Source organism: Euphorbia lathyris, chromosome 1, assembly GCF_963576675.1.
Source record: "Euphorbia lathyris chromosome 1, ddEupLath1.1, whole genome shotgun sequence".
Lineage (NCBI taxonomy): Eukaryota > Viridiplantae > Streptophyta > Magnoliopsida > Malpighiales > Euphorbiaceae > Euphorbia > Euphorbia lathyris.
This window is the reverse complement of record NC_088910.1, coordinates 112409774-112481862: the sequence shown is the minus strand read 5'-3', so window position 1 is coordinate 112481862 and position 72089 is coordinate 112409774. Positions and strand designations below refer to the sequence as shown.

General features: G+C 38.5%; 3 protein-coding genes across 4 annotated transcripts; 1 reads left to right on the top strand and 2 right to left on the bottom strand.

The window, feature by feature from the left end:
- Positions 1-40024: 40024 nt before the first annotated feature.
- Positions 40025-42889, top strand: LOC136210650 (copper chaperone for superoxide dismutase, chloroplastic/cytosolic). The gene is made up of 6 exons (XM_066002013.1): positions 40025-40334; positions 40442-40468; positions 40605-40677; positions 40789-40923; positions 42115-42338; positions 42450-42889. Exons 1-6 carry the CDS (start codon positions 40092-40094, stop codon positions 42711-42713), a joined length of 966 nt encoding a protein of 321 aa, XP_065858085.1. The 5' UTR covers positions 40025-40091; the 3' UTR covers positions 42714-42889.
- Positions 42890-48124: 5235 nt separating this feature from the next.
- LOC136210649 (nudix hydrolase 14, chloroplastic) lies at positions 48125-51028 on the bottom strand. Of its 2 annotated transcripts, none has more exons than XM_066002011.1 (5): positions 50718-51028; positions 50508-50613; positions 50162-50239; positions 49902-49994; positions 48125-48341 (listed from the first exon to the last, which is right to left on the bottom strand). In XM_066002011.1, exons 1-5 carry the CDS (start codon positions 50921-50923, stop codon positions 48189-48191), a joined length of 636 nt encoding a protein of 211 aa, XP_065858083.1. In that variant the 5' UTR covers positions 50924-51028; the 3' UTR covers positions 48125-48188. The 2 variants fall into 2 exon arrangements, with proteins under 2 accessions (XP_065858083.1, XP_065858084.1); XM_066002012.1 differs by lacking the exon at positions 48125-48341 and adding an exon at positions 48348-48805.
- Positions 51029-52495: 1467 nt separating this feature from the next.
- LOC136210648 (geraniol 8-hydroxylase-like) lies at positions 52496-56428 on the bottom strand. Its single transcript, XM_066002010.1, has 2 exons — positions 55421-56428; positions 52496-53269 (listed from the first exon to the last, which is right to left on the bottom strand). Exons 1-2 carry the CDS (start codon positions 56309-56311, stop codon positions 52664-52666), a joined length of 1497 nt encoding a protein of 498 aa, XP_065858082.1. The 5' UTR covers positions 56312-56428; the 3' UTR covers positions 52496-52663.
- Positions 56429-72089: the final 15661 nt, after the last annotated feature.

Here is a 72089-nt window from a genome sequence, read left to right as displayed (position 1 = left end):
TCCTGTTGTAAATCCATATCAAAAACTTCAATCTTGGAGTATCTAAAATTACAACAGTTCATAACAAAGAAACACAAACAAATTCAAGGAAAGTGCAAAACACAAAACAAATGAGAAGGAACTTTAAACTCACCTTTGATGTAACAAGAATATGTTTTAACATCATCATAAAATGTCTTACAGCAAGGTTTTATAGTTTAAATGAACAAAAAAGAAAAAAAAACTCCAAAAGCTACAAGCTAGAACTTACAAAATTTCAAGTGGCAGTATGTTATCCTTCACAACTAAGAACAACACATATTTAAATAATTCAATATCTCACTTTCTCTGTTTATTAGTGTTTCCTAATTTTACAAACACTTTGTCCAAAGTCCTTGACAGAAACCCCTTAAAAGCACTTGAAATGTAGCAACTAAACATGACTTCAAACCATCAACCATTTCAGGCGGTTTATCTTGCAGCTGCTATGAAAGGGCCGGTAAAGCCCACTTTTCTTGTAGTGATTAAGTCGATATCAACGGTTTTAATAAACCCAAATGATGAAATTCTTGCTCCAACTGAGGCTCAAATGGTTAATATTATCAAAGTTAGGTTTCAATACAAAAAGAGAGGTTTTTATACCTTCTCTAAATTAAGAAAGAAAGACTAAAAGCCCATACTAGGGTTACAAGTCTAGTTAATAATAAGTAATGGCAACAATGTAATAAAGGGGTAGTGGCAAGACAGTAATTAAGAGGTTGCAGCGCTTGTCTCTTGCGTGAAGAATTTGGAGGAGAAGTATTCTTCAATCCAGGCTGCGTGAGTGAGCCCATGAACTTTGATCATCTTGGCTGGTCTCTCCACGCTCCGTGTGTTTGAACCCATGCTCCGCATGGTTGAGTTTTTGGTCTTGGCTCTCCTTGGCTGGATCTCCCTCGCCTTCACGAGCTTCGAGCCCACGTTCCGCGTGACTCTGCTCTTGGTCACTCGAGCGGACGATGTCCTCATCATATTCCACACAATTAAAGAATATATTGAGAGAGAGGGAGGCCTTAGATGAGTTGAAAAGAGGAACATTTCCCTAACCAAATTGATTTAAGAAAAGGCATAAAGTCCATTAAGACTCTAAACTATACAAGTCAAAACCAATTAGTCCTCTATTCTTCTTAAATCATCAGATGAGTACCTACCTTTTACAAAAATCAGCAATTAAGCACAACCCCTTATGAAGAGGGAAGAATAAACATCCATGAAAGTGGTAAAACTATCCAATTCTCTCGGAATTTCATCCATGGAAAACGCATCTATTTCTCCAACCAACATTTCACCATAATTTTACAAACAAATTAAAATGCATCACGAACTCCTAATCATTTATATATTCATTCATTTTTCATTCTTGAATTAATAGATTCCACAATCCATTTCTCTACTTCTACATATCAACTTGCGTCTATAATTTTTATTCCTTTCTTCCTTCCCTTTTAATTATCCATCATTGGCTACTTTCAAATAATTTCTTCTTCGCCTTTTCGATTATATACATATATTATTCCTTTAACTTATGTTTTCAAAATAAATTTACCTATTCCTTTTGTTCGTTTCTTTCAATTTCATTTACATGATTTATGGTTTTGGAAACAAAGCACCAAAGATGCTCTGTTTTAGTTTATTAGGTTGGAGAAACCAAGTTTCGATGTCGTTTTTGCTTGTGATACGAAGGCAAATCCTCCCGCTTTGCATTTTCCAATCCATCTTTGGATATCCCTGAAAGATTTGTGGACCTTCATGACTCAATCAATTTTCAAGATCTGGTTAACTCTATTCCTTAGAGAATGCGTTGGGTTTAATTGCTGGTTTTTATAAAGGCTAGAGACCTATCCGATGATTTAAGGAAAATGAATGGCTAATTGGTTTTACTATATAGTTTAGGGATACAAATGGACTTTATACCTTAAGAAAATAAAAATAACTTTCTTAACCAAAATCGACACTTCACCCTCTTTTTTTTTACATTGTTAGTCTTGGATTAAATTAAGAGTCAAAATGAATTCAAACTTGTTAATGACATCAAAAGATTGTGTGAAAGCTTAAAGGACATAAAAAAGCTTAAAGTTCGTCAACTATATCTACGGATATCGAGATTAATTGTAAGGAAACGATGCCGAAATTGAAATTGAGAATAAAAAGAAATGCTTGAATAATTGGAATTGAGATTGAAATTGAAAGGATTACAAATATAGGAATTGAATTGAAAGAACTTGAAATTTAAAATTGCAAGAAAGTTTGTAGAACTAAAGCAATTGAAAATCGAAAGAGATTGACAAAATTGTTGTAGAGATTTTTCTAAGACTTTTGAGTCACTGTTTTGTTGATTGTTTTTATTGTTGACTGAGTTGGATCCCTCTTCCTGCTGCCAAAACTTGTATTTATACTGTAAAAATAAGTAGTAACTGTCCATCGAGTAAGTTCTACGTTTCAGCAAGGAAGTTCCAATAAGTTCCGTAACTACTCTCATCCACTAACTGTTTTTTGCTGCTGAATTATATTTTCCTACTGTAAAAAAATATGTTGAAAACTACCCAGCAAGAAAGTTCCATGTTTCAGCAAGTAAGTTCCATGTTTCAGAAAGGAAGTTTCATAACTACTTTCTCCCACTAACCCATGTTTCAGCTCCACTACCTCCTCATTATCTCCACTTCCCAATTTCCCAACTTCCATGAATTTGTAGCAGCTCCATCATTGATTTAATTAGATAATTATCCAATTCAGCCAGAATAATTGGTAAATTGCCAAATCGGTCCAATACTTGTAATTGCAAAATAATACCAAATCCAAGTCAAATTTAATTGCCTAATTGCCCCCCAACTCCATCAATTATTTTAATTTAGGCCAAATTAAGTAGATTAATTGAGAAATTGGCCTAAATTAAAATATGGGTGAAACAATAGGTTATGGGGAAAGGTTGGGTGTTAAATGACCCAAATGCCCTTGTGGCCTGGAGACCTGTTAAGGATGTCCTATGGGTGTCCGAACCCGATGTGTTTTCTGACATCGATAGGTGACCTCGATTGTGGGACACGAAGTCGACAACTCATATGCTTTATCACCTTTTGTAACCAATCTAGCCTTATACTTATTAATTGTTCCATCTCCTTTCGTTTTACATGGGAAAATCCATTTAGAACTTAATGATTTCATTCCAGGAGGAAGGTAAACTAATTCCTACATATGGTTATGCAAAATGGAGTCAATTTCACTCCTTATATCATCTTTCCATAAAGGGCTTTCAGTTGAGCTTACAAGTTCTTTCTAGGACTAAGGTTCAACCTCTTCATATAGGTTAGAAAATTTGGTCCAAAAGATTTTTCTAGAGCTACCAACAAATTATCCACTGATAATCATTGATTTGTCTCCAATGCCTCAATCGTTGAATCAGCTGTAGCTGGAACTAACATCTTTGTTGTGCATAATCCACCATAGTTTATCAAACTCGAATTACCCAAATCTCGTGTCATGAAGAAACCGCTGCTGTCATTACAGGTAAATGTTGTAGAATATTGACTTGTTGGATTTATAGATGATGGCAGAAGACAACCGTGGTATAAACTTATATTCTGAATATCCGAACCATAACTTAACACTTCCCAATCTAAACTGGTGTTCACATGAGGTTCAGGTCATATATCTGCTATATGATCTTCTCTTACAACCTTAAGATTCTTGGAGTTGGTGTTGATGTCAACAACTTTGTAATTCAATTCCTCGATTTTGATTTTTGTTGCTTCATCAATCAATATCAATAAAGTAAATGGGTGCATCCATCTAGTTTGAACTGTGTTATATTTCATTAAAAGAAAAGTAACGATTGAGCAATGAGTTTATGGAAGAGGGTCTGTGACTATTTGATATAGACTGTAATAATCTCTGTGTTGGTTCAAGATGAGTTTGGAGAAAAGGGTCTGAAACTATTCAACTGAATGATTTTCTACGAGGCCTCAATTGATGATTTTTGTTTAGAATGAGGACTCAAGTGATGATTTTTGGTTAGTTTAGGGACCTGATTGATGATTTTGATAGTTTAAGGTCCTAATTGACTTTGAAGCTTTAGTTTAGAGAGTCAAATGGGTATTATGCATTTTTTAAAATATATTTTTTTCTTATATCCCATTCTGTTGTCGTCCTTCTTCTTCTACTTGCATTGAAAACCAACGGTCATTTCTCTGCAAAACCCTGATAATAAGCTCTGCATATCTCACTCTCTCTTTCTTGCTTTCGCATTAATCGACGTTGTGAGCCTCAAGTGCTTTTTGTTACAGAATCTTAACCGAGTATCTAGTTTGAGAAGACTGAAATGGGTGAATCAACATGTCATATGAGGTCATGTACTCATCCATCTAGTGCTTATGGGGAAACGAAAAAAGTTTGTTTCATAAAAACTTCCATTTTTAATTTCAATTCATGTTCTTTGTTTATCTTCATCTGTTTGGGTTTAATGGTTACTGAGAAATCTAGAGAGGTTTTGGTTTAAAATAGGGAAATCATTGTTCTTGATTCTTTGATTATGAGAAACCCTTAGTTTCTCCAAATCAGTTCATGTCTCTTTCAATGCTTCCCTAGCAAATCCCTAATATATTTGTATGTTTCTGAGAAACCATGCTATAGAAAATTTCTGATAATTTAAAGTTTCTGTCACTTTTTTGGCTTATTTTTTATGCATACGTTTGTTTGGTTACAGCGCTTGGTTTGGTTTGGTTGCAGCTCTTGGTTGGTGTCTTCCTTTTTTGTTTGGTTGAATATGATTAAAATTTGATTATAGGAAACTTAATTGAGGTATAGTATAACAATATGTTATTTATTAATCTTATAAATTAAGAAAACTATACATCTTTCGAGTTTCTTGGTTTTGTTGATTCTATTAGCTATTTAAGGCGACTGCAAAATCTATTCTATTTATAGGGTGACCCTTTAAAGGGATGCCTTAGCACCATCAGCCCTGTCCTCTGCTTCTAATTTAAAAAAAAAAAAACTAAAAAAGTTGGTAACATCCATCAAATTGAAGAGTATCTAAGAATATGCAGAAAATATATATACGTATGAGATAGGAGTGTTAAATTTAATTTTGAAGACAAAAACACGGTATTTTTGAAGAAGAATTTATATAATAAAAATGGTGTAGAAGAGAAACGTGAATTAAGATCAAAATCACTTTTAAATTTGATATTCATAATTAATTTAATTCAGATTGAGTTTTGGGTACTATTGAATTGAAATTTTTTGATGAAATATTTCAAATTAGATGTATTTTTTAAGAATAAATTAGAAGTATTAAAAGTGTTTGTTTTGGCTTTAAAATGATTATTTTCAAATAATTTTATCAAAATTTACCAATTTGAAAGATGAGTCCATATTTTATTTGGGGTTAAAGTATACTAATTAGGGGTAAAGGTGTTTTTAAAAAAAAGATAGAGCAATAAAATAATTCAAAAAGCACATAAATAACATCTTTCAAACCTCTTTTTACCAAACACCGTTATTCACGATTTAACTAATCAAAACCTTTAAAGTGGTTCAAAACTCTAATTTTACCAAAAAAAACTACCAATTAACTCCTAAGTTAATTTTAACAACTAATTTTATGGTTTAGTTTGACTCTGAATTTAAAAAAAAAAGTAGTGTAGAAAGTAAAATCAACAGCTATAATACAATTACCATTCCCATAACGATAATCATAGTAATATTATACATCCTCCTTTCTCCACTTTCTATATTCTCTCACCCAACAAAATGGCCTTTACCAAATTGTTCTGTTTCTAATTTTGTCCATAGTTACTTAATTTTGATTTCCATAAATTTTCAAATTATTATTACTAATACGGAGGACTAAAAGGAAGAAAGATAGGTCTGGCGGCCTTGGTTCCGATCTTAATTAATTTTTCTTCGTTAATTTTGGTACTAAGACTTCTGGTTCTCGAAAGTGAATTAGGAATATGATTTTTGTTATTATTAAATTGATTAGAGCTTAATAAGAATAGCTGAAAGGATAATTAATTTTGCATACAACATTACATTACATTCCCTGTTTTGAGAAAATTAAAGGTGGATCTACAAAACAACACCACTCAAAGTAGAGCTTCTAAAATCTCAAAGTCTTCTTCCAGAATGTCGAGTTCCACACAGCACAATGTAGGAACAAAATATATTCTGCGTAAAGAGTAAGAACTTGTTATCTGAATTTCATCATTGTTGCACTCAAATGCTTATTTAGTACTCCCTTTGTTCCACAATACATGTCTTTTAAGGTTAATGCACACTAATTAAGAAATGTAATTAATTTTAAGTAAAAGACTTTGTTACTCTTGTACCCAAGGCAAAAAGTCCACTTAAATAGGGGTACATTTGGTAAAACTAAATTAATGTGCATAGATTGAAGCAAAATGTCATGTATTGTGGAACAAAAAAATTCTCTAGAAAGACATTTATTGTGGCACAAAGGGAGTAAATCATATTAAATTTGTTGTATGATAGCCGCACCAAGTCAAATCGAAGCAAAGCAAGATCTCCAACTATATCATCTTCTTTCAGATTTAGGACCGAAGAGAGAGTTGCAAAACGTAAAGAGGCAAGATTATAAACTATAATCTTTTCCATTTACATTTTATTTGCAAGTATAACATGCTTTTGACACTCTTTTTTTTTTTTTGCTATGCTCAATTCTTTCAGAAGATCGAAGAGAAAAACATTTTGAAAACGCATAGGCAGGTTAAAGCTAAGGTTCTATTGACACCACCTCAATGGAGATTATAAAGCAATTTTCTTGTACATTGTAAAAAAAACAAATATCCTGAGTGCAACTGTTTTTAATTGAAAGTTAAGGAGTAATTGTTTCCTGAGGTTCTATAGCATAACATTTCTCAATTGAACAATTTCCTTACTGTTTCTAGATTCAGAATTCATCAATCAACATCAATAAAGTAATTGGGTGCATCCATCTAGTTTGAACAGTGTTATATTTCATTAAAAGAAAATCTATAATTGAGCAATGAGTTTGGGAAAGAGGGTCTGTGACTATTTGATATAGACTTTAATAATCTATGTGTTGGTTGAAAATGAGTTTGGGGAAGAGGGTCTGAAACTATTCAACTGAATGATTTTCTATGAGGTCCTAATAGTGCACTCAAGTACACTTGTATTAGCTCCTCTCTCGCCTTGGGTTAACAACTTCGGAATCCCAAGACTTGCCCCTTTCCTAACTTGGCCATTATCCCACAAGTCTTGACTCCCTTCCATCTTATCTATATACCGCGAGCAACCGTTCCCATTCAACAAATACTCAACAAGGCTCACATTCTTCACAATAAAATCACCCCTCATGGGCTCATCATAAGAAAGGTTCTCCCTCAACACACGCAACCAATAATCCAACATATACATTTCAACAAAGCATACAAGAATAAGTTCAGATTTTACCAAGTGTGCAACTTGATTACTTCGCATATTGCATGTGCTAGGTATCTTGTTGCTATCAATAGGCATCATAGAGTAACCTTCACCCTCCTCTTTAGAGCTCAACTCATCATATGTAGAGTTAGGTGCACTATCTCTCAGATCCCATGCTATGTCATGTGGTAGCTTCCTCAAAGGTGGAAGCCCTTTAGGTGGCTCGTTAAAAGGCATGTGTTTGTCATCCTCGGACATCGGCTCAATTTCCTTACTTTCAACTTTGCTCTCCCCCTTCTTAACCTCACTCTCCTCCTTGGATTTGACTTTATTAGGGGAGTGGCTAGCTAACTCATCCATGGAACCCAAGTCAACACGATTCAATGTCTGACCCGTTAAACCAATGCACCCATTCACATTCAACTCCTAAGTTGGACAATCTTCCAAAAGGGTTTTCCTTTTAGCACTAGGGGAACTCTTCAAAGGTGTAAGGATGTATCGGACTCCGCCTTTGCGTATGGTGTAGGTGTTGCTTCTTCCCGCATGTGAGGCATCACAATCAAATTGCCATGGCCTACCTAGTAGCACGTGGCAAGCATCCATCTCCACCACATCACACATAGCTTCATCCTCATAAGCTCCAATGGTGAAAGGAACCGTACACCGGTGAGTAACTTGAATCATTTCCACCTCGTTGACCCAACCAAGGCGGTAAGGTCTAGGATGTGGCTCAGGAACCAACCCAAACTTACTCAAGACGGACCGACTAATGATATTCACTTGGCTTCCTCCGTCGATTACCATCTCACACTTTCTCCCAAGAACTAAGCATCGAGTCCTAAATAATCGATGACGTTGGCTATGCTCCTCTTCACTATGCATTGGCACCCTTGTCATCAAATACACATTGTGCTCATCGCCATCACCATCACCTTCATAGGTGCCTTCACTTTGGCTCCACTCAACACTTCCCGACTCATCTTTATCATGGACCCTACCTCCATCATACTCATAAATATCGTCGTGGTAGGACCGGTCAACATCCTCCAACTCATCATCACGATGGAATCGATCTTCATCATCTTCGTAAAGAGTCCCGTGCCGATCCCATTCAATACACCGACGTTCACTCTCACCGTCATAGACTCCATTTTCATCTTCTTCACAAGGGGCCCCATATCGGTTCCACTCAATTCTCCTACGTTCATCCTTATCATAATACACTCTAGCATCCCCATCATAATCAAACTCATTTGCATGATGATAAGAGTCACCATCCTCACATATTTCATCTTCGAAAGCGCTCACTCCCTCTTTAAATTCAGCCTCGAATTCGCCTTCATAACAATCTCGATCCACACTTCTCTCTAGCTCATTCTCGGACTGATTTTCATCTTCACCAATCTCCTCTTCTAGCTCATCTTCTTCATGATTATATGGCATTTCACTTCTCTCTTCGTCCATAATTCGTTCTCTCCCATGACCTATCGTCTCCATCCGCTTCTCCCTATAATGCAAACCGACTAATTCACGTGCCAAGTCGCCCGATTCAAAATACATCCTACAACCCAACATGGTAGAACCACCAACATCTCGCCTATCCCCATAACCATCAATTTCCACACGACAAGTGGTTTCCTCATTCTCCCCCAATAGACTAACAAACTAAACCCACTCTCCTCTTTCTCAAGATGAATGCCCTCACCTCCTTCAAGCATACCAATGAAGTTATGCTCAAAGGGAATTTTATCACTCATATAGGGAGCATCCCTTACAACATGGGTTTCCTCAATATTACCACTCACAAAGTCAACCTTCCCCATGTTCTTACATACAAGCATCTCTTCCTTCCCATCTATGAATGAATTTAAATCCTCCTCCCTAATTTTATAATCAACAAATTCACAAGAAGAATCTAAATCCACTTCAACATCATAAACATCCAATTTCTCCCTAACAATGGGACTATCCACAATTTCTGTTGAAACACCTTTCCACATGATTTTGATTTGACAAAATTATTTAAAGTTAATCCATGATTAAGGGGCAATTAAATTTAAGTGCTTTGATTTAATTGTACTAATATGTTTGTTCAATGTTGAGTATAAGTATAAATGAAAACAGAAATAAAAAGTAAGACAGGACGAAGTCAGCATGAGAACACAGCACAAGCTGAGTGGAGTGTAACTCAGTACAATAGAAGAAAAGTCATCTTCAGAACAAACGCTTGAAGATGGAGCTGACCAAAGAAGCTGAGTGGAACGCAACTCAGTATCAAAGAAGAGAAGTCTTCCTCTAAACTAAAGCTTGCAGACGAAGCTGACCACGGAAGCTGAGTAAGAATATGACTCAGAAACAAAGAACAAAAGCAACGTCAATAAAGTTAAGCTGAGTGTTCGTCAGGACAGCGCGAATGATCCGTTTGCTAGAAGACAAGATCCAACAACTGTCTGCACCAATAGCAGAAGCTTTGGAATTACGCACAGAGTCAATTTCGAGATGCATGGGTCAATTGTCTGTTAGCTAAAAGAAGAAACTGGCGCTAGAAGATGAATCTGTAGGAAGAAGACAAGCCTGACGCCTGCCAATTTCAGAAGACAAGATTGGCCTGCGAATTCTGAATGCTGACCATGGGAATAACGCAATAGATCCGTTTGAATCCAACGGATACTTCCAGATTCAAATCATTAGAGCTTCAAAATCAACTATAAAAGGACAAGTCCATCACTTGGACTAATGGCAGAAAAATACAAGAGAAAAAGAGCATACATACAAAGCACATTCAAACAAGAAAAAGATCTTGCACCAAATTTCCATTTCTGTGTAAAAGCTAGATTGAATTTGTTTTCATCTAAAGTGTTCTTCATCTAGAAAGAACAAGTTTGTATCAATTGTAAAATTGAGAGAGTGGTGTTGAGTACTCGGTTTTAGTACTCAGCGGTAGAGAATCTGAGTGTTCGGTTATAGCGCTCAGTAGGAGTTGAGTAGACGAATAGAGGAAGGCACTCTTGCATATTCAACTGCCTTGTAAACGGTTTGTGCTCTACCTTTAAAGAGCTCAGTATTGGATTGAAAAAGCCCAAAGGGGTTCTGGGGACTGGACGTAGGCGGAGAGGCCGAACCAGGATAAGTCTGCTGAGTAATCTCTAACTCTCTCTCAATATATATATATATATATATATATGTATGTGTTTCTTGATTAAATTGCTCAGGATATAAATTATAAAAGCTGACACTGAGTAATCTTGGTGTTGAGTTGGAAGCTGACCTCAAGTGTTAATTCCCAACTTACAAGTAAAACAGTTCTAGTCAGCATCTGACTAAAGCTGTCTTACGTCTCTCGGCCGTGCTAACCAAAACTGAGTTAAATAAATTCAAAGAATTAATTAAGTCAGCATAATTAAACGAAAAAGTTATATTAGTTCCTAACCCCCCCTGGAACTAATCACACGGGACTAATAAGTGGTATCAGAGCGCATTAGCTCACTACTCTAAGATATAACTATCTTGAGCTGATCCCGATAAATGGCTGAGAACAGCACTCGTTTCCTTCCAGGAAATCAAACAACACAGATTCTCCCCGAGGGATTATCAATTAGTCGGCCTCCCTTGTTTTTCGGATCAAACTATACATTTTGGAAAAACAGGATGAAAAACTTTATTCAAGCTACAAACATGAGTGCGTGGCTTGCAATAGTTCAAGGTCCATATGTGCCTTACAAAACTGTTGACAACGAAAAAGTTGTCAAGAGTGAAACTGAGTGGTCAGAACATGACCTTAGAAAACTACAAAATAATGCTTCGGCTATCAATATGCTTCACTGTGCGTTAGATGCTGCAGAATACAACAAAATTTCAGGTTGTGAGTCAGCACAAGAAATATGGAAGAAGCTGGAAGTGACATATGAAGGTACCAACAAGGTCAATGAGTCAAAGGTGAACCAACATATGCGATTATACGAGCTGTTCGAGATGAATGAGAATGAATACATCTCGGAAATGAACTCGAGGTTCACAAATATCATAAATGAGCTTAAACGACTCGGCAAGATCTTCACAGAAGAAGAGCAGGTGAAGAAAATCCTGAGGAGTCTACCCAAGAGCTGGCAAGCTAAGAAAACTGCTGTGGAAGAAGCTCAGGACTTGACCACGTATAAATATGACGAGCTGATCGGATCTCTGCTGACTCATGAGATCTCAATGAAGAACTTTGAAGCTAAAGAAAAGTCAGAGGACAAGAAACAAAAATCACTTGTCATGAAAGCTGACTCAACCGAAGCTGACTCATTAGATGATGAGGAGATGGCCATGTTCACTAGGAAAATGAAGAAGCTTTTCAGAAAGAATGATAAGAACAGAAAAAGGCCATTCAGATGAAGCGATAAGTACAAAGCTGAGTCCAGTGACAAATACAAAAAGGACAGCTCCAAGCCTGTCACGTGTTTTGAATGCCACCAAACTGGGCACATTAAATCAAGTTGTCCAAATCTGAAGAAAGAAAAGAAAGGTAGCAGAAAAGCTTTGGTGGCCACATAGCGTGACAGTGATGAGTCAACCTCATATGAAGCTGATGCAAATGAGACAGCAAATATATGCTTCATGGCCGATGACGCTGCTAACCTATGCCAATCTGAGCAAGCTGACCTCTCAGATGACACTGACCAAGAGGACCACTCCAATGAGGTAACATCTCTTCTCTTGCTTAGAAATAAAATGGTTAACGCCCTGAGTGATCTATATACACTGACTAAAAAGTGCAACAATAAAATAAAGGCACTCAGCAGGCAATGTGATGAGATTGAAGAGGTCAAACTAAGTGACCTCCGATATCTTCTCCAAGACAACACCAGGCAAGATGAAAATCTAAAAGTCATGCATGGTTTTGTCTCAGAAGTCCAAATTGAGTCAAAGAAGCTTAGAAAGGACATCACAACCATATAGAACCAGCTGAGTAAATCGGCAAAGAAAGGGTTCTATCCCAATGCTAAGTATCAAGGTACTGGTCAGCATAGACGGTACACTCAGCAGAACAGTCAGTGTGACTGTTGTGGAAAAAGAGGGCACACCATTGATGTGTGTTGGTATACTCAGCGGAATTTCTAATGCGACTTCTATGGAAAGAAAGGCCACACCACTAAGGTATGTTGGCATGCTCAGCACAATCGTGCTGGCCAGAAACAAAATCACTCTCAAAGGGTGACCTATTGTGACTTCTGTGGTAAAGCTGGACACACAATAAAAGTATGTCGTCACAAATTAAAACATGATGTAACACCTGTCTATGCTAACCAACGAGGACCCAAAAAGAATTGGGTACCTAAAGATGAATGATTCAAAATGCAGGTGAGCCTGAGGTGCGTGGAGAAGTCAAAGCTTTGGTATATTGACATCGCATGCTCGAGGCACATGACTGGTGATGAAACTCAATTCATCACACTTGAGCGTAAACGAGGTGGAAGTGTAAGCTTCGGAGACAATAAAAAGGGTAAGATAGTCGGATCAGGTACTATCGGAGGTAACCCTACTATTGAGTCAGTCTCCTTAGTCAGCGGTCTCAAATATAACCTATTGAGCGTGGCTCAGCTGTGTGACAGCGGTAGAAAGGTTGTATTTGATGCCACTGAGTGTCGGATACTCGAGGGAAAAACAAACAAATTGATTTTAACTGCCCCTCGTGTTGACAATGTGTACATGTTGAGTTTAGAAAAGAATTTTTCGAAAAACATATGCTTAGTGTCAAAGGAGGATAACTCCTAGCTATGGCATAAGAGACTTGGTCATGTAAGCATAGACTGTTGGTCCCTTATAACGTTACAAGTATAGTTCCAAGGGGGGGTTAGGAACTATTTAAAATTTTTCTTTAGGGCAGACTTCTTTTTCTTCAGGAAAAAGGTTTTAACAGCGGCACTGAGTGAGTAGAAAGACACTGGCTTAGTCAACTGGTGACTAGGTCAGTTTCTTTACTTGAGTCAGGAGATAGCACTTAGGGTCTATTCCCGAGCTCAGATATTCAATGCGCACAACTCAGCTTGACCTCTTTACTTGGTCAGTTTTGTTTAAGCAAGCAATATATATATTAAGGAGTTTAAGGTTAGAAAGATATTACTCAGTAGATTTATCCAGGTTCGGCCTCCAAGCCTACGTCCTGTCCTCGGAACACGTTCCGAGATTTCAAATTCTCTACTGAGCTCTTTAACGGTAGAGCATCAAACCTTTTACAACTTAGAAGCTGAGTATAACAAGAGTACCTTCCTCTATACCTCTACTCACTCCTAATCTCTCGCTGAGTACTATAACCGAGTACTCAGCCTCTCCTTTTTAATCTCTAGAAATGATAAGTGTTTGTCCTAAACAATAATTGCTAAGACACCTTAGATGATTGAATAATCACTCTAGACTTTTACACGAAAGATAAGAAATTTGGTGTAAGATTGCTTTGCTTTTTCTTGCAGAACTTTGAGTAGAATTTTGGTCAGCGTAATGGCTTGTTCAAGTTCTGTATGGAATGAAGCAACTGAAGGGCTCTATTTATAGAGACGTCTGAGACATCGGTCATTTCGAATTTCCAAAATAACCGTTGGAAGGAAATGGCTTCCTGTCGTTGTCACTCAGTCTTGCTCAGAGCTCTCGGCCAATCAGATTTGAGTATCTTCTGTCCTCGGTCAGTGTTGAGCGGCTTTTAGTCAGCTTGGCAGATTGTCTCTCCATTTATGGTAAGGTCAACTAGACAGCGTTCTGTGTCTTCTGAACTTTACCCAAAGTGGAAACACTTTTTCTGGAAGTTGTTCTTGCTCAGCTGCTGTCTTGTACTCTTTGTCGATTCAACTTAGCAGCTTCGTCCCGAAGTTGTTCAACGAAGGTCTTCTAGATCCTTCTTCCGCTGAGCTGCGTTTTGTACATAACGACAGCGTTTTGACATACGCGGGCCGAGTTGCCTTAAACTGTTTGACTTGGGCTTTGACTTCTGTATTGGGCTTTGGGCCTTTTAATCTTTATGTCTTATAAACAATTTAACTCAACATTGAACAAACACATTAGTAGAATAAATCAAAGCATTTAAATTTAGTGTGTTTAGAATATTTTTAATTACACTTAAACAATTTTGTCAAATCAAAATTATGTGGAAAGGTGTTTTAACATAGACCTCCTTGCCAAATTAGCAAGAAAGCAACTAGTTGAGGGATTGCCCAAACTTGGATTTGAGAAAGATCAATTATGTAATGCTTGTCATCAAGGTAAACAAACTAAAAAGTCTTTTCAAAATAAAAATATTGTCTCAACCAAGCGTCCATTGGAATTACTACATTTGGACCTTTTCGGACCTGTCCAGCCACTCAGCTTGGGCGGTAAGAAATTTTCCTTAGTCATTGTAGACGATTTCTCTCGGTATACTTGGATCATCTTGCTGAGTAGCAAGGATGAAACATTTGAGATGTTCTCCACATTAGTCAAAAGGCTTGAAACTGACAAAAACCTAAAAGTAGCTCATATTAGAAGTGATAATGGCGGAGAATTCAAAAACCAACAGTTTGACGAATTCTGTGAAGTCAGTGGCATTGACCATAATTTTTCTGCTCCTAGGACTCCTCAACAAAATGGGGTTGTTGAAAGGAAGAACGGAACAATAGTTGAAATTGCTAGGACAATGCTGAGCGAAAATAGGCTTCTAAAGTATTTCTGGGGTGAAGCTGTCCACACAGCGTGCTATATACTCAATAGGGCTTTAGTTAGGCCTATACTCAAGAAAATCCCTTATGAACTTTGGAAAGGACGAAAGCCCAACATTGGCTACTTTCGTGCCTTTGGCTGTAAATGTTTTATACTCAACACAAAAGAAAACCTTGCTAAATTTGATGCTAAAGCTGACGAAGTGATCTTTCTAGGGTACTCAACTAACAGTAAAGCATATAGGGTGTATAATAAACGAACTTAGGTTGTAGAAGAATCTGTACATGTTGAGTTCGACGAAACTGACCCTGCAGGAAAGACAACTCAGTCCGCCGAAGATGACCCAAGCTCAGCTTCCGCTGACCAAAATGGAGCCGCTGAGTCATCACCACAAAAGCTGACCAAAGGTAAACACGAACTTGAAGTTACCTTTGCTGACCAATCTAAAACTGTAGAGATTATTGAAACACCTTCTGCTGACAACTCAACATTACCCAAAGAAATTAAAATTCCAAGAGGACACTCGGAGAAGTCCATTCTTGATGCTGCTGAGAACAACCTGATGACAAGGAATCAACTCAGGAGATATCTTAGCAATGTTGCATTCGTCTTAGTCCATGAACCAAAGAATTTTGCTGATGCTGAGCACGACGAATTCTGGATCAACGATATACAAGAAGAGCTTGATTAATTCAAGAGAAATGAGGTATGGGATTTGGTACCAAAACCTAGGAATCAAAAGACCATAGGAACTAAGTGGGTCTTTAGAAACAAACTAGATGAGCAAGGCAATGTAGTCAGAAACAAAGCCCGACTTGTAGCCTAAGGCTATAGTCAGCAAGTGGGCATTGACTATGGTGAGACCTTTGCTCCCGTTGCTAGGTTAGAGGCTATAAGAATTCTATATGCATATGCTAGTTTCATCAACTTCAAGCTATATCAAATGGATGTCAAAAGTGCTTTTCTTAATGGATTTATAAACGAAGAGGTATATGTTAGTCACCCTCCAGGGTTTGAAGATCCAAAATTTCCAAACCACGTTTATAAACTCAAGAAGGCCCTGTACGGCCTGAAACAAGCACCACGTGCTTGGTACGAGAGATTGACCAGTTTCCTATTGACCAGGAACTATGTCAGAGGCAAAGCTGACACAACTTTGTTCATTAAGCAAAAGGGTAAAAATACCCTGCTGGCACAAATTTACGTAGATGACATAATCTTTGGTGCTACTGATGAATCTATGTGCAAAGAATTTAGTAAACAGATGCAAACTGAGTTCGAAATGTCAATGATGGGGGAAATCAACTTCTTCCTTGGACTATAAATAAAGCAAGGGAAGAACGGCATCTTCATCAGTCAGTCTAAGTATGCCAAAGAAATGTTGAAGAAATTCGATATGGAAGAATGTAAGCCCATATCTACCCTAATGGGTACTGACACTGTCCTTTGTGCTGACGAGAAAGGTAAGTCAGTAGATAGTAAGTTATATCGAGGTATGATTGGCTCTCTACTTTATCTTACTGCTAGTAGACCTGACATTCAGTACTCAGTATGTTATTGCGCAACATATCAAGCTGACCCCATGGAATCTCACCTTATAGCTGTAAAAAGAATTTTTAGATATTTGCAGAGCTCAGTTAATGCAGGTTTATGGTATCTAAATACAAATGACTTCACACTCATTGGATACACTGATGCTGACTATGGACGAGATAAGCTAGAGCGTAAGAGTACTTTAGGAGGGTGTCACTTCCTTGGAAGCTGTCTAGTATCTTGGTTCAGCAAGAAGCAATCATCAGTGGCCCTGTCAACAACTGAAGCTGAGTACATTGCTGCTGGAAGCTGTATGGCCCAGGTCCTATGGATTAAGCAACAACTGGAGGATTATGGAGTACAAACTGACACAATTGAAGTCAAATGCGACAATAAGAGTGTTATTGACTTGTCCAAAAATCCAATCCAACACAGCAGGATGAAGCATGTCAGCATTCGACATCACTTTATTAGAGATCATGTACTCAAAGGGGAGATAAAGCTGACCTATGTACCAATAGATGAACAGCTTGTGGATATCTTTACGAAGCCTCTGGCTCGTGAGCAATTTAACATACTAAGGGAAGCTATCGGTATGTCTAATCCTCTTCAATAAAATTCTATGTTTAAATTGAATGTTGAGTGATTACCATGCTGAGTGATTTGTGCTAAACTAGTAACTATTGCATGCTGAGCTAAATATGAATTATATCACCCTATGCTGAGTAGACACACATACTGAGTGATTATCTTAAGCTGAGTTACTAAACACATGAATGTTTCCTTCTACGTAAAACTGACTTCCTAGAATCTCAAACGATTAAGATTCTCGAAACTGAGTAAAACTCTCATGCACAATAAATGCTAGCACGCGCATTAATAGCCACCGAGGATGACGTAGGTGCAATAATTAGAAAACACATGCACCGAATGTGTCATAAATGCCAGGATAATTGTCGATTGATCATCTCGAGGTCAAACCTCCACTCCAACGTATCAGATCAACTCGACAATTCTATAAATAGTGGACGAATTCCCACTTATCTCTCTTTACATCTGAAATTTCTGGCATTCAAAATCTTTCTCCTTCTTAAATCCCAAATCCTCTCGAAAATTTTCTCAAAAATCATGTCTGATGATTCCCAAAATATCTCCGGTGCCGATTACGACCAAAATCGCTCCGATGAAAACCCTCCATCTCCTGCTCAGCAGGACTACGTAGAGACTTCTACTGAGTCTCAAGGACATGGTCAGCATGACCAATCCAAGGTCAACACTCTAAGCAAAAACCCCCAAGCTGACCAGGCCACTCCATCCAAGAAACAAAAGAAGAAGAAACAACCTAAGGAAAAGGTATTTCTTCAGGTGTACAACAGTGTACAGAGTTGTGAGGTACTCTGATGCCGCTGGTTCTCTAAGGGATTCGTAGAAGCTGAGCAACCCTTCTGTGAGTGGATCTCTAAAAATGGTGGTCTGAATTCTTCTCTCTCCCTAGAAATACCTTCCCACAGTTAGTAAGGGAATTTTACACAAACCTCAGGGTCAACCAGGACAATGTTGATCATCTGGTAACCAGTGTCAAAGGCAAGAGCATAACGATTACTCCATCCTATCTAGCAACTTTGCTAAAGCTGCTGACCAAAGGCAAAGAATTCAGGACAACAAACGCCAAACTTAACTACCCTGTTGAGTTCTGTAAACCGAAAGACCACAAAGGAGAAATAGCCAGCACGTGTATGGGTCAGAATCAAAAAATGGCTCATTACATCCTGACCAACTTCATATTCCCTAAGATCAACTCTGCCTCATCTGCTTCAAATTTCGAGCAGTGCTTTATCTGGCACATGCTGACCTACAAACCACTCAATATGCCCGTCTTTCTTATCGGTGCATTTCAACGGAGTAGTGGCAAACTCAAGATGGCCATAGATATTAATTCAACTCCAAAGAAGATTCGGTTTGTATCAAGTGCGAAGAAAGTTGATGCTGAGCAAGGTCAGGAGGAACCTAAGTCAGCAGAAAAACTAAAAGAGCCTGAGGAAGAAAGTGAGGAAACCCCCCGAGCAACCTTTGCAAAAGAAGAAGAAAACTTCTGGGTTAAAACCGATTGATGCACCTCCTCTTGAATTTTTAGTCTCTGAAGACTCACACTTTGTGAGAAGTGAAGAAATCGATCTCGAGAAACCTCCCACTGACGAAGGAGATGAACTGGGCAATATTGGAGGTCAGTTTGATGGTGAAAAGACAGATGATGCTGAGCCAAGTAAGGATGTTGATGCTGAGCAAAATCAAACGGTTGATGCTGAGCAGACTGAGAATCCAACTGAGCAAAGTAAGACAGTTGATGCTGAGTCCACAGTGAAAGACAAAGCTGTGAGTGGTCTCAATGCTGACCTTGGGCTGAACTCCTCTTCTGAGTCCCTTGACTCCATTGTTGCTGATCCCTCTCCTCCAACAAATAAACTCAGCACAGGCAAACGACTCAAACGAAAGGCTCAAAAATCTCTAGTCATTGACCTTCTGGATGATTCTCCCCTAAGGGAACCAATCTCTGACCTCACCACACTCCAGTTCCAGTTCTTCAACACCGTCGTTGAACCAACTTTGGACCAAATCAAGAAAAAGCAAGCCTCTGTTTCTCAAGCCGAGGAACAAGCCGATCCCAAAGCTCTTGAAGGTCCTGTTTCTGCCAAGCAAGAGCTCGAAGTTCCTGCTACTCAAGACAAAGAGTTAGCAAAGGAAAATCCTACTCAGGTCCGCACTGAACTACCTCAACCTTCTGAAACTAATCAGCTTCAGACTGACTCTGAACAGGTCAATATCTCTGCCGATCCACCTCTTCCTACTCCTTTATCGCAGAATGAAAATCAGTCAGTTCCTGCTGCTGATCTGAATAAAAGCCCAGCTGCTGACCAAGCTGGCACATCTAAGTCTGGACAACACCAACCACCTCCTCCATCAGGTGCTATTCCAATTCCGGCCTCTGAACCACAATCTGATGAATCCTATGCTTTCTTACATGCCACTGAGTCTGGACGAAGAATCATCGACTCAGCTCAAGCCCTACTTCAGGATATTCATCAGCCTCACGCCGATGCTGCTGGGTCCGCTAATGTTGAGCCAACTCAACTTTCCTCTGTCACTCAACTTTTAACTGAAATCAAGGGTCTCAAGGACTTGATGAGTGTCATGACATCCTTCGCCTCTCAACAACCCAAGCAAGAATCAATAGTGAAGCTGGCTGAACTCTAGCTGACAATGGTCAATCATATGAACTCTATCCAGGGCCAACTCAACACTTTGTCAACTGCGAACTCAATCTATGCAACCTTTGCTGAGGTTAATTAACTTTTTACCCAGCTAACTTCTGAGCTGATCGGGACTCGTGAATTAATCTCCTCCTCCTCCCAGTGTTCCATTGAGCAAATTAGTGAAGCCGTTCGACTACTCAACTTGAGTAAAGAAGAAATGGATACTGACCAAGTCAAGACAAATGAGATTCTGCAGTACTCTCAAGCCACACTTAAACATGTCCGGCATACCAATGCTCAGCGTCAGTTCTATGATGCTACGTTGCTCAAAATGTACCATCAATCATATGCCAAGCTGACAGAATCCATTACTTGGATCGGGAAATCCCAGGAGTATCTCTTAAGCATGCTCAGTGCCACCATTCGAATACCCACTGCCACTCTAGACGATGGCATGGCTGTCTTCGACGGTCTTCGAGAGAGTACGAGTCAACTCCAAGCATACTCATCAAAACTGACTCGTGCTGTTCTTCACGAGACATTTATCCCTCCTTCATCTGATGATGGAAAAACGGGGGAGAAAGAAAAGCAAGCTGTTGGAACTCAGCAGAAAATGGGGGAGGCATCTGGTTCCGCAACTCAGAGTCAGCAACAAAGAAACGCCAAAGGCAAAGGACTAGCTAACCAAGCTCAAGTCAACAGGAAGAAATAGATTGGCTAGTCTTAGTTTTTGATTTGTAGTTTTATCTGGCGTGTTCTATTTTGTTAATGCTGACCATCTATGTATATTTATGCATCCTTTATTCAAATTGACAAAATCTTGTGATGCTTACTTACTTATTGTGCTTTGTGCTGATCTGTCTTAAATGAACAAACAAACAAAATTAAAAAGGAACATACTCAGTACACATTAGCTCTGATACACCCTTTCACAACTCCGGTACCTAAAATGACTATATATCAAACTGAGTAAACATATGTGCCAAGCATTGAACTCTTCTGAAAGCTGACCTAGGCTCATCTGAATTAGATCTTGGAAGGTCTAGAATTGAACTAAGTCAGTATAGGCATGTCTTAATTTTACTCGATTAAATCTTAGAAGGTTTAGAGTTAAGTTAAGTCAATAAATGCAACCCTTACGGGGGAGTAACGTCAGAAGTATAAAAGGAATTTCAATCATAGGGAATCTCAATGCTGAGTTCCACAATTAAATATTTTGCCAACATCAAAATGGGGGAGTTTGTTGAAACACCTTTCCACATGATTTTGATTTGACAAAATTATTTAAAGTTAATCCATGATTAAGGGGCAATTAAATTTAAGTGCTTTGATTTAATTGTACTAATATGTTTGTTCAATGTTGAGTATAAGTATAAATGAAAACAGAAATAAAAAGTAAGATAGGACGAAGTCAGCATGAGAACACAGCACAAGCTGAGTGGAGTGTAACTCAGCACAATAGAAAAAAAGTCATCTTCAGAACAAACGCTTGAAGATGGAGCTGACCAAAGAAGCTGAGTGGAACGCAACTCAATATCAAAGAAGAGAAGTCTTCCTCTAAACTAAAGCTTGCAGACGAAGCTGACCACGGAAGCTGAGTAAGAATATGACTCAGAAACAAAGAATAAAAGCAACGTCAATAAAGTCAAGTTGAGTGTTCGTCAGGACAGTGCGAATGATCCGTTTGCTAGAAGACAAGATCCGACAACTGTCTGCAACAATAACAGAAGCTTTGGAATTACGCACAGAGTCAATTTCGAGATGCATGGGTCAAATTTCCGTTAGCTAAAAGACGAAACTAGCGCTAGAAGACGAATCTGTAGGAAGAAGACAAGCCTGACGCCTGCCAATTTCAGAAGACAGGATTGCCCTGCGAATTCTTAATGCTGACCATGGGAATGACGCAATAGATCCATTTGAATCCAACGGATACTTCCAGATTCAAATCATTAGAGCTTCAGTATCAACTATAAAAGGACAAGTCCATCACTTGGACTAATGGCAGAAAAATACAAGAGAAAAAGAGCATACATACAAAGCACATTCAAACAAGAAAAAGATCTTACACCAAATTTCCATTTCTGTGTAAAAGCTAGATTGAATTTGTTTTCATCTAAAGTGTTCTTCATCTAGAAAGAACAAGTCTGTATCAATTGTAAAATTGAGAGAGTGGTGCTGAGTACTCGGTTTTAGTACTCAGCGGTAGAGAATCTGAGTGTTCGGTTATAGCGCTCAGTAGGAGTTGAGTAGACGAATAGAGGAAGGTACTCTTGCATATTCAACTGCCTTGTAAACGGTTTGTGCTCTACCTTTAAAGAGCTCAGTATTGGATTGAAAAAGCCCGGAGGGATTCTGGGGACTGGACGTAGGCGGAGAGGCCGAACCAGGATAAGTCTGCTGAGTAATCTCTAACTCTCTCTCAATATATATATGTATGTGTTGCTTGATTAAATTGCTCAGGATATAAATTATAAAAGCTGACACTGAGTAATCTTGGTGCTGAGTTGGAAGCTGACCTCAAGTGTTAATTCCCAACTTACAAGTAAAACAGTTCTAGTCAGCATCTGACTAAAGCTGTCTTACGTCTCTCGGCCGTGCTGACCAAAACTGAGTTAAATAAATTCAAAGAATTAATTAAGTCAGTATAATTAAACGAAAAGGTTATATTAGTTCCTAACCCCCCCCCCCCCCCTTTGGAACTAATCATATGGGACCAACAATTTCAACATGAGAAATTGGGAGTTTGGGATTTACCTCTTTAATGTGAAAAAGAGAAAAGATTGGTGAGGGATATTTAGAAGGAAAAATGTCATATTTTTTTCATTGGGCTCGACGTTGCCGCCTCCGGCTATTTTGGGTTCCCCTTTGGAGTCTTTCCATCTCCTCTTGCTCCAAGTTCTCTCTTGTCTTTCTCATCGTCTTGGCAAGCTCTAGATCTATCTCTCTTACTTCGGCTTGCCATTCTTCAAGGATCTTGGAGGTATACTCCATTAATAATTGTGAAAAGCTTGGTTGAACCATAGTCGAAAGAAGTCTCCGTTAGGAAAATGATCGGCTCTGATACCAAATGATGCAGATTATTTCGGAACGTGTTAGTTTTAATCGTAAACTAACAAAGATGTTTCTTCTCAAGCTGAACTTGAAGGAGTGAATCCCGGTTTTACGGCCCAAAATCCGTAAGAAATCATAGATCCCCCATTGTTGAGGTTGAAAACCCTAACAAGCTTCAATGAAGAAGATAATAAAATTGATTGATAAAAGTTGTCTTGATTACAAAGAAAGAGATGTATTTATAGCATCTCAAAAACCCTAAAACAACCTAAAACAAATTACACAAAAGGGCAACTACATAATTAATTAAAAGGGTATAAATAAGGGTAGATTGGGGTAATCTTAAAAGGAGTAAATTAAGGAATTAAAAAGAGTAATTTAAGGAATTAAAATAAGGAAATAGAAAGAGGCAATCAAGGAGTAAATTAAGGAATGAAACTAAGGAAATAGAAAGAGGCAATTAAAGAGTAAATTAAGGAATGAATTAAGGAAATAGATAGAGGCAAGGGCAAGGCAGTCAAATGGATAAAGTTTAACCCCAGTCTTCCCCCACTTCTTTGCTTGATGTTGATGACTGATTTAACTATCTCACCCTCCACGTGTCTTGAAGGATGCTCCGTGTGAGTGGGCCTCTGGAATTGGTCCTCGTCATCTGCATCTTCATCCCCTTCTCGAACCATCCCTCCACGCTCCGCTTGTCTTATAACACGCTCCGCGTGGACTAGATTAGTGGCCTCCTCTACGTGTGGTTCTCTTCCAACCCTCTTAGCATTAGACGCATGCACCATGGGTTCTATCTTTCGCTCCACGTACGAGCAGAAGATGCCCTCACCAGTTCCACACAGCTCAATGTAGGAACAAAATATGTTCGACATAAAGAGTAAGAACTTGATATCTGAATTTCATCACTGTTGCACTCAAATGCTTGTTTAGTAAATCATATTAAATTTGTTATATGACAGTCGCACCAAGTCAAATAGAAGCAAAAGAAGATCTCCAACTGTATCATCTCCTTTCAGATTTAGGACCGAAGATAGAGTTGCAAAACGTAAAGAGGTAAGTTTATAAACTATAATCTTTTCCATTTACATTTTATTTGAAAATATAACATGCTTTTGACACTTTTTTTTTGCTATGCTCAGTTCTTTCAGAAGATCGAAGAGAAAAACATTTTGAAGACGCATATGCAAGTTAAAGCTAAGGTTCTATTGACATCACCTCAATGGAGATTATAAAGCAATTTTCTTGTACATTGTATAAAAACAAATATCCTGAGTGCGCCTGTTTTTAATTGAAAGTTAAGGAGTAATTGTTTCCTGAGGTTATATAACATAACATTTCTCAATTGAACAATTGCCTTACTGTTTCTAGATTCAAAATTCATAAATCAATATCAATAAAGTAATTAGGTGCATTCATCTAGTTTGTACTGTGTTATATTTCATTAAAAGAAAACTTACAATTGAGCAATGAGTTTGGGGAAGACGGTCTGTGAATATTTGATATAGACTGTAATAATCTCTGTGTTGGTTCAAAATGAGTTTGGAGAAGATGGTCTTAAACTATTCAAGCGAATGATTTTCTATGCGGCCTTAATTGATGATTTTTGTTTAGAATGAGGACTCAAGTGATGATTTTTGGTTAGTTCAGGGACCTGATTGATGATTTTGATAGTTTAAGGTCCTAATTGACTTTGAAGCTTTAGTTTAGGGAGTCAAATGGGTATTATGCCTTTTTTAAAACATATATTTTTTTCTTATATCTCATTCCGTTGTCGTCCTTCTTCTTCTACTTGCATTGAAAACCAACGGTCATTTCTCTGCAAAACCCTAATAAAAAGCTCTGCATATCTCACTGTAACTTTCTTGCTTTCTTGCTTTCGCATTAATTGATGTTGTGATCCTCAAGTGCTTTTTGTTACAGAATCTTAACCGGGTATCTAGTTTGAGAAGACTGAAATGGACGAATCAACTTGTCTTATAAGGTCATTTACTCATCCATCTAGTGCTTATGGGGAAACGAAAGAGGTTTGTTTCATAAAAACTTCCAATTTTAATTTCAATTCATGTTCTTTGTTTATCTTCATCTGTTTGGATTTAATGGTTATCGAGAAATCTAGAGAGATTTTTGTTTAAAATGGGGAAATCATTGTTCTTGATTCTTTGATTATGAGAAACTCTTAGTTTCTCCAAATCAGTTCATGTCTCTTTCAATGCTTCTTTAGCAAATCCCTAATATATTTGTATGTTTCTAAGAAACCATGCTATAGAAAATTTCTGATAATTTAAAGTTTCAGTCACTTTTTTGGCTTATTTTTTATGCGTATGTTTGTTTGGTTGCAGCGCTTGGTTTGGTTTGGTTGCTGCTCTTGGTTGGTGTCTTCCTTTTTTGTTTGGTTGAATATGATTAAAATTTGATTATAGGAAACTTGATTAAGGTATAGTATAACAATAGGTTACTGATTAATCTTATAAATTAAGAAAACTATACACCTTTAGAGTTTCTTGGTTTTGTTGATTCTATTAGCGATCTAAGGCGACTGCAAAACCTATTCTATTTACTGGTAAAGATGTCGTATTTCACTTAGTTTCGCCTAGTTGCACTAGAAATTCAAAAGTGTCCCAATGTAACATAGCTCATCCCCCCCCCAATCCTCCCCCTCTCAAACTTTGCCAGGAACGGGTTGAAAAGGTTGAGTTTGGAATTAATGAAGTAAAGTCGATGGGAGTGTTGGGCTTTAGGGAATATATCGGTGAGTTGAAAGGCGAATGGTGAGTTCAAAGTGATCTAGTGATGCCATTTGGGAGGACAAAAGCTCTGAGTACCTTCATGCGGTTGATGAACCAAGTATTGCATCCAGTAATCAGAAATTTCATGGTGGACTACTTTGGTGACATCCTCGTCCATATCAAGCCTTTGAAGGCATATTTAGCACTTAATGATTGTATTCGACTTGTTGAGAAAAATTTAGTTATATGAAAACACGAAGAAGTGTGACTTCTTCATAGAGAGCTTAGTATTGCTCGGGTATGTGGTGAGCAGAGAAGGCATCCAGAATTGTATGGACTATGTTAAACTAAATGCTGCAACATTTGTCAAATCCAAGGAGACTATATGCCAAAACCTTTGTGTCCTACCGTAGCATCTTGTCCTATCTTTCTGATGCGCTAGTGGGTAGATAAAAAAAGGTTCGGGCTATCTAAGAATGGCCGACACCTTGAAATATGGGGGATATTCATAGTTTTCATGGGTTGGCAACATTCTACCGAAGGTTCATCCGGAACTTCAGCTCCATTGTGGCATCCCTTACCGAATGCTTGAAGAATAGGACATGGTTTAAATATGAAGATGAAAAAAAGGGAAACTTTCCACTAATTAAAGAGAAGTTGAGTACGGCTTCAGTGCTTCCCTTTTTGAAGTTTGAGAAGCTCTTCGGGATAGAATGTGATGATGGCGGTGTTTATGTGGGGGCAGTGCTAATCTAAGAGAAGAGGCTGGTCACCTACTTTTGATAAAAGCTATGTGATTTGAGAAAAAATGGGCCATATATGACAAAAAGTTGTATGCTATGGTAAGGGAACTGCATATGTGGAAACACTATCTCGTGGGAAAGGAGTTTGTTCTTTACAATCGACCACTAAGCCTTGAAATACTTAGAGAGACAAAAGCAACTCTAGAGTTCCATGCACGCTAGATGGTCCGCATTTGTGGATAAGTTTCCATATAAACTTATCCATAAAACTGGACAACATAATCAGGTGGCGAATGCCTTGAGCCGGAGAGTAGCACTACTCAAGACCATAGCTCTTGAAGTGGATTTGTTTAATCATATGAAGGGGGGCTACAAAGAGGACCCAAAGTTTGGTGCTATATGGGAGAATTGTAAAAGTCAAGCTAGTGAAGGGGAATACCATGTACTAGATGAGTACCTCATGAAAGGAAACCAGTCGTTCCTGTTGGTCTCGTGTAATGTAATAGGATTAGTTCCAAGGGGGGGGGGGTTAGGAACTAATATAACTTTTTCGCTTAATAATGCTGACTTAATTAAATGTTTGATAATTTAACTCAGCCTTAGGTCAGCAAGGATGAGTGAAGTGTAAGACCGCTTTAATCAGACACTGACTAGAGCTGTTTCTACTGTGAGTTGGGAGATAACACTTTAGGTCAGCTTCCAACTCAGCACTCTGATTACTCAGCGTCGGCTTATACCACTTATATACTGAGTAATTTAAGCAAGCAACACATACACATATATATCAAGAGAAAGGGTTAGAGATTACTCAGCAGTCTTATCCTGGTTCGGCCTCACTGCCTACGTCCAGTCCCTAGAGTCCCTCCGGGCTTTTTCAATCCACTACTGAGCTCTTTAAAGGTAGAGCACAAACCGTTTACAAAGCAATTGAGTATGCAAGAGTACCGTCCTCTATTCGTCTACTCAATCCTATTGAGTGCTATAACCGAACACTCAGATTTTCTCTACCGCTGAGTACTAAAACCGAGTACTCAACTTCACTCTTCTAACCTTTACAATTGATACAAGATTGTTCTCTCTAAATGAAGAACACTTTAGATGAATACAAATTCACTCTAGACTTTTACACAATGATTGGAAATTTGGTGTAAGAGCTTGCTTTCTTTTCAGACAGCTTCTAATTTGGATTTTCACTCTTGCGAAGATTGACTTTTCTGTCTGTATTTTCTTGTATGTGTTGTTCGTTCCAAATGATGAACTTGTCTATTTATAATGATTTCTGGTCTTTAATGATTTGAATTCCAAATAGCCGTTGTTTGTAGAACGGTCATCTTTGTCATCACTTGGTCAGCTTTCAGAGCTGCAGGCCAATCCTGTCGTCTGATTTTAGCAGGCATCAGGCTTGCCAGTTTCGTCTTCTTGCGCCAGGTTCATCTTCTAGCACCAGTTTTGTCTTCTTGCCAAATGCCAGTTGATCCATGCATCTCGAAAAGGTCTCTTGGTAGATTTTCGAGACTTCTGAATTGGTGCAGACCTGTGTCGGGCTTTGTCTTTTAGTCAACGGATCATTGGCGCTGTCCTGACGAATACTCAGCTTGATTGTTCGGCTTTGCCTTCAATCTTTTTCTTTATCTATGCTGAGTTACATTCTACTCATCTTCTTCGGTCGGCTTCGCCTTCAAGCATTATTCTGAAGAAGACTTTTCTTTTATCAAAGCTGAGTTACGTTCTACTCAGCTTCTGCTGTGTGTCTTTACTCATGCTGACTTCGTTCTGTCTTTATTTTTATTGAACACTTAGTTCCTGTTCTCGTTAGTAAACTTACTCAACATTGAACAAACACATTAGTACAATTAAATCAAAGCACTTAAATTTAATTGTCTTAATCATAAGCTTTAAATAATTTTGTCAAATCAAAATCATGTGGAAAGGTGCTTCAACAAACTCCCCCATTTTAATGTTGGCAAAAGTATTTAATTATGGAACTCGGTGTTGAGGTTCCCCATGATAGTTGACCTTTCTTATTCTTCTGAAATTACTCCCCCGTAAGGGTTACATCTATTGACTTAATTCAACTCTAAACCTTCTAAGATCTAATCGAGTGAAACTAAGGCATGCCTTTACTGACTTCGTTCAATTCTAGACCTTCCAAGATCTAATTCAGATGAGCCTAAGGTCAGTTTTCAGAAGTAGGTCAGTGCTTGGAATATTTAGTCATTACTCAGTTTCAAATATAGGTATCAGAGTTGGAAGTGTGCTGAGTATATTAACTTGTTTAATTTTTAAGTTCACACGCTTTGTTTGATTGTTGTTCAATGGATAGTTGAATGAGACAGATCAGCATAAAAACACAGCAAGTAAGCATCGCATATATAAAGACAGTTTGGATAAAAGATGCTTATATATAATATTACTCAGCTTAACATGAACAACACATAAAATATAAGTTACAAGCAAGGAAGGACTATAGACTATTGCTAGTTCTATTTCTTAATATTGGCTTGAACTTGATTTGACTTGGGTTTGGTTTGGGCAGTTCGATGGTGCTGAGTGTGGGTGCTCGGGACAGCAGAAGTTGAACCAGGCTTCTGCTGAGTTCCAGCAGCTGGCATTTTGGCTTTACCTTTCTCCCATGTTTCCTGCTGAGTTCCAGCAACTTGCTTCGTTTGATCTTTCTCCCCCGTTTTGCCAGCATCATAAGATGGAGGAGGAGGAGCATAGAAAGTTCCTTGATGAACAGCACGAGTCAGTATCGAGGACTACTGTTGCATTTGACTCGTACTCTCCCTTAGACATTTAAAGACCTGCACGCCATCGGCCATACTTGAGGCGGGATTTTTATGTTGGCACTGAGCATACTGAGTAAATACTCTAAAGATTTCCCGATCCAAGTTATCAACTCTGTCATCCAAGCATAGGATTGATGATACATCCTGAGGAATGCAGTATCATAGGACTGACGTTGAACATTTATATGCCGGACATGCGCAAGTGTTGACTGAGTGCATTGCAGAATCTCGTTGGTCTTGACTTGGTCAGTGTCCATTTCCTCTTTGCTCAGGTTGAGTAGGCGAATGACTTCACCAATCTGTTCTATGGAGCATTGAGAAGAGGAGGAGATAAGGTCACGAGCTCCGGTCAGCTCAGAGGATAGCTGGGAGAAAAGATGATTGACCTCAGCAGAGGTTGCAGATGTTGAGTTCGCAGCTGATAAGGCATTAAGTTGACTTTGGATGGAGTTCATGTGATTCACCATCATCAGCTGGAGTTCAGCCGACTTCACTATGGATTCTTGCTTGGGCTGCTGAGAGACTAAAGATGTCATGACACTCATCAGTTCTTTGAGACCCTTAAGTTCGGTCAGGAGTTGAGTGATAAAGGAGAATTGGGTTGGCTCAATAGGAACAAACCCAGCAGCATCGGCGTGAGACTTATGAATATCTTGAAGTAGAGCTTGAGCTGAGTCAATGATTTTTCTTCCAGACTCAGAGGCATTCAGATAAGTGTAGGATTCACCAGTGTTATGCTCAGGGGCCGTAATGTTGCCAGCACCGGACGGAGGAGGTGTTTGGTGCTGCTCGGGAGTGGAGGTGCCAGCTTGGTCAGCAGCTGCACTTTTATTTACGCCAGCAGTAGGAGCTGACTAATTTTCTGTCTACTTGATAGGAGTAGGAAGAGTGTGATCAGCAGAGTTATTAGCCTGCTCAGTGTTAGTCTGAGGTTGAGTAGAGTTTTAAGGATGAGGCAACTCAAAGCTGGCTTGAGCAGGAGGAGTTTCCTTTGTGAACTCGTTGGGTTGAGCAGCATGGACTTCGAGCACTTGCTCAGTGGAAGGATGAGCAGAAGTGTCGGTAGAGATAGGACCCTTAGGAGCTTTTGGGTTGGCTTGTTCCTCAGCTAGAGAAACAGAGGCTTGTTTTTCCTTCAGTTGGTTGGGAGTGGGTGAAGAACTGGAATTGAAGACCAGTGAGATCAGTGATTGGGTCCCTCAGCGGAGATTCATCCAATAAGTCTATGACTTTGGGTTTCAGAGCTTTGCGTTTGAACCGCTTTTCTGTGCTGTCCTTGTTGGTTTGAGGTGAAGGATCAGCAGTAATAGAATCAAGGGACTCAGAGGAAGAGTTAAGTCTAAGGTTAGCATCAAGGACTTCCACAACCTTGTCCTTCACTGGTGACTCAGCTTGGTTCTCAGCAGGTTGCTCAGTAGCACCTGTGTTACTTGGCTCAGCAGAACCTATCTTGTCAGCTTGAGGCTGACTCTCAGTACGGCTCTGTTCTTCCTCCTGATCACAAGGAGTCTTCTCTAGATCAATTTCTTGACTTTTGCACAAAGTGTGATTCCTTTGTAATCACAAAGTCAAGCGGGTTAGCTTCTATCGATTTCAACCCAGAGGTTTTCTTCCTCTTCAGAGGCTGATCAGGTGTTTCCTCACTTTCTTCCTCAGGCTCAACTTGCCTTTTCTGTTTCTCAACTGACTTAGGTTCCCCTTGAGCTTGCTCAGCAAGAGCAGCTTTCTCCGCACTAGATACTATCCTAAGCTTCTTCAGAGCTGTGTTAATGTCTTTGGTAGAGGATAGGTCAGCTTTCTTTTTTCTGTCCTGCCTAGTGCGCTCAGCGGGTTCTTTTTCAATCATAACTTTCTTCCCTTTCTTGGTCAGCTTATCCTGTGCTTCTTCAACCATATTATCCCCTTCTATATCTTCCTCAGCGGGTTCTATAGCCCCTTTTCCTTTCTTGGGCTTGATAGGTTGGCTGTGAGCTAAGCCGAATAGTACTGCTGAGGTGATCTTAGTGCCCTCGATCTCAATCTCTTCTACTAGACTGACCTGGTGATCTTGAAGTATTCTAGTGATGAGAGAACCCATCTTGAGGATCCCGGTGCTTCTTTGAAATGCTCCGATGAGAAATATGGGCATGTTGAGCGGCTTGTAGTTCAGCATGTGCCAGATAAAGCACTGCTCAAAGTTCGACGCCGAGGAGGAGGAGTTGACCTTGGGGAACAGGACGTTGGTCAGGATATAGTGAGCTTGTTTTTGAGGCTGACCCATGCTAGTACTGGAGATCTCTCCTTTGTGGTTTTTTGGTTTACAGAACTCAACAGGGTAATCAATTCGCAGATAGTCATTCGTGCACCTGAGTTCAAATCCTTTTTCCTTCAGCTTTAGCAGTTTAGCAAGGTAAGACGAAGTGATGATGATATCCTTGTTTTTGACTTTGGTGATCATGTAGTCGTTGTCATCATCGGCTACTCTGAGATTAGTGTAGAACTCCCTCACTAACTGCGGATAAGTGGTTCCAGGGAGAGAGAAGAGTTCGGTCCAGCCATTCTTTGAAATCCATTCGCAAAAGGGTTTCTCAGCTTCTACGAATCCTTTGGAGAACCAACAGGAATGGAAAACTTTAAGGTTTTTGACGTTTTTGAAGACCGGTGAGAACGTCCATTCCTTAGGTTTCTCATTCTTCTTCTCCTTCTTCCTTTTTGATGGAGTTGCTTGGTTAGCTTGGGGGTTTTTATGAGCCATGCTGACCTTGGGAACAGATTGGTCAGGCTGACCGTGGGTTTGTTCTTGAGACTCTCTGGAAGTCTCTTGATATTCCTGCTCAGCAGGAGATGGAGGGTTCAGATCGGAGCGATCGTCGTCGTATTGGTGGCCGGAGTTATTCTAGGAATCGCTAGACATGTTTTCTTGAGGATTCTTGAGAGAGTTAGAAGATTAGGGAATTTTAAGAGAGAGAAATCAAATGCCAAAGATTTCAAGTGTAAAGAGAGGTTAGTGGGAAATCGTCCCCTATTTATAGTCGTTTCGAGTTAATCTGATAGGTCGGAATGGCGGTTTGTCCTTGAGTTGATCAATCGACAGTTATCTCTGGCATTAATGACACATTCGGCGCATGGTTTTCTAATCATTATGCCTACGTCATCCTAGGTGGCTACTTAAATGCGCGTGCTAGTATTAATTGTGCAAGTGGCTTTACTCAGTATCTAGAATACTAAACGTTTGAAGTTCTGAGTGCTCAATTTTGCGTAGAATGGATTTTAGCATGCTTAGTAACTCAGTACATAGTAATCATACAATATATATGTCTACTCAGTATAAGGTGATTTTATGTCATTCATGTTGGCTCAGCATATGATAGTTACATATCATGCAATAATCACTCGGCATATTATAATCACTCAACATTCATTTAGCGCAAAAAACTTATTGAAGAGGATTAGACATACCCATAGCTTCCCTTAGTATGTTAAACTATTCACGAGCCAATGGCTTCGTGAAGATATCCGCAAGCTGTTCATCTGTTGGAACATAGGTCAGCTTGATCTCACCCTTGAGTACATGATCTCTGATGAAGTGATGTCTAATGCTGACGTGCTTCATCCTGCTGTGTTGGATTGGATTTTTGGATAAGTAAATGGCACTCTTGTTGTCGCACTTGACTTCGATTGTCTTTGTTTGTACTCCATAATCCTCCAGCTATTGCTTGATCCATAGGACTTGAGCCACACAGCTTCCAGCAGCGATGTACTCAGCTTCAGTGGTTGACAGGGCAACTGACGACTGCTTCTTGCTGAACCAAGACACTAGACAGCTTCCAAGGAAGTGACATCCTCCTGAAGTGCTTTTACACTACAACTTGTCTCGTCCATAGTCAGCGTTAGTGTATCCAATGAGTGTGAAGTCATTTGTGTTTGGATACCATAAACCTACATTTACTGAGCTCTGCAAATATTTAAAAATTCTTTTCATAGCTATATAGTGAGATTCCTTAGGGTCAGCTTGATATCTTGCGCAATAACATACTGAGTACTGAATGTCTGGCCTACTAAAAGTTAGATAAAGTAGAGAGCCAATCATACCTCGATATAACTTGCTGTCTACCAACTTACCTTTCTCATCAGCGCAAAGCACAGTGTCAGTACCCATTGGGGTAGATATTGGCTTACAACCTTTCATATCGAACTTCTTCAATATTTCTTTAGCATACTTAGTCTGACTAATGAAGATGCCATTCTTTCCTTGTTTAATTTGGAGTCCAAGGAAGAAGTTGAGTTCTCCCATCATTAACATCTCAAACTCAGTTTGCATCTGTTTGCTAAATTCCTTGCATATAGATTCATTAGTAACACCAAAGATAATATCATCTACGTATATTTGTGCAAACAGGGTATCTTTGCCCTTTTTCTTAATAAATAAGGTTGTGTCAGCTTTTCCTCTGATGTAGTTCCTGGTCAGCAGGAAACTGGTCAGCCTTTCATACCAAGCACATGGTGCTTGCTTTAGGCCGTACAGAGCCTTTTTGAGTTTATAAACGTGGTTTGGAGATTTAGGATCCTCAAACCCTGAAGGCTGACTAACATATACCTCTTCGTTTATAACTCCATTAAGAAAAAACACTTTTAACATCCATTTGGAACAGTTTAAAGTTCATGAAGTTAGCATATGCACATAATATTCTTATAGCCTCCAATCTGGCTACGGGTGCAAAGGTCTCACCATAGTCAATACCTTCCTGCTGACTGTAGCCTTGAGCTACAAGTCTGGCTTTGTTCCTGACTACATTACCTTGTTCATCTAGCTTATTGCGAAAGACCCACTTTGTTCCTATGGTCTTTTGATTCCTAGGTTTTGGCATTAAATCCCATACCTCATTTCTCTTGAACTGATCAAGTTCCTCTTGTATAGCGTTGATCCAGAATTCATCGTGCTCAGCTTCTGAGAAATTCTTTGGTTCATGAACTGAAATGAACGCAACATTGCTGAGATATCTCCTGAGTTGATTTCTGGTCATCAGGGTGTTCTCAGCAGCATCAAGAATGGACTTCTATGAGTTTCCTCTTGGAATTTTGATTTCTTTTGGTAGTGTTGAGTCTTTAGGAATAGGTGTTTCACCAATTTCTGCAGTTTTAGATTGGTCAGCAAAGGTAATTTCAGGTTCGTTTTTACCTTTGGTCAGCCCTTGTGGTAATGACTCAGCGGCTCCATTTTGGTCAGCGAAAGCTGAGCATGGTTCATCTTCGGTAGGCTGACTTGTCTTCCCTGCAGGGTCAGTTTCATCGAACTCAATATGTACAGACTCTTCTACGACCTGAGTTCGTTTATTAAACACCCTATATGCTTTGCTGTTTGTTGAGTACCCTAGAAAGATAGCTTCATCAGCTTTGGAATCAAACTTAGCAAGATTGTCTTTCGTATTAAGAATAAAACATTTACAACCAAAGGCACGAAAATATCCAACGTTGGGTTTTCGTCCTTTCCAAAGTTCATAGGGGGTTTTCTTAAGTATAGGTCTAACTAAAGCCTTATTGAGTATATAGCAAGCTGTGTTGACATCTTCACCCCAGAAATACTTTGGAAGCCTATTCTCACACATCATTGTCCTGGCTATTTCAACTAAGGTTCTGTTCTTCCTTTCAATGACCACATTTTGTTGAGGAGTTCTAGGAGCAGAAAAATTGTGGTCAATGCCGCTGACTTCACAGAATTCATCAAACTGTTGGTTTTTGAATTCTCCGCCATTATCACTTCGGATGTGAGCTAATTTTAGGTCTTTGTCATTTTCAAGTTTTCTAATCAGTGTTGAGAACATCTCAAAAGCTTCATCCTTGCTACTCAGCAAGATGACCCAAGTGTACCGAGAGAAATCATCTACAATGACTAAGGAAAATCTCTTACCACCCAAGCTCAGCGGCTGGACTGGTTCGAAAAGATCCAAGTGTAGTAATTCTAACGGACGCTTGGTTGAGACTATATTTTTACTATGAAAAGACTTTTTGGTTTGTTTACCTTGCTGACAAGCATTGCATAATTGATCCTTCTCAAATCTAAGTTTGGGCAAACCCTCAACTAATTGCTTTCTTGCTAATTTGGAAAGGAGATCCATGCTTACATGACCAAGTCTCTTATGCCATAGCCAGGAATTGTCTTCCTTTGATTCTAAGCATATATTTTTTGAAAACTTATTTTCTAAACTCAGCATGAAGACATTGTCAACACGAGGGGCAGTTAAAATCAAATCATTTGTTTTACCCTCGAGTATCCGACACTCAGTGGCATCAAATACAACCTTTCTACCGCTGTCACACAGCTGAGCTATGCTCAATAGGTTATATTTGAGACCCCTAACTAGGGAGACTGACTCAATAGTAGGATTTCCTCCAATAGTACCTGATCCCACTATCTTACCCTTTTTGTTGTCTCCGAAACTTACATTTCCTCCTCGTTTATGCACAAGTGTGATGAACTGAGTTTCATCACCAGTCATATGCCTCGAGCATGCGCTGTCAATATACCATAACTTTGACTTCTCAATACATCTCAGGCTCACCTGCAATTGAACTAATTATCTTTAGGTACCCAATTCTTTTTGGGTCCTCGTTTGTTAGACTGAACAGGTGAAGCATCATATTTTATTTTGTGACGGCATATATTTATGGTGTGGCTATCTTTCCCACAAAAGTCACAATGAACTACCCTTTGAGGGTGTTTCCATTTTTGGTCAGCACGACGGTGCTGAGCATACCAACACACACTTACAATGTGTCCCCTCTTTCCACAATAGTCACACTGACTATTCTGCTGAGTGTACCGTCTTTGCTGACTGGTACCTGAGTACTCAGCATTAGGGTAGAACCTTTTCTTAGCCGGTGAGCTCAGCTGGTTCTGTATTGAGGTGATGTCCTTTCTTAGATTCTTAGAATCTGATTGAACTTTGGAGACAAACCGATGCATGATTTTTAGATTTTCATCTTGCCCGGTATTGTCTTGGAGCAGATGTCAGAGGTCACTCAGTTTGACCTCTTCAATCTCATCACATCGCCTGCTGAGTGCTCTTAATTTCTTGTTACACTTTTTGATCAGTGTATAGAGATCACTCAGGGCATTAACCATTTCATTTCTGAGCAAGGGTATAGATGTTACCTTATTAGAGTGTTCCTCATGGTTAGACACATCGGAGAGGTCAGCTTGCTCAGATCGACAGTCATCAACAGCTTCGTCAGCCATGAAATAGATGTTTGCTGACTTAGTGGCATCAGCTTCTGATGAGGTTGACTCATCACTGTCACTCCATGTTGCCACCATTACTTTTCTGCTACCCTTCTTTTCTTTCTTCAAAGTAGGACAGCTTGACTTGATGTGCCCAGTTTGATGGCATTCGAAACAAGTAACAGGCTTGGAGCTGTCCTTCTTATGTTTGCTGTCGCTAGACTCAGTTCTGTATTTATCACTTCTTTTGAATGGCCTTTTGCTGTTCTTATCTCTTTTCCTAAACAGCTTCTTCATCTTTCTTGTGAACATGGCCATTTCTTCATCATCTGATGAGTCAGCTTTCATGACAAGAGATTTTTGCTTCTTGTCCTCAGACTTTTCTTTAGCCTCAAAATTCTTCATGGAAATCTCGTGGGTCAGCAGAGATCCAATCAGCTCATCATATTTGTACATGGTCAGGTCCTGAGCTTCTTCCACAGCTGTCTTCTTAGCTTGCCAGCTCTTGGGGAGACTTCTTAAGATTTTCTTTACCTGTTCTTCTTCTGTGAAGTTCTTACCGAGTCTCTTAAGCTCATTTATGATGTTGGTGAACCTTGAGTTCATCTCAAAGATGTCTTCATTTTCGTTCATCTCAAACAGCTCGTATAGTCTCATGTGTTGATTCACCTTAGACTCCTTGACCTTACTGGTTCCTTCATAGGTCACCTCCAGCTTCTTCCAGATTTCCTGTGCTGACTCACAACCTGAAATTTTGTGGTACTTTGCAGCATCTAACGCACAGTGAAGCATATTCATAGCCGAAGCATTATTTTGTAATTTTTTAAGGTCATCCTCTAACCACTTAGACTCACTCTTGACAGATTTTACTCCGTCAATAATTTCATGGGGAACAAACGGGCCTTGGACTATAGCCAGCCATGCACTCATGTTTGTAGCCTGAATGAAGTTTTTCATTATGTTCTTCCAAAATGTATAGTTTCACCCGAAGAACAGAGGAGGCCGACTAATTGATAATCCCTCAGGGAGTATCTGTGTTGTTTGATTTCTTGGAAGGAAACGAGTGCTGTTCTCAGCCATTTACAGGGATCAGCTCAAGATAGTTTTATCTTGAATAGTGAGCTACTGCGCTCTAATACCACTTGTTGGTCCCGTGTAATGTAATAGGATTAGTTCCAAGGGGGGGTTAGGAACTAATATAATTTTTTCGCTTAATAATGCTGACTTAATTAAATGTTTGATAATTTAACTCGGCTTTAGGTCAGCAAGGCTGAGTGAAGTGTGAGACCGCTTTAATCAGACACTGACTAGAGCTGTTTCTATTGTGAGTTGGGAGATAACACTTTAGGTCAGCTTCCAACTCAGCACTCTGATTACTCAGCGTCAGCTTATACCACTTATATACTGAGTAATTTAAGCAAGCAACACATATATATCAAGAGAAAGGGTTAGAGATTACTCAGCAGTCTTATCCTGGTTCGGCCTCACCGCCTACATCCAGTCCCCAGAGTCCCTCCGGGCTTTTTCAATCCACTACCGAGCTCTTTAAAGGTAGAGCACAAACCGTTTACAAAGAAATTGAGTATGCAAGAGTACCGTCCTCTATTCGTCTACTTAATCCTACTGAGTGCTATAACCGAACACTCAGATTTTCTCTACCGCTGAGTACTAAAACCGAGTACTCAGCTTCACTCTTCTAACCTTTACAATTGATACAAGATTGTTCTCTCTAAATGAAGAACACTTTAGATGAATACAAATTCACTCTAGACTTTTACACAATGATTGGAAATTTGGTGTAAGAGCTTGCTTTCTTTTCAGACAGCTTCTAATTTGGATTTTCACTCTTGTGAAGATTGGCTTTTCTGTTTGTATTTTCTTGTATGTGTTGTTCGTTCCAAATGATGAACTTGTCTATTTATAATGATTTCTGGTCTTCAATGATTTGAATTCCAAATAGTCGTTGTTTGTAGAACGGTCATCTTTGTCATCACTTGGTTAGCTTTCAAAGCTGCAGGCCAATCCTGTCGTCTGATTTTCGCAGGCGTCAGGCTTGCCAGTTTCGTCTTCTTGCGCCAGGTTCGTCTTCTAGCGCCAGTTTTGTCTTCTTGCCAAATGCTAGTTGATCCATGCGTCTCGAAAAGGTCTCTAGGCTGATTTCCGAGACTTCTGAATTGGTGCAGACCTGTGTCGGGCTTTGTCTTTTAGTCAACGGATCATTGGCGCTGTCCTGACGAATACTCAGCTTGATTGTTCGGCTTTGCCTTCAATCTTTTTCTTTATCTATGCTGAGTTATATTCTACTCAGCTTCTTCGGTCGGCTTCGCCTTCAAGCGTTATTCTGAAGAAGACTTTTCTTTTATCAAAGCTGAGTTACGTTTTACTCAGCTTCTGCTGTGTGTCTTTGCTCATGCTGACTTCGTTCTGTCTTTCTTTTTATTGAACACTTAGTTCCTGTTCTCGTTAGTAAACTTACTCAACGTTGAACAAACACATTAGTACAATTAAATCAAATCACTTAAATTTAATTGTCTTAATCATGAGCTTTAAATAATTTTGTCAAATCAAAATCATGTGGAAAGGTGTTTCAACAGTGTCTACCTGTACATCCATCCGGGAGAAGGGTATTCGGGACTTGTATGGGGAAGCCTAGGATGACATTTTGGAAGGGAGAAAAACATATAAAGCGATGATTTCCCAATATTTTTGGGCAAAGAGGAGGAGGGACATAACTTACCTAGTGGAGAGGTGTTACGTATGTCAAATAGCCAATAGGCATACCACCAACTCGGGGCTTGACATGTCGTTGATAGTGGCGAATACTGTTTGGGAGGATATGTCCATAGACTTTGTTTTGGGCTTACCAAGAACGAAAAGAGAGATGGATTTCATATATGCGATGGCTGACCGATTCTCGAAGGTGGCACACTTCCTGCCATGCCGGAAAACCAATGATGCTTCAGCCATAGCAAAGCTTCTCTTTGGGGAGGTAGTGATGCTATAGGGGCTATTGAAGAGTATCGTGTCCGGCTAGGATACTAAGCTTGTAAGCCATTTCTGGAGTATCTTGTTGGTTTTATTTGACACGTCCTTGAAGTTTAGCACCACTGCTCACCCTCAAATCGATGGGCAAACCGAGGTGGTGACCCAAACTTTGGGGTATCTATTACGAAGTAAGTACTAGGACAAGCCGATAATGTGAGATTTGGTGTTAGCTCAAGCCGAGTTTGCATATAATAGGGACATCCATTCGGGCATGGGAAAATCACCTTTTGCTACTTAGCTTTTAAGTTTTTTTATCTCTATTTTATCCCTATTATTTTAAGGGAAGCTAGTAATGTAATGAGGGGTATTAGGTTCTTTTTACTCTAGCATTAGATGGTACAAAAGCCTAATGTTTTATAAAAAAAAAAAACAACTTTTATCAATAAAACTTAATTTGTTCTCTATTGGAGTTAAGATTCATATGTTATGGGAGTATTTCCTTCCAGTTTACTTAGAAAAAACATTATCTTTATTGGTTATCGATATAAACCTCCGCTTTCACAAAACAACCACAAATTAAATCATTTTGAAATTATAGTAAGAAATTAAACAGGAAATAAAAAAAAAAATGTTTGTCTTCTAGATGCATCTAGAGGCTCCCAGGTCAAGAATATACAATTTTGCACAGCCTAAAACTGAAGCAACCAAAAATAACAAAGTAGTAAATGGCATTTTTCAGGTCAGTGTCAACAGCTTCCAAGACTGCCATAGCTGCATCTGCTCTGCCTGCTGTTATTGCTCTCTCATCTTCTCAATCCACTTCCAAATCCAATAACCTCTCTTTCCTCTCAACCTCTTCTTCTTTTCTTCGCCCTCCATTTCGCTTTGCCCTCCTCAAGAATTTAGCTCAGCCTCTCTCTCCTGTCAGTATGGACGCACCCACTTCAGATCATAAATCCACCTCTCAGGTTCCCGATTTATTATTTACTTAATCACCCATTATTATTATCATTTTAATCTCAATTTGTTCTGATTTTAGCTCTAAATTTCCAATCTTCTTGACTTTCTATTGCAGGAAGATGCAATCTTACCAGAGCTACTTGTAAGCTAAATTCTTATTTCCCGCTTGAAATTTGAACTTTCAATTTGTGGAATTTGATGCTGGTTCTGCATATATATTAGGGATTATATTTCATTTTGTTGATATTTTTGTAATTCATTCTTTATTTTGATAACAGACGGAATTCATGGTGGATATGAAGTGTGAAGGCTGTGTTAATTCCGTTAAGAATAAGTTGCAAACTGTTAATGGTATTCTATTATTTGTATAAGCAATCATTCATTATACAAATGTGAGTTAAATTTGTTGGGGTTATAGCATAACCAGGGTCTTTTACATGTGCCATTTTTGGGGGAAATCAGGAGTGAAGAATGTGGAGGTGGACTTAGGCAATCAAGTGGTAAGAGTTCTTGGCTCTTCACCTGTAAAGACGATGGCTGAAGCTTTGGAGCAGACTGGCCGAAAGGCCAGATTGATTGGCCAAGGAATCCCTGAAGGTTAGTCTGCTTGATTTCTATTATTCCTTCTATGCTATTCTGAAAGTCCTCTCTCAATTCTGTTCCTTCATCTGGCTTATCATATGTTGTTCATGTAGCATTCAGACCTAAGGTAGGAGAAATTTCTATTTTTCCCTGAGGGAATCTTTAGAATTACCACTGCTTAGCTTTCAATTCCCATTCTCTCTTGAACAATTTTGTTTTGTCCATGCTTATCTCCTAAACTCTTCTACTTTTTGCTTAGATTTCTGCATCTAATTGTTACTTGGTATGTCTGCAATGAATCACAAGTAAACTTGAAACTTTTGATGATTGGGATATTTCTTAATAGTCTTCTGTGGTCATGTTTCTTAGTAATTCCATGTTGCAAAGTCTCCTTTTTAAGCAAGTTGGATTCTTTTTGCAGTGTTCATTGCTAATTTCTATCATTTCTGAGTTTAGAGCTACTTGGACATTCTTGTTTAGCAGTTGTACTTTACATCAACGTTCTCTTGTAATGATGCCAGTGTGCTCATAATGTATAATTTGCTTATTTCATTTTCCTATACTTTTATCCACTGCCTCTTTCTAAGTTCGAATCCTTTTTTCTGTCACTTAGTCTTCAAAACGACCTTCAACTTGCAGGATCATAACTTTTATCCTCGTATGATTTGCAAATGCTATGCATTGATTTTTTGCTACCAGTAGTCAAGTACTAATTCCTGCAGAAAAATTGTGTTCAAATATTGTTCACATATTTGATATTATTAACTGTAATTACTTCTGCATTTGCTTTACCATTATGAATACATTATATCAACTAAAAGCATTTTCAGTGTTAGAATTATTATTGAAATTGTTTAGATTGTACCTATTTTTTGGTTTTTTGTTTGTTCTTTTTAGCCTTTTGTTTTCCGGTGAAGGTATCCTCGTGCTATGATTTTTTTTTTTTTTTCACTAGAATGTTTTCTTCAAGGAAATGAAATGTGTTTGTATTAGTGTTCAAAAGGATGGAAGTGAACAATACAGTACTATTGGATTATATTTTATAAATATCTAACAGTTACCATTTTGCTCATTTCCCTCTAATAAAGATTTTGCCTGCAATATACCCCGTGCCTCCCTTGTCTGAAGAAGGCTGTATGTCATATTATGCCAAACTGCTGATAATTACAGTTTCTCAAGTAATTGAATATTGCTTTTGCCTCATAGACTTTCTAGTGTCTGCTGCTGTTGCCGAATTCAAAGGTCCTGATATATTTGGAGTGGTTCGGTTTGCTCAAGTGAATATGGAATTGGCAAGGGTTGAAGCGAACTTCAGCGGATTGTCACCAGGGAAACATGGTTGGTCCATCAATCAGTTTGGTGATCTAACAAGAGGTGCTGCAAGCACTGGTAAAATTTACAACCCTTCCGGACAGGCAACTGAAAAAGAGGTCTGTATTAGCACTCTTTTCGCTCTCGTGTTTTCATATGTTGCAAGTATTCATCTTTAGATCATTTGGATGCTGTTCTAATAGCTTGCTGTATATTACTTGGTGCATCAGCCGCTTGGTGACCTGGGAACACTAGAGGTTGATGAGAAAGGAGAGGCATTCTTCTCCGGGGTGAAACAGAAGCTAAGAGTGGTAGAGCTTATTGGGAGATCTGTTGCAGTTTATGGAACAGAAGACAAATCTGATAGTGGTTTAGCAGCAGCTGTTATTGCCAGAAGTGCTGGGGTTGGTGAGAACTACAAAAAGCTTTGCACTTGCGATGGAACTACCATATGGGAAGCAAGTGATAAAGATTTTGTTACCAGCAAAGTTTGATGATTTGATAGGATAATATACTTGTATGAGAATTAGGCAGATCATTCAACCATTAAAGAGTTTGTTGTTTTTTCATTATGTACCATCCTTTTCCAAGCGGAATGTAAGACAATAGTTGCAATGTATGTATATCTCAAAATAAATGAGTTTAGTCTGAATGATGTTTTGTTTTGTCATCAGATGAGTAATGATGCTCATGCCATTGTAGTGTTCATAACTAATGATTGATTGGATTTCTTTAGATTGTTGTTGTTTCTCAATTTAACTTTGAATTAAAAGTTAAAATTAGGTTAGCTAAAGTTTAGTCATCAACTCTGTTTTCAAGTGTAATATTTGTCAAATTAGTATAATCAGTTTCAATATTACGGAAGCGAATGAGTGAGGTAAGAAACTAAAATTAAAAAAATAAAATTCTTGTAATTCTCATTAATTGAAAAGATCTAACATTTACATATTTATCTATGTGTTAGGTTTGCTCTCCGAGTAATACAGTACAGTTGTACTAAGTAATTAAAGTGGGTTACTATACCTAGCCACAAATTCCTACCTCTAGCCTTGGGAATTGACCGAACTACCCTTTGCACAAAAATTGAAAAAAAGCCAAAACCTCTCAAGAACCCTATACACTCTTCGATCAAATCCGGACTAAATTTTGAACGAAATCATGGATGGTGACAGAGTCCGTAAAGGGAAAGTGAAAATGGTAAGATTTACGGTTTTATTTCGTTTAATTACGCATCCGTTTGAGATCTGTGGGCTAGTTTAAAAATTCGCCGGAATCGCAGTCGGGCGTATGAACATCACTCCCGACCTGTGGTTCCAGCGTACGAGCATCACGCCCGACCAGTGGTGCGGACGTGATGTTCATACGCCCGATGGTGTTTTTTTTTATTCTATTTACATTTAAATTAATTTAGTTTAATTTATGACTTATGTGTTACAATTTTAGGTTAATTAATTTTATTTGTTTTGTAGCCGGAGCGGCCTACTAGGGGGGGGGGGGAATCCATCCTGTCATCTGCTCGTCGTCTAGATATGGACGACGAGGATGATACACCACGACATATGAGATTGTGTGGTATTGATATATCTGGTCGTAGGCGGAGAGGGGCTGCGACGGAGCAGGTGCGGAGGGGTCCGATTGTGGATCAGCCCGATATTCATGGATCAGAGGGGGCGACGAATTTTGATGACAGAGAGCCTGATAGCGATTCTGTGGAGGACTACTTGGAGGTGGTAGCCCAGTTACATCGACAGTCTGCAGCTGCACGTGATCGTGAGGGTGAGGATGTCGATGAGCAGCCGACCCCGGTTAGACAGCCGACCCAGCGCATAGGAGGTCGCTTTGCGAGTACAGGTATTTTTTAGTATAATTGTAGTATAATTTTATAACTTTAGTATAATTTAATAAATTTAGTATAATTTAATATTTTTAGTATAACTAGTATAATTTTATAATTTAGTATAATTTAATAGTTTTAGTATAACTTAATAGTTTTAGTATAATTTAATAGTTATAGTATAACTTTAGTATAACTTTAGTATATTTTTAGTATAATTTTATAATTTTAGTATAAATTTAGAATAATTTAATAATTTTAGTATAATTTAATAGTTTTAGCATAAATTTAGTATAATTTAATAATTTTAGTATAATTTAATAGTTTTAGTATAATTTTAGTATAATTTTATAATTTTAGTATAATTTAATAGTTTTAGTATAATTTTAGTATAATTTAATAGTTATAGTATAATTTTAGTATAACTTTAGTATATTTTTGTAACTTTAGTATAATTTAATAGTTTTAGTATAATTTTAGTATAATTTTATAATTTTAGTATAATTTTATAGTTATAGTATAATTTTAGTATAATTTATAGTATAAATTTAGTATAATTTAATAGTTATAGTATAATTTTATAATTTTCAGGGGCCAGCAAACGGCTCAAAGCTAGTGAGGACGAGAGCTGGATTGTTAGTAGACCGGTGGATGGTGGCCCCATTGATGGTTCCGTGATTCCTAGTTTTCTAGGACATGTTGCCTCACGGATGCTGGGAGGAGAGCTTCGGTCGTTTCTGACATGCTACAACAGATCAACAGCATGCCAGGATTTGTGGGTGTGGTTTTCTGGTGCGTCACCCGAGGTAAGAATAATTTAGTTTGTCAACATTTATTGTAATTTGTATTTTTAACTATAAACCTCAAAAACATTCAGTAATTGTATATGTGTCATTTTACAGCTGAAGGATATGATCGAGAAGACTGGGTTGTCTCACCTTCCACATATCATGTTTAGGAACCTCGACACTCCACTGTTGACTGCGTTCGTGGAGCGGTGGCAGCCCGATACGAACTCCTTCCACATGCCGTTCGGGGAGATGACTATCCAGCTGCATGATGTATGGCAGATTCTTTGGATCTCGATCGACGGTGCGATGGTGTCCGAGTCTCCCACTACTGACTGGCTGCATGCCATGTGCATGATGATGTTCGGGGTGGATCAGGAGCAGCTTCTGTCGCCGACCCGACATCTCTGAAGTGGTGGAGGTGTATTTGTTAATGCTATACACAGGCTTGTCATCGAGGGTAGGGATGATGCTACTCGGGCCACAGCGTGGATGTGGCTTATGCTCGGATCCACTTTGTTTGTTGACAAGAGTGGATATAGGATTAGGCCGTCCCATCTTGCTGAGGTTTACGGCGGTGTCAGAGGGGCAACTGGACTTTCATGGGGGTCTGCTACACTTGCCACGTTGTACCGGCAGCTGGGGATAGCGAGCAGAGGAGACTGTTCTGGTATATGCGGGTGTTTGACCCTACTACAGGCGTGGATATACGAGTATTTTCCGGTGTTCCGACCGTATAGACTAGCTCACGTGATCCCAGCTGACCATGCCCGTGCACTAAGATGGGAGATCGGGGTACCAGGCAAGACGACCGTCCGACTAGATACCATACGCGGGCAGCTGGACCGTATGACGGCAGCAGAGGTATTTTATAAAATTTTAGAATTAATTTAAGTATTATTTATAGTATATTATTATTTATTATTGAGTATTATTTTTTTTCAGGTGACGTAGTTGCCTTATGGTCCTGTCCCCGATGATGATCGGTTTCGAGTGTCCTACACCGGTTGGATACGGTGTAGAGACATCGTCGAGCCGTATATGCCCGATCGAGCGCTGCGACAGGTCGGATATACTCAGCCTATCCCAGCTGAACGTATTAGACCTGATAAAGCAGTACGACCATGGAGGTCTTTATCGTACAAGCTCACGCATTCCTCTGTCACAGTTGAGGATACCTGGCGGAGATTTCCATCGGCTCGGGCCATTGATCGGAGGAGATGCCGACCAGTTGGATACGATCCCACTGCCTGTGATCCTGCTTATATGGACTGGTATATGCGATATTCGCATCCTCATCTCCTTCATGCACCACAGGCTGGACCAGTCCAGCATGCTCGCGCCAACAGCGAATTTGTAAGTTTAGTATTATTTAGTATTAGTTTATATGTGTTTATTTTTTAATATTTATTTGCTTTTTTTTTTTGCAGTGGGTTAGCTGGTTGTGGCGTGTCACCCAACTAGCGGCTACCCACCGATCTGACGAGGATGCTCCACGCATTAAGAGGGAGATGGATGGGTTTATGGACGCGTGGCCTCGGGCGAACTAAATTATTTTTGTAGAACTTCATACATTTTAACACTTTTGATATTATATGTACTCTTTTATGTTTATTAATTTTTATGTTTAGTAATTTTTATTTTAATGTTTATGTTTTTAAATTTTATTTGTTAAAGGGTAATCCGAGTTAAAATGTCGTAATTTTTATTTCTAAACGGATAATTCGAGTAACCACAATCATCAACAATTTTTTTTTTTATGATTTATTCATACGGGCGTGAGGTAATCACGCCTCACCACTTGGTGAGGCGTGAGGCGTGAGGCTGTCACGCCTCACCGTAGGTGCGGACGTGATAGCGTCACGCCTCACCCTGTGGTGAGGCGTGATTACCTCATGCCTCACCAAGTGGTGAGGCATGATTACCTCACGCCTCACCACAGGGTGAGGCGTGATTACCTCACACCCGCGTGCCGGGAGAAGTTTTTTCCCCTCATTTCCCACCTCAAAGCCTCAAAGAGTACTTTCGTCCTTTCACGAGGCTAGAGGTAGGAAATTAGGGCTGGGTTTAACAACACCCTAATTAAATGACTAAAAAGAGCGTGACACTTGGAGCAATCAGGCTCTTTGATTCTAGAGCTTACAATAAATGGTGCTGATTAAAGGTGGTTCTGATTGAATGGATTGTGGTGCAACTTTGATCATGTTGCCCAGCTTCTGGAATATACCGAAATAAAATGGGACAAAAATACCCCTGGTTGTGCGGAAAGACTAAAGTGCCCTTGGTAGTCCAAAGGTTTGTGCCGACAAAATAAAAGACTTGGAGGTGTTGATTTCTTTCATTTTGTACTTTGCACTAAAAGACTCTTCATCTATCTTCTCTCTTCTTCGATCTTCAAACAACTTCTCTAGAAATACAAAGCTTTCTTCTTCTAGAATCACAAAGCTTTCTTTTCATCTTTATTGTTTTTAATGCATGTTGACAATCTTATTAAATATCTAAAAATTTGTCAATATTAAACTAATTTGTAACTTTTCAAAAAAAATAAAATAATAATAATTTGTAAAATATTGTTAACTTCGTTATTGAGTTAGATAAGTAAACTTCAATTTGACCTAAAATGATTATACAGTAAAACTTCTATAAATTAATAATGTTGGGACCATGAAATGTTATTAATTTATAGAGGTTATTAATTTATCGAGTATAAAATTAATGATCTGGTCCAAGTCGGGACCAGAAGAAATTATTATTTTAAAGAGATTATTAATTTATCGAGTATTAATTTATGAAGGTTTGACTGTATTGTTCAGTTTTAGAGATCATTTTGATCTTTAATTCATTTAACTTTCATTAATTTATAACTTAAAAGTTTTCAGATATATTCTATTGTCAAGGTTGCATTTGAGATGGTATGCCAAAATATAAGACCATTTATCCAAAATCATTTCTTGCTTTTGGAGGTTACAAGGCATGCCTACAAGGACTCAAAATGTATTTGGAGATCATAACTGTGACACGACCCATTTTAATAAACAGGTTGAGACAATACGATATGAAATTTAATGGATTAACATGATTAATTAAATAAATTAAATATGAATAAAAAATAACATAACCAGTTTAACACAATTAACTTGTTACAACACTTGAAGTCAGTTAAATGGGCTATAAAATTCACCAATTTGTTTAACCTATTAAAATTTGTATTAACAAATTAGAATTGGAAAAAAAATCAAAAAATAATATATATAATGCACAACGATAAAAAAAAAAAAAAAAGTAATAATAATAATAATAATAAGCTCATTATAATATAAGCTAAGAATGTAGCTTCTTTTACACAGCTATTCATCCATGTCCTGAATCCCTAATGAATTTTCATGGATATCTAAGGTGAGGGTTCCAACTGGAAGGTTTGTCTTGGAATTACCTGCTGGGATGCTGGATGATGACAAGGGCGATTTTGTTGGCACTGCAGTTCGTGAGGTCTTTTTTCCCTAAGCATTACACACATATATTTGGTTTAGCTGGTTTTGCAATTCTTAAGAAGAGGCAAACCAAAAAAAGTAAAAGAAAGAACCTGACTACATAAGAGAGGCTCTAAAGACTAGTTCAACTTAGTAATGGAGATTGGATAGCAAATATAGAAGTTTAATATTGTTCCAAATCCGTGACTTGACAAGAGAATTTCTATCATACTTCTGGAATAATACATCCCATCAATCAAAAGAAGGATACATATCACTTCATAGGAGATGATTGTTGTTAAGAAATAAATATGTACAAGTGACATCAACTGATTAGTGAAGTCTATTATTCCGGGAGTATTGTAGAGTTTCTCGGCTTAACAGATTGTTTTGATAGGTTGAAGAAGAAACCGGAATTCACTTAAATCTAGAAGATGTGGTGGACCTCACTGCCTTCCTAGACCCTTCAATTGGATGCAGAGTTATTCCTTCACCTGTACGACAGTAATCTTGCATTTATTTTTTTGGTTATTACTCTGGATCTATATTTTATCAAATTCAGTTGAAAAGAAAATGTAATTGCTTGTGCCTTTAGAATAGTTCAGGTTTAAATAAGTTTATCTTCAGAATATTAATAGGAGATGATTGATTTTAAGGAATATCATGTTTTTTGCTGCTTTGACTTTGCTTTTTCTAAGAAGCATGTGCTTGCAAATAGAATTATTTTTCTGTAATTCTTAAAGAAACTACCTGCTGCTTACATGGATTCTTTTCATTTCCATGGTTAGGGAGGATGTGATGAAGAAATTAGCATATTTTTGTATAGAGGGAATGTTGATAAAGAAGTTATCAGTCAACTGCAAGGCAAAGAGACTGGACTTCGTGATCATGGGGAGTTGATTAAGGTTCGAGTGGTCCCTTATGAGAAGCTATGGCGAATGACTGCTGATGCTAAGGTTTTGATGGCCATTGCACTTTATGAGATGGTAAAGAAGGAAGGACTATTGCCTTCGGTATCGGTAGTTTAATCTGCGAACTCCTTTAGTTGCTAGATATCCAGTTATTCATGTTTCATGTGTTTGAGATTCTGTACATCCAACTGACCGTTTTTTGCTGTAAAGTTGCATTGCATTGTCTTCTTCACCATCAATTCTCAATGATAAACTTCAACATTTTTCAAGTGTTTGCAAGTGTTAGAATCATCACAAAGGTGTAAATGGGTGAAACGCATGTGGTTGTTATAGTGTTTGATTAGCTGTGTTTTTCAGTTTGGATGCTAAGAGTTCCAAGTATTTGGGCTACTGCAGTTTCCAGTGGACTTTTTATGCAGCTAGAAGACTGCCAAAATAGGTATATCACTCACAATTCGCATAACTCGTAAATGAGACAAACTAAAGTTAAGGCTCAAGTGTTCGGGGTCGTAAACTGGTTGATATGTTTAATCCGCAAAATAAATGAGTCTTGTCTCGGGTTGATTGGTCAACTCGTTATGACATGTATAGTTGTTGGCGAGTTGATGGCCGTGTTAACGTGATTCATTTAACCCATTTATCTTAAATATCTTTGTAACTAATATGTGTAACAAGTTACCTGTTCAGTAAGAACCACATAAGTCTCTCCCTCAGAGTCCAAAAGAATTAGCATAGCAACAGCTGGTCCTCTTGCAAATACTATGCCTGGAACCTAAGCATGTTTCAGTCCATGAAGAGTATGGATTCAGAAAACTAATACATTTGCTTGTGAAATGCAAGATAAAAAGAGATTATATACATAGGCTAAGCTCAATTGATCCAGTTGAACAAATCAGGACAACTTCCACCAGGGAATCAAGCAGAGAGATAACAAATTACCTTGCTTCCTGTTGCCTGATCAAATATATCTGCCTTGAATTTTACAAAGCCGATGCGTTGTCCAAACATATCCACTCCCTATACCAATGGCACATCAATTACAACATTTACCTATCAATGCCCCATATGCTACACTCTACAAGGAAAACAAAGGCAAGACCGGTCATGTCAAGATTTCAATTACTTCCTGCCTACACAAAGCTAAACCAGTTCATCATTGTTAATTAACTAAGTTCAATTGTGACTCGTATATTCCTAAAAAATGTGAAACATGGAGCCTTTAGCCCATCAGTAACACCTGATTAGGCTAATCCGACTAGCAATCTCTCGAAGTAAGAAAACCTACCTGAACAAGTACTCTTCTTAATGAAAACTCGCCATTAGCTAATATCCCAGTGTCACATTGCAAGTTCTTTAGCCACTGCTTAAACAGTGAGGAATCAATAGCACGCCTGTACCAAAATTAAAAGAGACTGCTAATTTGTTCTGTTTTCAATGATTCAGCAATAGAATTGAAAATTTAAATTCAAAATGGAAATAATATATACACACTCGCCTGAAATCGGTATCGGAGACACCAGGAGCAGCGACGATCTGGACGGGTTGGCCGGGTTGACTAGGCAAGACGAGGGAGTGAGTGAGGGGCTGCGGTGACTCGGCAGACATTTTGAGGCAGAATGGTCTAGTAGCTTGACGGGTTGGATGCAGCAGAGAAAGAGATGGAGCCAAGAGGAAGCGTCTAGGGAGTGCGAGAAGAGACATTGAATGAAAAGAGAAGCTGAAAGAAGTACCAAATTGAAATTCTTCTCTTCACAAAATAGCTCCCTGCACGTGCTGCCACGGTCTTGGTGAAACCCACATTTTGGTCGGTACCTTCTAAAAGTTTAAAGTTTAAAATGATATAATAATTTTATGCTTCAAGAAAAAAAATGATATAATTTTAAATTTAATATTGATAAGTTGGGTGATAGGGATGTTTTATTTTAAAAAATACATGGCTGTTTATTCTCAAACAAATAATTAAGTTTAGGTAAAGGCTATGGTTACTTTGTTTTTTACAAAGTAAGTCTTACTTTGTGTGTTTTCACCATTGGATTAATTTTATACTCCATCATTCAATGGTGAAAACACACTAAGTAATAGTACTTTGTCAAAAACAAAGTAACCATAGAAGACACCGTTTAGTTTAATATCTAAATTCAGGTTTATTTCAATAAATCAATAAAAATAATAAAATATGCATTTTTAGTTAGTTTTAATCATTTTCAATCTCTTTTTATTATAAATAAAATAAACAAACAAAGTCAAGTAGTTTTGGGTTCAATGTTCGTATTTTATAGATTTAAGGAACCACACAAAATGCAAAAGACACACGAAAAGCCAAGAAATAGCTCACCACATACCATGTGAAATGAAGATTTTTTTTTTCAAACGCCCACATTGCGTGTGAGAGCTCCATACGGCATGTGAGTGTGAATGTGACAAGATTTCGGCAATCAACTAAGTCAGCTAAGTCAATGTCCCCTAGTCAACAAACATTCCACATGGCGTGTGAGCTATTTATTTTCGTCTAAGCCAACAAACAAGACAAGTCACACGGCGTGTCACCCTTACACATGTCGTGTGACCCCAATTTTAGCATTTCTTGTGTGAACGATGAAAGATGAATGTAATTTATTGAGTTTGAGTTTTGTATAAATAGAGATGTTTAACACCCAATTAAACTATTCAGTTTTTATGCAATCAGAGCACCTTACATTTCGAGAGCTTGTTGTAGCAAATTTCCTCCACTACCCAATTAAGAAGGAAAAGTACAAAAAAAAAAATTGTTTATGGTTTGCTTAATTTGTAAACACATACACATGGTATTTTAAATTATACTGTTTCGATTACAACCAATGACATTTTTATTGAAACATTTATTCTTACGTATCGATAAAACACAGCTCCTCGAAACATAACTCCCTAAATCAAAACCATAAATCATATGGTGGATATTTTACGTTTTTTAATAATTTGACAGTTTATGAACTTGATTGTCAGTATAACTTCAGTTTGATTTGGGGGTCCTAGTTTTATCATTATGTAAACGCAATTTTAAAATAAAAACGATCTTGATTGTCAACAAAACTTAACAATGTAAGTTCAAATACTTTATTTTGTAAAACAAATGTATCACAAACTTGTATTTGCAAACTTCTAAACCACAAACTTGTAGTAACAAATAGAAAAAACCACATGCATTTTTTACGTTAAAAGGAAACGAAGACAGTATTATATTTTTAGATTTCAGTTTTTTATTTTGCATTCTACAATAGTTGTGTTAATAAACCATAAGATGCGAGTATATAGGTGGTAAAATTTTCAGATTTTGATTATATATTCTACAATAGGAACATTAAGGTCAAATTATGCGTTTTGCAAATATTAAACAATATTATAAAGACCGCGCAACGCACGAATATTAGAATAATTTGATTAAAAGCAATATATTTTCTAAAATCACTGAGTTAGTGGGATGGGGATTGCACGCAAGGGTTTAGCTTTCTCCAAAGTAATTCCAAACTTATCATCTAAGTCTAGGACATCTATTTCAGATCCATCTTCAATCTTCCAATCAAACATGTTAATTAGTGATCCGAGCATAATGTGCAACATTCTTATTGCTAATGGCAATCCAGGGCAAATTCTTCGTCCACCGCCAAATGGAATAAGCTCGAAATTTCGGCCTCGAACATCAATATCCGACTCCAAAAATCTCTCGGGCACAAATGAATTAGCTTCTTTCCATATGCTACCATCTCTTCCAATAGCCCAAGCATTAACTAGAATTTGAGCACCTTTTGGGATTTTAAACCCACACATTTCCACATCTGCTCCAGCTTTGCGTGGAAGCAACAATGGAACCGGCGGGTGCAATCTGAATGTTTCTTTGACAACTGCTTGCAAGTATGGCAATCGAGCTATGTCTAATTCATCTACCAACCTTTCTTTTCCAATTGTCTGCTCAAGCTCGGTCTGTGCTTTATATAAAGTTTTCGGATTTCGAAGAAGTTCTGTCATTGCTAATGTACTCGAAGTTGTATCACTTCCAGCAACAAATAGAAGCTGTTGCAGGAGATCAATAAATGAGCAGCATCAGAACTAAATAGCCAATTACAAAAATTTAGTAAAAAAATATAATTTTTAGGTCTCGCGACAACACTAGGTGATTTCTATAGATTCGTCCTAAGATTATAAGCCAATATCCATTCCAAGAGAGAAAAAGTAAAGGCAATACGTTAGAATCCTCTTAACTTGGTTTAAAACTGATTGATTTCCAGAACTTGCATATCGTTTTATGAGTCTCATAAACTTAGTTTAATTGACATGATTAAGTCCTTACGGCGGTAGAACAAGAGTTTGGACAATTGCAATATATATCACTTTAAGCAACTTTAGAGGTAATTATTGTAAGCAAATTCATGAGGCTAATATACAGTAAAATCTCGATAAACGAATATTCGATAAATTAATAACCTCGGCTAAATAATACTTTTATCTAGTCCTGACTTGGGCCAATGTGATAAAATAATAACATCGTTAAATCCATAAGATAATAATTTTAAAAAAAATTATTGAGGCCCACTAAAAATATAAAATAATTATTCATTAAATACGTAAAAAAAACTATATATATAATTCATAAAATAAAGTAATTCTTAAAAAAAAAATTATTTCAATTTTTATGTATTCCTAAAATATGTATCTATTGTTTCTTATTTTCATGCGAATTGAACTTAATTTCATATTTAACTTTTTAAAGGACATAGATTACATTCGACATATTCTTATCATTTTGAAGCAATTAATTTTTCAAAATCTCTATGGCAAAAAAGCTTGTTTTGGATAAATATACGGTATAACGTTGCTATCATTTGGATCTTGATTGTGATCATCTTCCATACACATTACTTCTTGAACAATTTCTTCATCCATAGACAATTCATTAAAACTTTGTTTTCACTAAGATAATTCATAATTTGTGCTACATTAATTAATTGCTTATTTATTTTTTTTTCTTAATTACCGAAAAAATTAATTGTTTAATTTGAAAAATATAATGTATAAAATAAAAACTATTCCATAAATTAATAAAATATTTATTTATCGATAAATTAATAACCCCGTATAAGATATTAATCTTCTGGATCATAAGAATATTCATTTATAGAGATTTTAGTGTATTAATTTAAATAAATTTCAGGTGATCAGGGGTGGAGACAGGGGCCCCGGGCCCCTTCGGCCTCCGAAACCACAATGACCACAAGTAGTTTCGGTCTCCTGTCTCCACAAAATTTGAAACTGTGGTGGTTCCGACCTCCCTGTTTTCAAGAAATAGTGGTCGGGTGCTGAATTAGCACTCCAAAATTGGCCGAGATCTGTTATGCACTCTCTAAATCCAAAATTCCATTTTTTTTTGCCTGTTCGACCTTCTTTATTCAAACTTCTAATCTTTTTTGGCATGTTAGACCCTCATTGAATTCAAATTTCTAAATTTTTTTTTACCTGTTAGGTCATCCTTAAATCCGAATTTCTAATTTTTTTTACCTATTAGGCCGTCCCTAAATCCGATTTTTCTATTAGACACAATTTTTTTATATCTTAAAAATCTTATGCATAATATAGCTTAATTCTGAAAAGTTCTGCATTATTTAAAAATTGGTTCTTAACCACTCTGATTATAACACACACACACACACATATATATATATATATATATATATATATATATATATATATATATATATATATATATGGAAAAAATTTGAACAAATTAAAAAAAAATCACACCATGTATAAAATCGATCCCCCAACCGAATAATCCTGTATTCGCCAGTGACCAATACATCACCTTAAATAAGTTAATAGTGTTAAATACACTATAAATTCGGGTCGTGTAAGTTCTTTTACGCAAAGTTGAGTCTTTGATGTACTCCCTCCGTTTTATATTATATATCTTTTTAGAGAGTTGCATAGAAATTAAAGATATTAGAAAAAAGATATTATTGTCTCGTATTTATTAATTTCACTATTTATTTATTCTATAATAAGTCTATTATTCTAATGAATTTTTATAAACCCATATTTTATAGCAGAAAAAAAATGACGATTATATAAAATGACATGTATAATGAAAAAAAAAAAAATCTTAAAAAGATATAATACGAAAAGGAGGTAATATTAATTAAATAAAAAATAAAAGAAGAAAAAACTAACCAGGAAGAGATGCTTGATGGATTCTCTATCCAATTTCTCGGAGGTGTTGGCTTCATCATTGAGTGTTAGAAGAATGTCAAGAACATCATCGCCTGTGATATACCCCTTCTGCTTTCTTAACTCTATCCGTTCATCTATTACACGATCGAAAATCGTAAGTAATTTCCCGAAATAAATTGACGTCCGACGTCGTATTCCAAGTGGATCAATTTTTCTCAAAAATGGGAAATAATCAGATAGATTAGGCTTTCCTACTTCAGCCATAATCGACCTGAAAACCTCCTTAAACTCTCGTACTCTTTCGGAACTTGAATCGGTCAGATCCAGAGAACATATAGAAATTGACAACGTATTCAGCATAGTTCTGAAAGCTACTTCGCCGATACTTACAGCCTTTCTTCCCTGGCAACTTTCTTGAACATCGGCGATGAGTTGTTGAATTTTGTTGCGGCGGAGGTCACTGTTGAGATCAAGTTTCTGATTAGCAAAGATGTAAGAATTGGCTATCTTTCTAAGATTTCTCCATTCTGGCCCTAAAGGCAACCATTCCATGGATTGGTGGTGATCTTGGGCACGGATAGCATCAGGGACAGTTCGGTCAGATAGATTAAGATCGTGTGTTTGAAGAGTTTCTTTAGCTAAAGTAGCAGATGAAATTACTATTGTGGTGATTTGACCAAACTTTAAACTGATTATGGGGCCATGAATATTGGCGAGTTTGGCTAGGGATTTGTGAGGTTTGGTACCAAGCTGGAGGAGATTTCCGATGAGAGGAAGTGGAATTGGTCCCGGTGGAAGCCTGCCGGAAGTTGATCTCGATGATCTTGCTAAGAAATGAAGCGCTAAAACAAAAGTCAACGCAGATAAGAGAGAGATAATTAGGAGATCCATTTCTCTGCTCCACCTAGGGACATGCTGTAACTGTTCCTTTAAAGTAGAAGAGGGTCCATTTAATTATATACGCCAAAAATAAATTTAGCTCGGGACAAGCTATCTTCACGGCATACAATATGACAGAAGCCACGATCTGTTTACAATACTCCACTGACACCTTTCCTTTTATATACCATTTTTTTGGTTAGGTTTATAGGGGAAATCAATTTTATTTTTAATATCCAAAATGTGTAATTTTAATTCTAATGTAGTAGTTAATAATAATCTTACTATTAAGATTAAGAAGAAATTATTTATCAAATTATTTTCTCAATCATAAATCTTGTCATCTACATTTTATATTTGCGTCATTTTATCACTATTAGTAACAGATTGACTAAATGTGAAATTTTTTTTAAAAAATATATTGTAATTTGTGTGAGTTGGATAAAAAAAAAATCAAATATATCGTTAAATTTAAAAATATTAATCTTCAATTCTATTATTAAATCATAAAAAAATATAAAATCTTTTTTTTTTTGACAATTAACTTAAATGCAATTCGTGCACAATAATGAACAAAGTATCTCTATTTTATAATAATATCTGTAATTGATCCAACTTGTCAATGTTAGGGGTAAAATTACTCTTGCCTGCCAATATTAAAGATAAAATTGTTTCTATCTGTAAACGTGAGAGGTATATTTGCACCTTATCCCTTTTTTTATAAGAATACTCGGTATACTACACCAACTTCAAAATTGACAGAACTTAACATATCATAAAAATATATAATATTTTATTTTCTCTCTCGTCCAAATCATTTTTACCATTTTTTTTAAATGTTGTTGCACGACATGTACTGTCCAATGCTAGCGAGTTCGTGTCTTTTTCTGCACTTTCTTAGTTGCAGGAAGCTATTTGTTCTAATTTGATTCCTTGATTAATGATATTCTTTCATCCAAAAAATCATTTTTTTTTAAATGCTCCAATAACAAGCAACTCTAAAAGTTAGCATTATGGTCATATAAATCATTATTTTGATTATAAACAGTCGGATGATTGCATCAATATTAAGCAACTAAATTATTTTTTTATATTAAAAATATTGTCATAAATCATTATTTTAATCATAAATATTGTCGTACAATTGCATCAATAGTGAGCAATTAAATCATTTTTATATTAAAAAAAAATATAAGGATCCCAAAAAGTGACAATCTTATCATGTAAAACTAAGCAATCTTTGTTACTCAATGCAAAACACTCTCCCAAGTACACTTCAGCTCATCAAACACCCTTTTAAGCATCCCTCATTAGAAATGTTAAGGATTTTGGTTTAATATTACCCATTGTGAGTATCTGTTAATAAAAGGCAAAACCAGTAGCTCGTCTACTAGTTTCATTTTGTGAAGAAATCAGTAAATTAACTACCAATTTCATAATAAAAACAAATAATTTTTTTTTAATTTTAACAGAAACTGGTAGAATAGCTACCGGCTCCACTTAAAACTCTATTAAAGAAAGACTATACAAACGGTGTGTTTAAGTTTGAAAAGGAAAAAATTTAATTTTAACAGAAACTGGTAGAATAGCTACCGACTCCACTTAAAACTGGCCCTTATGCTTTGGAAAATTTTAATTTCACTCCAAACCATTAATCTTTAAACTTCACTATTTAATTTTGAAAATTGATTATTTAGCCCTAACATAAGAAATAATACAAATTTAAATCTATTTTTTTTTTGGTAAGAAAGGAAAGGAAAAAAACAAAACCAACAAAAAACCTACACCGGGATCAGTCTAGGAAGGCTGACTCCAATCCTATCCTCTAGGAGAGAAGGCAAAAGAAAAGAAGGAGGAACGGATAGGGTAGAAACACCTAACATTCTCCCATGCCCAGCAGCTGCTAAGCGATCCGCCACGCGGTTTTGCTCCCTAAAAATATGGAAGAAATTAAGATACTCAAAGGCAGGACGAAGCCTCAAAATAGCTTTGATGAGATTCTGGCTCTTCAGACAAACAGCCTGGCTATCTGAAATCCTGTTAATAGCCTCCATATTATCAGATTCCACCGAGAGCTTTTTAACACCCATGTGAATGGCGAGTTTAATACCTGACAAGATACCCCAGAGCTCCATAGAAAAGGAGGAGCCCGTCCCCAAGTTATGGGTAAACCCCGCCATCCAATTGCCACCAGCATCCCGAAGAACTCCTCCAGCAGCAATTCTGCCATTGCTAAGGCAGGAGCCATCAGTATTCAACTTAGCAAACCCTTCTCTAGGCTTACTCCAGCCAACTAGCAGGATCTCTTTATCCGGGGAGGGGCGAACAAGGGAATCTCTTTCAAAGCTTTTAGTAATAACAAAGAGCTTCTTCGAGAAGAAAAACAGTAAATCAGGAATAAGAACAGCCTTACCCGCAAATAATTCTTCATTCCTCCACTTCCAGATTTGGTGACAAGTAATAGCAAAGAGGATGGCACCGTGCTCCATGTTGGCCAGCAAGTTCCCCTTGGCTCCTTGAGAGAACCAGTCCCCTTCAGAAAAGGCCATGAAGGAAGGGAGGATGTGACGAGGGAGGATCCCTTCCCAGATCTTCTTACTATTTGGTCAATCCCTCAAGGCATGGCACAAGGTTTCCACATTGCCTCTGCATCTACTACAGGCACTAGACTCAGTCAAGTGCCTTCTGTGCCTATCCGCATTCGTAAGGAGCCTGTCTTTGATACCCAGCCAAAGGAAGCTCCTGATACGGTAAGGGATCTTGAGGGACCATATGGACTTCCAAATCTCCAAGGGAGGATCAGCCCTATTAGGGGTAAAAGCTTCATAGGCCGATTTACAAGAATAAGTACCATTATTCGTCAAGGCCCAACAATGTCTATCCTTATCCTCCTCTTGATTGCTAATCTTCACTCCTCTAATGTTAAGAAGGGTATCCAGACTAAAGAAAGAGTCGAACTTTGACCAGATCCAGTCTCCCTCCGAGTCCACCACATCAGCAATTTTCCAGGAAAGGAGATCAGCCGACGGAGGGGCATTACACACATCAATCAGCGGTTTATCACCAATCCAGGTGTCATACCAGAAGCTAATAGATCTACCATTACCCACCTCCAGGCCACTCCCCGTACAGAATTCAGCAAACACGGCACTGAGCCCTTTCCAGAGGAAGGAACAGCTAACAACCCTCTCCTTCGGGCCACCAAAGATTCTATCTTTCTGATACTTCCCGCACAAGAGACGGACCCAAAGAGAGGAGGGGCATTGCCACATTCTCCAAAGAAGTTTCATTAACAGGACTTTATTATTGTCCTTTGCCTGCCTAATACCAAGACCCCCCCTGTTTTTAGGCTGGCAAGCTTCCTTCTACGGGACCAGGTGAACCTTTCTCCCATCTCCAGACTCACCCCACAGGAAACGCCGATTTATCTTATCCAGGTCACTAAGGACAGGCTCAGGAAGCTTACAGGCCTGCATGATGTGGTTCGGAGCAGCGCAGTTAACTGACTGGATCAAGGTAAGGCGACCTGCAAGGGAAAGAGAATTAGCTTTCCAGCTAGCACACAAACCATTAGTTTTGTCCAAAATATCCTTGAAAGAGGCTTTGGAAACCCTGTCACTGTGAAGAGGAACCCCAAGATACTTCCCCAAAGAGTTCGTCAGAGGTATGCCAGAGAGCTCACTCAGTCTTCTGCACAAGCTATTGTCCATATTTTTGGAACAAAGCATACGGGACTTTTGGATGTTAACCTTCTGGCCAGAAGCCTCGCAAAAACAATCAAGGATATCAATAACTGTTTTAATTTGCTCCTCATTACCCTCAACGAAAAGCATGACGTCATCAGCAAAGAGTAAATGGGTAATAGGGGGCAATGTCTGTTGATAGAAACAGGGTGGAGAGTCCCTTTGCACACCGCCTCTTGGATCAGGTGAGACAGTCTTTCCATGGAAATAACAAAGAGGAAGGGACTCATAGGATCTCCTTGACGAATTCCTCTGGAGGGAGAAAACTCATCCGACATGTCCCCATTGATCATGACCTGGAAAACAGGAGAGGAGATACACTTCTCAATCAAAATCCTCCAGTTCTCCGGGATGCCAGCTTTGGCTAAACTATCCAGAAGAAAGCTCCAGTTCAATCTATCATAGGCTTTCTCCAGATCCAGTTTGAGGGCCACAATCCCTTTCTTACCTTTCTTAATCTTCATAGAATGGACAACCTCCTGGGCAATAACAACGTTATCCATCAATTGTCTACCAGGAACAAAGCTCCCTTGGTTCTGGCTAATTATATCCGGAAGGATCTTCCGGATTCTATTAGCCACAATCTTAGTAATAGCTTTATACAAAACATTACAAAGACTGATGGGTCTCATCTGGAGGAAGGAGGAAGGCTTAACAACCTTAGGAATCAAGACAATGAGGGTTTTATTAACCGACCTGATATCGTTAGAGCCACCAAAAACACCTAACACAAAACTGTATATGCCCTCCTTAACAGTATCCCAGTGTTTATGATAGAAACTAGCGGGGATACCATCAATCCCAGGAGCCTTAGTGGACCCTATGCTAGAAAAGGCCAGATCAATCTCTTTAAGGTCAATAGGATGGAAAGCATCTTTAATAGCCTCCTCCCCCAAACGAGGAAAGGAAATACCAGAGTGGGCACTCTCCAAGTCCACAGCTTCCTCTCTAAACAGGTCCTTGTAGAAATCAAGGGCTGAGCGACGAATGTCTTCCTCCTCAAAAATCCACTCGCCACTAGCGTCCTTGATAGCATCAATCCTATTCCTCTGTCTCCTAATGATCGTAGAGAGATGAAAAAACCTGGTATTCCGATCCCCGTCTTGAATCCAGGCCTTCCTAGACTTCTGGAACCAAAGAAGCTCTTCCTGTCTAAGCACAGCTTCCAACTCGTTCTGGAGAGCTCTAAGGTGACCATTTAAGCTATGGTCGAAACGAGCCTCCAAGCAACGTTGAACGCCTTCCATCCTCCTCAAGAGTTTATTCTTCCTCCTGATAATATGGCCAAAGATGTCTTTATTCCAAACAACCACCTTCCTTCTGAATTCCTCAGCAGCGAGGAGAACATCAAAGTGGGGATGCCAATTGGTTTTCACGAAATTCCTAAAGTCGAGATGAGAATCCCAAGCCACAAGATATCTAAAGGGTCTGTTACCTTTCAGCCGGTTACCTTTGACCAAATTAATGAGGATAGGGCAATGGTCAGAGTGACGGAAGGGGAGATTCAGCACCTTGACCTCAGGAAACCTACAGATAGCCGCAACATTAGCATACACCTTATCCAACCTCACAAACAAGCTATTTCTTTTCCAGGTAAATTTGTGGCCAGCAGCACCCAGGTCTGAAAGCCCACACAGATCCATACTACGCTTGTGGTTAAGGCACCGGTTCACATAATGATTACCCCCTCCTCTCTGATCACTTAAAAGGGCAATATCATTAAAATCCCCGGCCACCAACCAAGCCTCCACCATGTTAGAGCTAATAGAATGAAGGATCTCCCACAACCTTGTACGATTAGAAAGAACAGGATCGGCATAAACAAAGGTAACAAAGAAATGTTTATTACCAGGGTAGCACACCTTACTATGAATGAATTGATAGTCCATACTAACAATATCAATATTAACAAGACCTGGCTTCCAAAAGAGCCAAATCCCCCCAGCCCGGCCAGTAGCCTCCGATCTGACACAATTCCAATTCTTAAACTTTCTAACCACCTCGTCTGCTTTGGCTCCACTGACCTTGGTCTCTAGAAGAACAAAACAGGAGGGGTTAAATTGTTTAATAAGATCATTAACATGAATGCGGGTTGCCTTGCTCGCCGCACCTCTAACATTCCAAACAAAGAAATCCATCAGAAAGGAAGACTACTAACACAAGCCCAAACCCTAGATCAGGTATTTATTCGGGGCTCCTGAGAGCCTAGAGGAAGTCCCAGAAGGTCCCCTTTTAGCCCAAGAGTCTAACCCATTAAGGTTCTTCTTAGGTTTCACTTTAAGTTTCTTCATGTTCATCTTACTCACTCCTATAGCTTTTCCAATAGGAGCATCCACAGGAGGATTCAGAGAAAGCATCAGAGACAAAGAGGGGATTAATAGATTTACCCCGACTAGAAACAGGCTCGACCGATTCCAGACCAGGCATGCTCAAATCAATCTGTTCATTGGAAGGGTCCGATTCCCGACCTTCCTCCAGGGACAAGACACCGAACCTAGACCCCGAGCCAGAAGCTGAGACCACACCAGCCTCACTCCTCTTCTTGATATCCGGGGGTCTGACCTTGATCTCAGGGGCAATCTGGAGCGTAGTCATCTTCCGACTAATATCTGGCGGATGAATAGAACTAACATTAGCACTTGGCTTCCTTCTCACTGACCTCTTGGCCAGCATCCATGGCCCAAAACTCCTTTCTTCCCCCTGACTTTTCTCAGCTCCACCTATGATAGGTTGCATCAACTCCTCCGCCTCCTTCCTCTTCTTAGGACATCCCTCAAATGTATGGCCAAACATACCACATTCAAAACAGATATTATGTATACCTTCATATTCAATATGAAAAACCTTATTCTGAATACAGAATTGAGAAAGAAGAGGCTTAGCAAGATCAATATCAATACAAACCCTGGCAAACTTGCCTCTTACTGCCCCAATGGTAGTCTTATCGACATGGTGGACCTTACCAACCAGGCTACCAATCTTGTTCAGGAATCTATCACTATAGTATTCAAGAGGAATGCCTGGGAACCTAACCCAAGTAAGGATTCTGTTAACAGAGCAGTCATGGGGGTCAAAATTTGGGACCTAAGGTCTCAGAGCCAAAACATGATTGGAGATAATATACGGTCCACCATTGACCACCGCATTGTAATCCTCAGCCCTTGTGAATCTAATGACATAATAGTCATTATCAAGGTCAGTGATGGTAACCTTCCCTTTCTTAGCCCATTGAGCCTGAATCCTCTGGGCAAAGTAGTTGAAACTGATTCTTTTCCCCAAAACAGTGACAATTAATGCCAATTTCCACTTGGATCTCATGACCCGCTTGTCTTCTGAGGAAAGACGGATCCTAGGACACAAAGGGTTCTCAGGCTGACCATCCTTAGAATCAGAATCGGAGAGAAAATCCCCATCATCGTTCTCAAAAGTATCCTCCTCCATCATGGGTTCCTCCTCCACCACCCCTAACAACTTATCCCTCCAGGAGGGAGCTCCCCCATCCTTTTGATAACCTTGGGCATGCTGGCCCTGAGTAACCCGAGTGCCTGGGGATGAAACACCTTCCATAGTTTGTCCCGGAAGTAAAAGACTTAAGTCCCCCGGCACAAATGCCTACGCGGCTTGCGCGGCCTGCGCTGCCAGAGCACCAAGCGCAGGACGCGTCCCCCCCCATCACAACATTCTGCTCAACCCCACGGTCCACAGCCGAAAACATCAGACCTTCTCCTTCCCCAACGCCAGACGCGGCAGCCGCAGAACCCTCCCTTCCTTGATCCAGATCGGCCACCCCAACCACCGAAACAGGCACCGAATTAACCAGATCCGCCTCCCCACCATCATTGTTTCTAACCAGGCACCGAACCAGGCACCGAATTTAAATCTATTGTTTCTAACCAAAATCAATTTCAGTTTAACGTCACCGAAAATTTAAAAAAAAACTGTTTTAACTATTGTTTAACTGTCACTTCAAACCTTCCAATCTAACCATAATATTTTCAAACAAGATCAATTTTAGTTTTACGTTACTGAAAATTGAAAAAGTTGGCTTAACTGTTATTTAACTGTCACATCGAATCTTAGTTAGCATTTTAACAGCTTAGGTGTTACTAGATTTTTTTTTTTTTTTTGTAATTGTGTTAGTAACACATTAAATATCTTCAACATAATTAATGTTTGGAATGTTGAACTGACATTTAAATAATAGTCATAAACAGTCTTTTCAAATTTTTGGTGACGTTAGACTAAAATTGATTTTGCTTAGAAACGTTGGGTTTAAATTTATACTATTTCGTACATTAGAGCTAAATAAAGACTTTTCAAAATTAGGAGGATGTTTGTTTCAGCTTTTCGGATGAGCGTTTAGCGTTTTATTCTAAACCGCAGGAAATATAACGTTTGGTTAAATTTATATAACCGCAACGTTTAGCATTTTCTTTGGAAACTGCATCATTCTCGAGCGTTTCACGAAAAGCTCCTATTTGGAGCTTTTTAGAAACAGTTGTTTGTAGTTATTTGTTATTGACAAAATTATCCTTTTTATTTCTACAAAATATATGTTTATTGTTTAACATTATTTATATTTCTACAACATAATTACCGGAAGAACAAGGTTTTGTTTCGTTCAATAAATTTTTTATTTTTTATAAAGATTATTTTTATTAATTTGTGTAACACATTTTTTATTTTATAATAGGATAAGGTGCAAAAATGCCCCTAACATTTATAGCTATGAGCAATTTTACTCTTAAAATCTAAAATTGTGCAATTATACCCCTAATGTTGACAGCCAAAAACAATTTTACCCATAATATTGACAAGTTGGGTAAATTTGAGAAATAATTTATTAAAATGTCTTCTTGGTCATGAATATCACATGTGCACCGTTTTATCATCGTTAATAACAGATCACAAACATATGGTTAGACGTAATTTTTTTTTTAAAGAAAATAAAAAAAAACATATTGTCTTTTGTACGAGTTGGACAAAAAAAATTCAAATATTTCACTAAATTTATAAATATTATAAATATTAATTTTTAATTTTATTATTAAATCAAAAAAATATGAAATCTCTTTTTTAGAACTACTGATATGTGCAATTGGTGTGGAATAAGAAATAAAAATATCTATGTTTTCTAATAATATCTGAAATCGACCCAACTTGTCAATGTTAGGGGTAAAATTGCTCTTAACTGCCAGCGTTATGGGTAAAATTGCACCATTTTAGACGTGAAGTGTAAAACTATTCCTAATTGTAAATGTTATTGACATTTTTTCACATTTTCCCTTTTATAATTTCATCGTTGATTTATTTAAAACATGTCCATTTTAGACATTTTAAATCCGAACAGCAACAGTTCAATATAATTTTACCAAACACTAGTAATTAAACTGTTTACAGCTTACTGCAACTGCAAACAGCTAACAGCAACCGCAACAGCTATTAGCTAACAACTGAACCAAACAGACCCTAAATAGTGAAGTTTAAAGATTAATGGTGTAACCCTCATCCTGGGTCATGTTGAAAACACACAAAACCCCAATCAATTATCATAATTACATACAAAGAACAACATAATTAAATAAAATCTCGTTGTTCATTATTATCTATCAAAAATAAATATTCAAAAGGTTCAAGAACCAATAAAACAATTTAATCGATCAATAAAAATTCACTTAATCTAAATAAAGTAATCCAGTTCAACAATATATTAAATCCTAATAAATATTCATAAAATTTCTAATGGAAATGAGACGCTTGTGTTGGCCAGCCTGAATGCAGGGTAAACCTGAAAATCTAGCAAATAGGAGAACCTCTGAACCTAGCCTGAAAATGTCAACGTGGCAAGGGGTGAGCTGCCTACTCAATAAGTATAATTACCTATGTTTATATACATAAATACATATATATATATATAATTAATTTCATGCATCTTAACATTTAATTAATCAAAATCAACCATCAATCAATCAAGAATAAGATATAAACATATCCTCTCGTATGTGACTCTTACTTCAATCAACAAAATTATGATTTATTATCTTTATTTTTAAGGGCCCAGCTAGACCTAAGTGAAATATACTCAATGGTCTCATGGTTAACAATAGTACCTTTTTAACCTCGTAATGATTTTTTTTTTCAACAATACGGTACTGCTATCGCCCCCAATTTCAGGACACAGTATAAACTCAATTAAAATAACACCCTACCCAGGTGCCTGTGATCATAGTATCATCAAACCTCCAGACCATTGAATATACTCACTCAAGCTAACTATTTATGTTTTGTTCTAACTCAAACATAATCCAATACAATTTCATACTTGATAATTCATGATCTTTTGAACCAATATGGCATTCTCATTCTATCATGGTATAATTTCACAGCTAATACCTCAATAGTTAAATACATGAACAACATGATTTCAGGAAAAACAAAGCCTTATATTAATAAATTCAATCATACAGAGAACATTTGAATCCAATCTCAAATCACCATATATATAAATCAAGTATCAATTAAATGATAATCAAATACTCAACATTCATTCAACATACATTTAGTTATCAACATCTCAATAGGCACTCATATAAATAAATAAATGAATATATATACATATATATAGACATATATATATAAACATAAGCAATTAAGTTTACCTCTCGTCCCAAAAAGCTAATCAAATTATTCAGGTTCTAATTGATCCGATACTGGCTCCCCGGAGTTTCGCCAGAGCGCGGTGGTCGACCACCGGAAGTTCACCGGAGATGCCAGAATCACGAACCGAGACTATCACGAGATAGGCAACGATCAGGGGAGTCCAAAAGTACACCCCTTTCACAACTAAACCGCCTAAAATGCGGGATCTAATACTTTGCCGATGAAAAATACCCGCTCTTGTCACCATATACTTTTTGCTCAGAAAAATATCAATAGTGGTCTCAAAATGTTCCTCACGAAACAAGCAATTTAATGGTATGATTTTTGTTTCAAGAGGTAGCCGGAATAAAAAGTTACGAACAAAAATATCATTGAAGAAAAAAGAAAAAGAATGAGAAAGATGATGCAGGTATTTGTTTTTATCACAAATCCCTCAAATCGTACCCTACTCATTATCTGTAACTAAACCTTAAAATCAATAATAATAATAATAATGTTAAATATAAAATATAAATAATAATAATTAAATAATTCAATGGGTCGACTTAATAAAATAAAAATTAATAATTTTATTTTTTAATATTAATAATTATAATATATATTATAAATTTCATTTTGTAAAATACCTTTAAATTTACGGATGTTACATTTCTACCCTCCTTAAAAGAAATTTCGACCTCGAAATTCTTTATAAGACATCATATTAGAAAGTAAGGAAGATTATGACATATCATGCTTCCGCTACGCTACTCTAATAATGTGATATATCATTGACTCTTGATAACATCGAGATATTATCATGAGGACCAAAAGAGATATCTGCCTTTAAGTATGCCACGTAGCAAAGGAAGTCAGCTGGCGGATCTCCCTGGACTAGCTCTAGGAGTTCCGCTGGCGGATCTCTAAGGCGAATCTCTCCATTCACCTTGGTAACGGCTGGCCGCCGGCTCGGCCATAAAGGATCATTAAATGGATCATTAACTGTCTTACCCGCCAGGTTAAGAGTAACTTGTAACCGCCATTAAATGAGCATTAATGGGGACTTTCTAGTTACCTAGAGGTTACGAACTTCTCAACTATAAATAGCCTACCATTCTAGGCTATCAAGGTACTCAGACTTTTCTATATTCTCTAAGCTTTGTCAATACAGTTTATTCTTCATATTCTCTACTGACTTTGGCATCGGAGTTTCCCCCGTCGAACCCAACGACGCCCCCCACAGGGACGAGCTCCGATCAGAAGTTTCTCCCTTGTTATCAATTGGTGCGGTGATCGTGGAATCCTTGATCAAATAAAGGGTTTTTCGTTCACACTGAAACATCATGACCGATGGAGGACAAAATCCCTCCTCTGGGATTGAATCACCGATAATTACACCATCTAGTGCTGATCGCACTAACACAACTGCTCCTGTAACAAATATCGATGGAAACATGCCCACTGCTTCTTTCATCGATATGTGTGCTCGGGATATCAAGGCACGATATGGGCTTGAAATTGGGAACCGCCTCCGGGCGTTCATGACTCTTCCTCCTCGTTGGAGTACGGTATCTACGTCAGCTGTCTCATCTTTGCCTCCATTAAACTTTGGTCTGGGACCAGGTGCCCATAGCTCTTCATTCCTTCAAGCTCACAACATTGATTCAATGATAACTACTACGGCATCGGGTGGCGGACGACCGGTTATCAGGGAGTTATTTCCTGGCGAGGGAAGTCGAAGGAATGATACGGTCCCTCCTGGCGGATCGGAGATTCCAAGGTTTAATCTTGATGAACCAAATGTACCTAGGCGCCCGCGGACAAATTCGTCTCTTGGTGGATTTAAGGAGCCCATTCGTAAAAAGCATAAAAAGGATAAAAATAAGCAAGCAGGATCCCCACGCCGTGGCAGATCACCTCCATCTACTGGTCGTAGAAGAAGTAAAAGGCCAGAAAAAACATCTCATATAGGTGGACCGCCGCCACATCCATCTTCAGGAACTGTTGGACGCACCTCGTCTGGAGGCCAGCAAGGAGGAAATGGTCCAACTCCCCCAGGCAGAGGAAGTGGTGGAGGAGATGGTGGAGGAAGAGGAGGGAACGGACGTGGTAATGCAGGAAGACATTCGCCATCAGATCCATCGTCTGATTCAAGTTCTTCTTCTTCTTCTTCTCCAAGTAGATCGCCACGAAGGGGTCGCCCCAGGGCGGATCCGGAGAATTTTGATGATAGAGTGAGGGCCCTAGTACTCCAAATGAACGAAGAAAATGCTAGGCACAATCCATTCGCCAATAGGGATTCGCCTTTTACAGCCTGGATCGAGGCAGAGGAAACCGACAGGGCTTTCAAGATTCCTAATCTTGCAATATACACAGGCAAAGATAATCCGGAAGCTCATGTTCGAAAGTATCGAATCTTGGCCAAGCTCAATCGAGCCACCGAACCCGTGCTCTGCAAAATGTTTGTCACCACGCTGGGAGGTCCAGCTTATTTGTGGTTTCAATCTCTACCTCCAGGATCAATAAACAGCTTTGATCAATTAAGCAGGGAATTTTGTGCTAAATTTGCTGGTTGTATTCCTGCAGTGGTGAAATCTGGAAAGCTTTTTGAATTAAAGCAGAAGGAGAATGAACCCCTCCGAGACTATGTGGACACTTTCAACCAATTGTGTATACAAATCGTTGATGTAGATATCTCCGTAGCTGTGGAGTGTTTTGTGAGAAACACTACTTGTAAAAGTTTGCAAGAGGATCTCATTCGTAAAAAGCCCACCAGCATGGCAGAGTTAATGGAGCGTTGTAAAGACTTTATAGAAGTGGATGACATTCGCCGAGGTTCACCATCATCACCAAAAAAGGACAGAGGCGAATCTCGTCCTCGAGACCGGGACAAGGACAAACGTCAGGATTCTTCTTCTCGGAACAAACGAAGGGATTCTCGGAATAAATCAACGTTTGTCACCTCCTTCACACCTCTTAATGCCTCTAAAAGTGAAGTTCTTATGTGGATTGAGAACAGCCAGCACAAGCGGAGCATTTCATACCCCGAGCCAAAAGGGGGGGAGTACACCAATAAAGGTAAAAATCCTAAAAATTATTGTAAGTATCACAGGAAAAATGGCCATGATACGGATGCTTGCTGGGAGTTAGCTCGAGAAATTGAACGACTCATTGAAAGAGGTAAATTGGATCGGTTCATCCAAGCTGAAGGAAAAGAAGAGGATAGATCCAAGGAGGACCCAAAGAAGAAAGGAAAGGGTACCATCAATGTCATAGCAGGAGGACCTGGTTATCAGCCAGCATCGAAAAAGGCGAAGACGACCGCCCTTGATAGGACATCATTAAATCGCCCTTTCTCAGACGCAGGTCCTGAGATTCCACCCCATGCGGATGCATTGGTCGTCACCATGATGGTCGAAGGTTGGGAAATGAAGAGGGTAATGATTGATATGGGAAGTTCATGTAATGTCATTACCCGAGGAGCATTCACCAGACTCCGGATTGATCTCGTCCAGGTGGAGCCGACGGTGGTTGACATTTTGGGAGTGACAGGTCATACCATTCAAACGAAAGGCCAAGTTACTTTGGATTGTGAGCTTGTTGATAATGATCAAGTTTGGAGAGGAGATTTGGAGTTCTCGATCTTGGATGGACAATTAGCTTATAACATTATCCTCGGACGACCTTTTATCTCCGAAGTTGCAGCTCTTATCTCTATTCGCCATTTGACACTTTACATTCCCACGGTCAAGGGAGGTGTGATGGTCAAAGGTTGTCAAAAGGTGGCCCAAAAAACATATTCGGCATCCTTAATGATTCGCCCTCAATCTAAGGAAGAAGATGAAGAGGAGCGTGTCACAATGGCTTTAGGCGAAACCGAAATGTACTTTATGGCAGAGGAGAAACAGGTACGAATAGCTAAGGGGCTACGGGGCAAGATCAGAGATGCAATCACCAAAGTACTTTGTGAAGCTGAAGATGTCTTTGCATGGAAGGACGAAGTTCTCCCAAGAATTAGCCCAGATGTGATCACCCATAAGCTCAACATCGATAAAAATGCAGTTCCTGTGGCTCAGAAGCGGAGAAACCATGGTCCGGAAAGGCAAAAGGTGATAGAGGAAGAGATCGCCAAGCTCCAGAAGGCGGATGCCATTGAGGAGGTACTCTACACACAGTGGTTGGCGAATGTCGTGCTAGTCAAGAAAGCTGGCGGATCTTACCGCATGTGCATTGACTTTACAGATCTCAATAAAGCTTGCCCCAAGGATAATTATCCTTTGCCATGCATAGACATGCTTGTAGATGGAACTGCCGGTCACGCAATGTATTCCTTTACTGACGTGAAGTCAAGCTATCATCAAATCCCCATGAGCCCTCAGATAGAATTAAGACCTCGTTCGTGACGCATCAAGCTACTTATTGTTTTAAAGTCATGCCCTTCAGGCTTAAGAACGCAGGTGCTACCTATCAGAGGATGATGAACAAGATATTTGCGGACAATAAGAGCGGTAATTATTCTGTCTATGTAGACGATATGATCATTAAAAGCACAACTATAGAAAGGCATGCAGAAGATATAAAGGAGGTATTGGGCATACTTCGGCACCACAACATCAAGTTGAATCTAGAGAAATGCACTTTCGGGGCAACATATGGGAAGTTTTTAGGATTCATGATCAGCGAAAAAGGAGTCAGCCCAAATCCTGACAAGGTCAAAGCAGTCCTAAAAATGCAAGCGCCCCAGAATATCAGATAAGTACAGCGCCTCAACGGACGTATCATAGCCTTGGGCAGGTTTATCTCTTGCTCAGCTCGTAGATGTCAGCCTTTTTTCGAAGTCATCAAGAAACAAAAAGCATTCGAGTGGAATGAGGATTGTCAAAATGCCTTTGAAGGAATCAAGCGGTTCCTCACAGAGCCACCCATGATGAGCCGACCTTTGAAAGGGGAGGATCTTTACATGTACGTATCGGTCACGGATAAAGCCGTATGCACAGTCATGATACGAGAAGAAGAGGGCCAACAATTCCCAATTTATTACGTGAGTAAAGCTTTGAAAGACGCTGAAACCAGATATTCAAAGCTGGATAAAATGGCACTGGCTGTTGTAACCACGGAAGTTCGCCTTAGGCCATATTTTCAGGCGCATACTGTAATAGTTCGAACCAATATACCAATGAGAAAGGTATTGCAGAAGCCGGACACTTCAGGAAGGTTGATGGAATGGGCGATTCGCCTGGGCGAATTTGATGTAAGATATGAAAGCAGATCATCTTTGAAAAGTCAGGTCCTAACGGACTTCGTGAATGAATTCACTGACGAAGGGATATCTCATCCCAAGCCTCCGTTAGAAGAATGGTCGATGTACACTGATGGAGCTTCCTCGGCGGATGGAGCAGGTGTGGGAG

Bases quoted from the DNA above. Each gene is read 5' to 3' on its own strand.
- LOC136210650 (XM_066002013.1), top strand. From the start codon at position 40,092: ATGGCATTTTTCAGGTCAGTGTCAACAGCTTCCAAGACTGCCATAGCT. The intron at 40,678-40,788 runs GTATTCTATTAT...GGGGGAAATCAG, and splicing joins TAAGTTGCAAACTGTTAATG to GAGTGAAGAATGTGGAGGTG. The intron at 40,924-42,114 runs GTTAGTCTGCTT...TTTGCCTCATAG, and splicing joins TGGCCAAGGAATCCCTGAAG to ACTTTCTAGTGTCTGCTGCT.
- LOC136210649 (XM_066002011.1), bottom strand. From the start codon at position 50,923: ATGTCTCTTCTCGCACTCCCTAGACGCTTCCTCTTGGCTCCATCTCTT. The intron at 49,995-50,161 runs GTAATTTGTTAT...AAACATGCTTAG, and splicing joins ATCAGGCAACAGGAAGCAAG to GTTCCAGGCATAGTATTTGC. The intron at 48,342-49,901 runs GTAACTTGTTAC...TGTAATGCTTAG, and splicing joins ATGTGGTTCTTACTGAACAG to GGAAAAAAGACCTCACGAAC.
- LOC136210648 (XM_066002010.1), bottom strand. From the start codon at position 56,311: ATGGATCTCCTAATTATCTCTCTCTTATCTGCGTTGACTTTTGTTTTA. The intron at 53,270-55,420 runs GTTAGTTTTTTC...CTCCTGCAACAG, and splicing joins CCATCAAGCATCTCTTCCTG to CTTCTATTTGTTGCTGGAAG.